This window comes from Petaurus breviceps, unplaced genomic scaffold (assembly GCF_028583685.1).
Source record: "Petaurus breviceps papuanus isolate PSGF00001 unplaced genomic scaffold, PetGlider_PUasm1.0 90459, whole genome shotgun sequence".
Classification (NCBI taxonomy): domain Eukaryota; kingdom Metazoa; phylum Chordata; class Mammalia; order Diprotodontia; family Petauridae; genus Petaurus; species Petaurus breviceps.
Window position 1 is genome coordinate 794,950 of NW_027187259.1, and position 72,089 is coordinate 867,038.

At 42.8% G+C, this 72,089-nt stretch overlaps 1 protein-coding gene across 2 annotated transcripts; it reads right to left on the reverse strand.

Annotated features, from left to right (window-relative positions):
- Positions 1 to 25,346: 25,346 nt before the first annotated feature.
- Positions 25,347 to 58,703, reverse strand: CYSLTR1 (cysteinyl leukotriene receptor 1). Of its 2 annotated transcripts, XM_069062515.1 has the most exons (3): positions 58,424 to 58,703; positions 36,307 to 36,671; positions 25,347 to 27,588 (listed from the first exon to the last, which is right to left on the reverse strand). In XM_069062515.1, the coding sequence occupies exon 3, from the start codon at positions 27,559 to 27,561 to the stop codon at positions 26,542 to 26,544; it is 1,020 nt and encodes a 339-aa protein (XP_068918616.1). In that variant the 5' UTR covers positions 27,562 to 27,588; positions 36,307 to 36,671; positions 58,424 to 58,703; the 3' UTR covers positions 25,347 to 26,541. The 2 variants fall into 2 exon arrangements, with proteins under 2 accessions (XP_068918616.1, XP_068918617.1); XM_069062516.1 differs by lacking the exon at positions 36,307 to 36,671.
- Positions 58,704 to 72,089: the final 13,386 nt, after the last annotated feature.

Genomic DNA, 72,089 nt, shown 5'->3' on the forward strand with positions numbered 1-72,089 from the left:
CCCCCCCCCCAATTTTATTTTATTTTTTTAAGCAATCGGGGTTAAGTAACTTGCTCAAGGTTACATGGCCAGTTATTTCTGGGTGTGGTGCTGAGTGTCTGAGCCCGGGATTCGATCTCCAGGTCGTCCCAACACTGGAGCCAGTACTCTTACTTGCTGAGCCACCAGGCCGCCCCTAAGCAATTGGGGTTAAGTAACTTGCTCAAGGTTACACGGCCAGGTGTTTCTGGGTGGGTGCTAAGTGTCTGAGCCCGGGATTTGATCTCCAGGTCTTCTCAACACTGGGAGCTGGTGCTCTTACTTGCTGTGCTACCTGGCCGCCCCTGCCCCCACCCAATTTTAATGGACGTTCCTCTAGAGCAGACTTCTCCCTGTTGTATTCTTTTCTCCATTGCTTAGCATTCTGCATGGGTAGATACTTAATAAACTGCTTGTAGATTGCTTGAATCCTACCTTTGCTACCTGTGTCAGCTTTAGGGAAGTCCCTTTCCTCTCTCTGGGCCTCTATTTGCTTCTCTCCAAATGAGGCAGTTGGAATGGGTCAGGGGTCCATGAACTTGCTTCTCAAATATTTTAATAACTATTTCAATATCATTATTTTCCTTTGTAATCCTCCATATTTTAATTTGTGCATTTAAAAACATGACTCTGTGAAGGGGTTCATGGGGTCCATCACACACACACACACACACACACACACACACACAGCTTAGGAACTTCTTAGGAACTTCTCAACCGTCTCGAAGGTCTCTTCTAGTACCAAGTCTGACAAGATAAATTATTTTTGAAGGTTTGCTGAATCCTGAAAGTACAACTTCCTTATATCCAGTGTCCTGTTTTTGTTTGCTTTTTTCCTGGTGAAACACATCTCTGATTTTGCAACAGAAGCCTTTGGCAAAATATAACCCACTTAACAGAAATTTGCTTTACTTGGCCAGATCAACTCTATTTTGTTAGCTAAAGGTGACTTTATACCCTTATCTCATACTTGTATAGCTATACAGAAAAACAATTTGGATGTCGCATGGAACTTATCTTTATTTCCAAGTCTTTGTTGGTTATTGTATTCAATAATAGTTAATCTCAACTATTTTCAAGTGACTTAATTAAAAAAATTAGTATCTATAGTCTATTTAAAGATGTCTCTGTAACTTTTACTTAGAAGTTGGTGTATTTTTAAAGATAGTAGAAATACATAAGTACGATAAATTTCTTCTATCTGAGGCCAAAGTTGGATGGCCCTGTGAGTAAACACTTTGTTCATATTTTGATTCAATTGTCTTGGACAAAGAAAACTGTGGTTAATGATGCCATGACATATAGTGGATTTATTTCTCATCTCAAGAACTAGAGTCTCCTATCCAGAGCACAAAAGTTCTTAAGGGGTGAATGCTTTACATTCTTTATGTTGAAGAATATATGCTTTCTAAAGCTCAGCAGTAATTATGAAAAGGATTCCCTGGAGATAATAATCCAGTCCTTGATCACCATGGAAAGACTTCTTGAAACTCCTGCTCCATTTCCTTTTATCTTATGCACTTGAAAGGATCTTTTGGGGTTTGTGGGCCGTTATGGTAAGCCATTGTTCCAAATGGACATTTTAGAAAAAACATGCCACCACTATCTCCCACCTCCTGCCCTGCACTCTGCCTGCTGCCCCTCCTAGAAAACCTGGTGATTTATGACTGGTTTCAAAGCTTAGGCTAAAACCTGCCATCATACTCTGAAGCTACAGCCATTTTCCAGATTTGAATCTACTCCAAACGCAGAAAGTTGGCTAAATCCTTGCTTAAAGTGAGATACAAGTATTCCCACATTAGTCATTATAATTACAGTAAAGTCTTTTTTCTAATGCTATTTTGGAAAACAAGTATACCACCTGTGTTATAGAGAGAGGTCTTAGACATCTACCATATTGATGGGAGTGTGGTTTGGCCCTCAGTATAATACAGATTGTGAAATTATGGAAGTGCCTTCTAGGCGATTGATCATATATTACTGACAACCACCAATGCTAAAAATAAAATCTGCAGAACGGTTTTGAAGATGCCACTTATGCTTGTCAAGAAGAAGTCAGATCAGAACCAGCAATGAGATTGACTAGATCCGACCTGGTGGTTATGACATTACTTAAATGGCTTCAGCACAGTTGAGTTGGGTTGGGTTTTTCCCCCAGCCTCTATCCAGGGCCAAATTCCACAAAATCAATTGGTTTGACTTCATGGCAATCTGAATCAGCTGTTGAAGCAGCTGAGAACATTGAATCGGTCTAGTGTTTTTCATTTGGCTAGGTAGGTCTCCATTATTCCTGAATAATCAACATACTGTTAAATGATATATGTATGGATATGTGCATCTCCAGGACGGCATGACACGTTTGAATAGACAGGTACAAAATGAGAGAACTTTCTGTAAAGGACAATTGCTGGAGCAGGGTGGAATTGTAGAATCAAAGGCCACAGGAAGTACTGAAATTAAGTTTTAATGAGATTTTTGCTCCCCTGCACTCTGGGGAACATACATTTTCTAAGTGCATAGAAGAAAAGGGCCTTATCCACACCATTGTGGGGATAGCCTAATTGCTATCTCTGGAGCTGGTGGCTTTTTGTGTTGCAGCTGGGTACAAGTAATTGGTAGGAAGGCATCCCAGAATGGGATGGGAAGGTGTTCCCAAAGATGTGGGCCAGCCCTGTTCCTGAGGCCCAAGAGATCAAGGCACAGGGCTGTGGCCAAAGCACTAAAGGCCCCCAAATGTAGTCACAGGTGACAGACAACAACCATGTTTCTGGTGCAACCATCCTTGCACCTCCCAAGCCCCCCCCCAAAGTCTCTGTGTGGCTAGTTGTGGGGGGGGGGTCGGATCATGTGTTATTTGGCTAAAAATATTTCCTGCTACATTTTATCATTTGTCACGTAGACAGGCTCTTCGAAGCATGAAAAATAGTGTTTAAAGCCAAATAATGGTCCGGTTGGAAAAAAGGCTTGGCTTGTCACTCCCATGCTAGACCACAGAGGCCATTTGCGTTGTTGGGTTGGTTTTTGCTTCACTTTAGGAACTATTGTTGAGGGACACAGTTGAAAACTACAGTGAGTGAGCGCCTAGCTGATAGCTTGTTTAAGCCTTTGTAGAGGAGTTCCCTGAAATAAACAAATTGAAGCTTAAAATAATCTACAGCTGATTACACTAAAGCCTTAGTTTTTCTGAAGCATGAATAACTTTCCTCTCCTAATTAAAATCTTTTAAGCTAAATTGAATCGTAAATGAATCTAAATGGAATAACTATACTTAGATAATTTAGTAATGAAAAGAATAGCATGTTTCAATTAATGGTCACAATATTGAGCCCTTGTAAGTTATCTAAATATAGCATATAAAACTTTCATGCTTTAAAAAAGAGTTACACTTTGCCTGCTTTCTCTTCAGATTCTTTCTTAACCAATATTTTCTTTGGCCTCAGTTCAACTTTGGCCAGCATAGGCTGCCTTCTCTTGAGTCCTGACTCTGTTGGAAACATCAACCATCATTTATTCAACAAATCAGTCACCTAACACACTGGGAGAAGAAGTCTTAGCTCCCTTCTAAATGTAGGGAGCTCTAACAAACAGCCCCATCTCTTTCCCTCTCTTTGCTTGACTAGTACAAGGTGGGGCATTGCCCCAGGATCAGAAAAATTATTGTGAACACGTTGGGGCATTTTCACCCTATGAGAGAGAAAAAGAAAAAGTTGGGCAATATTAAGTCATCATGCAACTTAGATGTGCTCTAATTTTCCTTAAATGTAAGATAGATGAGAAAAATGCATTCAGTAAATAACAGTTTCCCAGGAGGCACTGGGGTACTGTGGAAAGATTGCTCGCCTTGTAGTCAGAGGTCCTGGGTTCAAATCCAAGCCCTAACAGGCACTTTATCTTTCAAGCTCATTTGCTCATCTGTAAAATGTGAGGGTTGGATTAGGTGGTCTCTGACACCCCTCCTAGCTCTCACCCTATGGCCCTATGAGTTACAGTAAAGGAGAGGTAAGATATGCATGTACCTTTCCTGCCACAACCCAGGAATGTTCCCAGACACACTGCATATCTGAATTAGCCTGCTTCCCCCTCAATTGCCTGTGAGCCCCACCTGTTCCTTATGCTGAGTCTTAGTAGGCCAATGACTGACTGGTAAACTGACAATAAGGTTCTCCTTAACTCGAGAGGACTTGAAGTGAGACCAAGCCAGGTTTGGAGGTAGTAGACAAATTAACCCAATAGAAATGAACATATTTAGGGTCTCTGAGCTATAAATTGTTCACCTGCTGCCTCAGCAGTAGTAGACTAACCAGTGAAGAAAGGGTCTGGTAAAAGAGACTCATGAGGAAAGGGTGATCCCTAGAGAGGATAACCAGAAAAATTGGCAAAAGGGGAATTGAAAGGGCCACCAGAAAAAAGTTGGTGGGGGAGGGGGAGAGCTCGGGAATATTGCCTGATTGAGATTCTAATAATAAGTTTAAATAACTATATCAGTCACAAAACTTTAGTAATACATAGAATTCGATCATTTTATCACATAAAAGTCTGGCCTCTGGTGAAATGGATAATTAATTTAGTAGTGCCAACTCTCTAGGATGGCAGTTCCAAAGATAACAATGAAAGAGAAAGAATTAAATATCCATTATAAATCACAAGATTATTTTAGTTTGGGCAGAATAAAATCACTGTCCTGGAATTTACTCTTGTCGAACAGAACAATGGAATTTTAAATGACCAGGTGTTTATTGGGTGTCTAGAACAGCCTATACATTGCATGAACAGAATGCTCCAGATGAGCTATCAGAAATAATCTTATTTCATTTGTTAGAGGCAATGTAGGAAGAACACTCACTGAAGTAGGGGTTAGAATACCTGAGTTCGAGTTCTGCTTCATCCACTTCCTAAGCTTTTTTGACCCCAAGCAAACCCCTTAATGCCTCTGAACCTCAGTTTCATCCTGGGGCCAATAGTATTTGTGCTACTCACCTCATAGAGTCATGAAAACTCCAAGTGGGAAAGGAACTCAGTGGACATCTGACCCAATCCATGCATGAGTACGAATTCCCTCTACAGCATTCTCAACAAGTGGCTGTTTGGGCTGTGCTTAAGGACTTCCAGTACTGGAGAACTCACCACTTCCTGGGGCAACATAGTCTACTTCCGGATAATTCTAATTAAGAAAAAATAAATCTGATATTATTACAACAAACTAATTTACAAGTACCCACTTAGCTTGCATGCAGACCAAACACTGGGTGTTTCACCAACCCAAACTCACAAATTTCAACTATTTACATCTAAATCAGAGAGGCTTCTGTTGATCATCATTCAGTGGTCTCCATCATTCTGTTTCAGATAGTAAGCAATTAAGTTTTACTTTTTCCTCTCTGGTTCCTAAATTCCCTCACACGAGTGTATCTTATTAATATTTAACATTACTCAAATATGTTTCTCCATCTTGGTCATTTCTCTTTTTCTATTTTTGGTTGCGATTTTTTTTTCTTTTTTGAGTCTTTAAAAAGTGCGTATTTGCTAAGTATCTCTCACTCTTATTGATATAGACATTTTGGTGCTGTGGCTGTGTTCCATACATGTTGATATGTACTATCTATTTTATTGTTATCTCTGATATATTCCACTATTGTCTATAATTTTCTCTTTCACCCTCATGCTATTTGTTAGATAACTTCTTTTGTCTTTCTGGATCTATACTTTTAAAATTCAACGCATCATTTTTGTACTACTCACTTGATTGCATTATGCTCCATAAATGTATTGGGAAAATGTTCTTCTATATTTGCCACCATCTTTTTTTTTGTGCACGGTGCATGATCAGTTTCCGTGTACATTCCACGTTTGCTCAGAAAAAGACATATCCTTTGCTTTTTTCATCAAGTTCTCTCTACCTGTGTTCATTCTGGTTTATGCACTCTAGTTACCTTTATAATTTCTTTCTTATTTATATTTTTTGTTGGCTGTAGAGAGAACTTGATGGAAAAAGCAAAGACTTAAAAATCAATAATAGTGAGAGGTTTTATTTTCAGGACTGCATTCTCTCCTTCCTACTTTCCAAATGAGACAGCATGAAAAACAAAAACCCCTGTTACAAATATGTATAGTCAAGGGGAAAAAATTTCTGCATTGCCATGTCAAAAAAAAAAAAAAGAATCTGCCCAATTGAGTTTTCTTTTATAAATTTTACTACAGAAAATTTAAGTACGTATGTATATATAATATTTAAAATCAATATATTCTTATCTTAAATAGGACTGATTAGCATAATATAAAGTCTTTTGTCTCTTTTAATGCTTTCTGGCTTGAATTTTACCTTATCTACTATCATCAGTTCCTCTCCTATGCTTTGTAGTTTAGCAGTAGCACAGGAAATTTTAGACTAACCTTTTCATCCTAAATCCCACAATTCATTCTGTATGAAATTCATCTCCTGTAAAGAACACAATGTTGATTACTTCTTCTTAACCGTTATGTAAATTTGTCTTTTTTCTTGGATAGTTCAATCCAGTTATATTTATGATGATCTTGTCAAATTTGTCTTTTCCTTACCATTCTTTGTTAAATTATTATTCACTTTATAAGATGGAAGTAGTCTTTTTTATTCTTATTGTTACCATCCAAACTTAACCAGACAAAATTCCACTTGTACTATTAATTATATGGGGTTCTTTAACTTATTTATATGATTGATACTTTACTTTGGCATTTCCCTTCCCTCTCCTCCTTCTAACCCTCAGATTTAATATTTTTCTCTATCTGAAACAGGCTTCTGGAAGAGCTAGCTGTTTAGCAAATAGAGTACTGCAAAGATGCCCATATTATTTAACAACTGTTTTTTATTGTTTTGAGAAGTGTGATTTATTTTAAGTACTTATCTTTTTGGCTTGATGGCTTGGTTGCTGTTCCAAAACCTCCCTGAAATGCCTATGCTTATTTGCAAACTTTTCAAAGTTCACATGCTTTGCAAATGTCCATCTTTTGCCTTCAAACTGTATACTTTGACATTGCTCTAATTATTAGGGAGTCTTTTCTTGCATTTGCGACTTCTCCCCATGGCTCCTGATTCTCTCTTCTGGTAGTCCTTTCCCACTGGATAGCTTTTCTAATGTTTTGATCACTTCTGTTTTTTTTTTCAGTTTTTCCATCATATATTCTATATTGGTCTTTTTCTCTCATTATTTCCTCATGATTTCTTATTTTTGCATCTTTTAATTCTCATTTCAGTTTATAAGATTTAAAGATCATAGATTTGGAACTAGAAAAGACCTCAGAGGTCATCTAATCCTACCTACTCACTTTACAGCTGAAGAAACTGAGGCCCAGAATTAAAGGCAAGGTTGGAGACTGCTTCCTCTGATTCCAGAGTTAGCATTCTTTCCACTGTCATGTTGTCCATGAAAAATCTAAGGAACACAATGCTGGGGTCGGAGGCAGGAAGATCTGGGTTCAGATTACTGCCTCTGACAATGACTAGCCAAGTGACCCTGGACAGGTCCCATTGACCCTTTGTGTGCCTCAGGCAAACCTAGGACTTTTTGTCCTCTGCCATAGGTAGATTGCTAATTCAGTGACCTTTGCATGTTCATTTCCTCTCTGATATTCAAATTTCTATAAGCCCTTCTTTTATTTGTTCTTGTGACTAAAAAACAACAACAACCTAGGGTTAATTCTTGCATATGTTCTTTAAATGTGTCATTTTCCATTTGAGGGAGTACCTCTATTTTGAACAGGGTAGCTGGGTGGTACAGTGGATAGAGCACCAGGCCTGGAGTCAGGAAGACCTGAGTTCCAATCTGGCCTCAGACACTTACTAGCTGTATGACCCTGGACAAGTCACTTTAACTCTTTTGCCTCAGTTTCCTCATCTGTAAAATGAGCTGGAGAGGGAAATGTCAAACTATTCCAGTATCTTTGCCAAGAAGACCCCCAATGGGGTCACAAAGAATTGGACACAACTGAAATGACTGGACAACCACCACCACCACCAGCCTCTTTCAGGACATCTTCCAGTGTTTTTTTTTCACATTAGCCACTTCATTTCCTCAGTGTGCTTTTTTCTTTTTTGGGGGGGGGTATGTAAGAAGCCTGGCTCCCTTGTAACCTTGAGTGGAGAGTCCTGGCAGCTAGCTCGAATTGTTAAGAAGTTTTTTTATGTTTTTTTTTCCCTGAGATCCAGCCTGTATTTTCCCCTCTGCAATTCCACCCCCTCACCCTCCCTCAGTTCTGTTTTCTGGGGCCAAGCAGAACAAAGCTAAATCCTCCTTTATATGATAGCCTTCCAAATATTTGAAGATAGCTTGTCCTCCCTTCTCCCTTCCATTTTTTTCCCAGGCTAAATATTACTAGTTTTATCAACCTGGTTGAAATTATATGTGTGTGTATCAAATATGTATATTTAATTATATCTGTAATATGTATATACTTATATATGTAATATATACTCATATTTAAGTAATAGGAAGGTTGGTTTTATATATATGTGTTTATGTATACATATATATATATATAAAGTATTTCAACCTATATATGTGTGTGTGTATGTCTCTGTTTCTGTCTCTGTGTCTATATTTTTCTCTGTCTCTGTCTCTCTGTATGTATGTATGTACTAGGAAAACTGGTCACAAAAGCTAATTACTTTCAGCTCATCCTGGTGCAAATTCTTGAGAACAAATGAGAAAATTGGAATTTAACCTGGGTAAATGTCAAGTAAGGACATCTCACATTTATATAGTGCCTTGCCCCTTGAAAAGTACAACTCTTACACCAACTCTGTGGGGAGAAGTGATGTACAGCCTTAGCCCTGTCTTATGAGTGAAGAAACCCAAGCTCAGGGAGAGTCCTTTACTTGCCTATGGCCACCCAGCTAGTAAATGGAGAATCTGACATTGAGTCCTAGGGCCCAACTGAGTCTTTAGGTTGCAAATCCAGGATGCCAGGCTTCTTAGTTCTCTGACCCCTTATTTCTTCCCAGAAGCCTTTTGCTGGGAGGACAAAGCTCCCAAGGTAGACCATTCTCCTCTGGGATACTTTTGATTCTTAGGAGGTTTTTTTTTCTGAACATAGAGCTGAAATCTACTTCTCCCCATATACCCCTCCTCCCCAATTGCTCTGCCTTCTGGGGCTAAGTAGAAACAGGCTAATCCTTGTAGTAAGACCCTTCAGATTGCTTCCTTGGGTTTATCCACTCAAGTCAGCAGATCTCTGACTTCCATTTCCCAAAATAGAGCAAGAGGTGAACAGTGAAAATGGGCATCTTAGAGGGGCTGAAGGTGTTCTAAAGAAGATGAATGTAGCAAGAAAGAGGGGCAAAGAGAACTGACTTCAAGGCCTTCTGCAGAAAAGAGCCCCAAAGTTCCCGTGTAACTGAACACCTGGGATGTTGAGGGGCATCTTTTCTAATGAATCTCAATGTGTAGAGTTTGACTTAGAAACTTCTGCAGTGATCAGAGTAGTTTTGTTTCTTTTTTATTAGGAAACTGACAACAATCAACAAACAAAATAATTTAGGACACGAAGAACAAAAAAGATGACTGGGGGAAGCTAGTGAATAGAACATCAGCCCTGGAGTCAGGAGGACCTGAGTTCAAACTCAGCCTCAGATACTTAACACTAGCCATGTGACCTTGGGCAAGTCACTTAACCCCAATTGCCCTGCCTTCCCCTCCAAAAAGAAAAAAAAAGATGATTGTATAAGAAATTGTGAACTTCTGTTAGGTACAATTTTTAAAAAGTTATTTATATATATATATATAAAACTTAAAAGTTATAGATATATGTATATATGAAATTTAACAAGGCAGTAACAAAATTGTCCTGTTCATTTTTTTTAAAGCAATCAGGGTTAAGTAACTTGCTCAAGGTTACACTGCCAGGTGTCTCTGGGTGGGTGCTAAGTGTCTGAGCCTGGGATTCGATCTCCAGGTCTTCTCAACACTGGAGCCGGTGCTCTTACTCGCTGTGCTACCTGGCTGCCCCTGTCCTGTTCATTTGTAAAGGATCACAGCGTATTTGGAGTTGTTCCCTCTGCCCCTCCTTATGCTGCCCCTCCCCACTTTTGCCAGTTATATAAGATTTGGGAGCAGTGGATGCTAGCTCTTTTGTGAAGAGCATGCAATGTAAATTATCATGCAAAAGAGAGTATAAATATTATTTTTGTACTCCTAAGTTGGAGTCTTTGATGAAGCTGTGAAATCCTAGGTTCAGAGCCTTAAGAGGTAGAATAGAAGGAAATGTAGAGATCATTTTAATCCAACTCTGCTCTGCGACCCAAAGAAGGAAATCAGGGTCATATGATTATAGATATAGAACTGAAAGAAACTATAGGCATTATCAAGTCAAAACCCTTCATTGAACAGATGAGGAAACTGAGTCCCAGAGCAGTTAAATGACTTGTCCAAGGGCACCCAGGTCATGACAGAAGCAAGATGTAGATCCACATCCTCTGACTCTAAAGTTGCTACCCTCTCTTCTATGCCACATACAGGGAAAAAGGAGCAGAGATGGGCTATAGACTGAAGTCCCTTGCCTCCACATTCGGGGCCCTTTGGACACAACTGCTCATGAGCTCCTGGACTTGGGTCTTAGTGCAAGACTCATTTCCCTGGACGTGACTGGAACAAAAGCAACTAGGAAAAAAAGGAGACAGTTTGGGGGGGTCAGTTTTCTGATAGTTTTTGTGAAGAATAAATATCATCTTCCTCCCAATTTTAGGCTGGGAAGGGGAGCATTTGGCCTTCACTTGCTTTAAGGACTAAAGAATTTGAGCTGGGAAGATATGATTTTGCCCGTTTATTGGGAGCCCATGTCCAGTGTGGCTTGAGGCCGAGGAGGTTTTGATACTGTTATCTCTCAAAAATGTGAAATGGCCTCCATGTCTTAAAATGGACCCAAACAAATGGATGATGATAACCCTCAGGAAATTTGGCACAACCGAATCCTTTTCTTCCATTTTGCAAGTGTTTGAAACTGAAGAAGATAACTACCTTGTTCCTTATACTTTGCTGCTCCCATGTATTTTTGATGAAAAGGAAGGAAGCCATAAAACAGAGTGGAGAGTGCTGGGCATGGAACTAGCAAACCTTGGTTGGAATTCTGGCTTCACCTCTGAGCCTCAACCTCCTTACTTTGTTGAAACAGCGATGATAATACCTCCCCTACCTACCTTGCAGGGTTATTGTGAGGACTTTGAAAGCCTTGAAGGGCCATAAAAACTATGAGTTATTATCATTCCACCAAGCAAGGTGGAGGTGGCACAATCTAGTGAAAACACTGGGTCTAGAGCTTGGGAATCGAGGTTCAAAGCCCAGTCCTGTCACTTACTCCTGGCATTACCCTGAGCAAGTCACTTCTCAACCCCATTTACCTCATTGGTAGAACTTGACCATTCTATAATCAAGGAGTTGAGATAACACATGTACAAATAAATATAATGCAATGGCTAGTGTAGGGCAATATCATTAGCAAAAATCAGTTCACAATTTTTCAAGACCATCCTGGCAGACTAGAAGGAAATAAGTGACTGAGAAATACCAAGAAAATGCTTTCCGAGTTTAGAGAGGAGATGACTTCTGGGGAGGGGGGAGCAGAGAAGGCGGTAGCAGTGATGTCTATTTTTGGAGGGAGAGAAGAGCCTATTTCCCTTGAAATTTTTCTTGCCATGTTTTCATGGAGTGAGTGGCATTTGAGCTGGGCTTTAAAAGATGGGTAGGATTTCGACAGGTGGAGAGATGTTGGGGGAGGGCATGCTAGATGCTGTGAGACTTCGAGATGCCTGAACTCCAAGTGAGCAAAGGCACACTTAACATCTTGGAAGCTGCCCTTCTCATGTGGAAGGTCATGCAACAGCTCATCTTCAAAGCTAAAAGTGAAGTGGAAATTTGACATTGATCCAATTTCTGAGATCAATACACGACAGGACATATGTTGGGAGACATTGCATAGTCCAGCTTGGCCAGCATGTTTGGTACAGGAAGGGGAGCAAGAGGTGGTAACACTGGAAAGGGACAAGGGGTAGGGTCAGATGGTGGAGGATTTATAATGCAAGCACTGTATTCATTCAGTAGGCAGTTGAAGGTTTTTGAGCAGAGAATGTCCTACTATGCTTTTATACTGGCCCTTACCTGCAGGAGGACAGGCTCAGGGTCTTTTCCTTTATCTCCCCCAGTGCCTCACATGGTAGATTACACAGAAGGATAGAGACTAGCCCTTTGATTTTATTGATATGGGGAACTCCCAGGTATGGAAACTTCCTCTACCAATGTAGGTCAACCTCTTCTCTGTGCTTTAGAGTCTTAGAGGTTCAGTACTTGCTGTGAGTCATACAGCTAAGATGTATCAGAAGGAGGATTTGAATCCAAGTCCTTCTGTCTTTGAGACCGGCTCTCTATCAGTGACTCCAGGCTGCTTCTCACCTTGTATATAGTAGGGGGCCGGCCCCGAGAAATGTTTGTTGAATTGAATTGGCTTGTTCGGTCCGAATCCGGTCAGCACATCTTAAATGTCCAGCTGTAGCTGCTGCCCTCAGGGCCCAGGGCTTCACACAGTCATCTGCACCCTGGTACTGTACAGGACCATAGAGAAGCCTGACCCTCCCGCCCAGGCAGCTGCTGAAGAAGCCACTGCAGCCAACTCTGGCCAGGAGACCGAGTGCTGGAAATGAATACTCCTTGTTCAGAGTGCAGAAAAACGATTGTGCTAATAAAAACAGTTCTTCGTGCCATTTTGGGGAGAGCCTTCTTTAAATGGGATTTGTTTTTTCTTGGGCTTTGGGGAAGGATACATTCACAGACAGCCAGGCTTCCACCTCCCCTCCCAGAGAGGGGGAAGGGGGGAAAGAGCCTTAGCCTGAATCCTCTCACTCAACAGCCAGCAAGAGATCTTTCCCTCCAGCTGACTGGCCTCTGCTCAGCGACTAATCCAGGAGGGCTGCACCGGGACAGATTTAGAGCCTGTTTAAATATACATATGTCACATATACGCCGTCTTTTCAAAAGAGCAAGGGGTTATTGCTGCCATATCTTCTTTTCTACTGTAACATGTTACCCAGATTATTTTTACTAGGGGCTACTGTTACTATGTGGCGATGAGAAAGTTGACTGCCAGGAAGAAGTTTCTTGATGCCAGGTGTTACTTTTGGTCAACTGACAGTGGTAGGGTGTTCACCAATTTAGGGAATTTCATTTCTTGAGTCACTTTACCAGATAGACTTGATCGAGTGCTTAAAAAGGACTATGTTGAAAGCTCTTGCTTGAAAAATGGCCAAACCTCAGCTACTTTTTCAACTAGCTATAAAGTTTGGTTAGAAATAGGACAGTGAAAATGGGGGCAAGGGTATCAGTCATCACTTGGTTGGGGTTCATTTAGGGTTACCTGACAGCCTTGTTAAGAATCCTTGTATGGAGGGTAATGAAAGTTCAAAAGCAGTGTCATCTCATGAAATCAGGAAAAGTAGTAGATGGAAAACTGGCTCTTTAAGAAAATACATTTTATACTGATATCTTTTCTTCTTACATCTTCTAAGTTTTCGGAGGAGATATATCTCCTCCGTCTCCTGCTTCTCCTCCCAGAGAGCTATTTCCTCTAACAAAAAGCATTTCTGAAAAAAAAAAACAGCTTTACAGAAAAATTGGGGGGAGACTCAACTAAACAAAACCATCTCGAGGGAGTTTTAGAATGAAACTGCAAGGACAACAAAAAGATGAGGAATGGAAAAGATCTGGAAAGATATTTATGGCAAACTCTTTTCTCCCTTTCCTCTTCCACTAGACCAAATATATACATATATATATGTATATACATACAACATGTATGTATGCAATCATATGTGTGTGTATATATTCACATATATATGTACAAGCTATACGTACATGAATACATGTATTCCATGCTGGAGGGGACACAATTTTGAGATCATTGAGGGATTGGTTCTCAAGGTACCTTAAAGAGGGGAGAGTAGTGAAGCTAGTAGTGAAGCTTTGACAAAAATCTCAGACTTTATTGCTACCAAAGAGGACTAATAACTGTTCATCCATATGCTTATTTTCCTATCATCTCTACAAAAGTTTTCTGAGTGTAACCTCTGCATGTATCTTTCATGAAGGTACGAAAAGGGAAATGGCAGGCTTCTGTAAACGAGGTATTATAGCTGACTATAGGCAGCTAGGTGGCCTAGTGGACCTAAAGTTAGGAAGACTCCTCTTCCTGAGTTCAAATCCAGCCTCAGACACTACTAGCTGTGTGACCCTGGGCAAGTCACTTGACCCTGTTTGCTTCAGTTTCCTCATCTGTAAAATGAGCTGCAGAAGGAAATGGCAGACCACTCCAGTATTTCTGCCAATGGGGTCATGAAGAGCTGACATGAAATGAGTGAATGACAACAACAGCAACAACAGTAGACCATATCTTCATAGTCACACATTTGGCTGTAAGGTGAAGAAGATGGAAGTTCTCACTGTGCTTATTGTTTGTTGACTATAAAAAAATAATTTGCTGCAGGACGTGGTGACACACACCTGTAATCCTAGCAACAGAGGAGCCTGAGGCTTGAGGATTCCTTGATTTTAGGAGCTTTGAGCTATAGGGGGTTAAGCCAAAGGGATATCTGTACTAAGTTCATCCTTAATATGGTGAGCCCCAGGAGTAGGGGTGGGGCACCAGGCTGTTTAAGGAGGGGCAAAGTGGCCCAGGTAAGAAGTAGAGCAGGTCAAAGCTCCCATGCCAATTAGACTGAAATTGGGCCCATGAATACCCCTGGTACTTTCAGCCTTGGCAAGATAGGGAGACCTATGCTTTAGAACAAATGAACAAACAAAACATTTGATTCAGTAGAGCAAAACACCACCTTAAAGATTTTCCCATGTATATGCCAAAAATAACACAAGATTCCTTGAAAGATACGTAAAAAAGGTAAAGTTGGTAGATAACCCTTTGAGTAATATCTTTTTTGTATTTACATTGTCTAGGGTATTTGAAAAGCACATAATTTGTTTAGGTTTTGTTTTCTTTGTAGGAATGCTTTGAATGCCTCTTTTAAAAAATTAAATGTACATCTGTTTTCATTAATGATTAGGGTTAGGTTTTCAGGGTATGTCACGTTGGATTGTATCATGGCTTCCTTTGTTATTTGGTAGACGGTATTCCATTCCCTCCTGCTATTTCTGGTGGGTGTAAAATAGTCTTGTGTTATTTGAATTTCTTTTTCTTTATATTTAAAGATCTTTCTCCTATTGTTTGTCATTAAAATTTTAAAGTTTAAACACTATGTGTCCTGAAATTTTCAGGCTAGGGTTTTTTCTTCCTCTGCAGGCAATCTGCAGATTCTTTCAACTAGCACTTTGTTGTCTGTGTTAAGAAGTTTGGGACAATATTCTTATATTATTTCTTATAGTTCTTAGAGATGAATAACACTCAGGTTGTTTATACATTCTGTCTTTGAAATCAGTATCTTTTGTTTGTATGGATATCACGTTTTCATTTAACATTATTGCTTTTTGCCTCTCTTTTTCCAGATTGTTCTTCACTCATTTACATTCCCAATCAATTACTCTCTTTTTTATTTCTTTGGTAAAACTTGCCACCTGGATTCAAATTTTTCAGGTCATTTATTCTGATTTCACAATTCTTATTTTTCTTTTAAATCATGGGTAACATCCTATTGTGGTTCTATGTTCTCTTGGGGATGTATAGGATCCTCTCCTTATCAGATATTCATCGTCCTATGTCTTGAAATATTTATTAATAATGTCTGGATTTGCTTAGCTGATCTGGAGGACATGTTCCCTTCTATTATTTTTCCTCTTCTGTTATTAATGTCTTCCCTATTGGTTTATCACTTACATTAAGGTCTTTAGTTGAGTTTTTTCCCTCCTGAGATCTTTGGTAACTTCAGTCTTTTTTTTCCTTTTATTCCCCTATTGCTTACTTTCTGACCCATTCCCATTTGATTATGGTTCCCCTGAGGGCTGGACCTCAAAACTGTCTCATCTTCCATGCTGAGCAATTCACACTTCACCGACCTCGGTCTCTGTCCCAAGAGACTTTTGGGGGTACTGAATGAGCTTCTGCTGGATGATAGGCCTTTTGATTCAGGTAGGCCTGGTTAATCCACATACACTCTGCTGTCTTTCCCCACCTCTCTCTGTTCCTCATTTCTCTAGCTGAGTATATAGCTGCATTGTAGAGCCATAATGCAGTCCCAGCCTGAACAAGCTTCTGCCTTTTGGTTTTCTGTGGCACTGAGAGGAAGAGGCAGGAGGGAGGTGAGTTCTGTTGCAAGTCAGCTTGTACAGCCTTGATGTGTAGTGGGGTAGGGGGTGCTAAGTGATCAAGTTAGGGGTTATGGATTAGCCTTCTCAGCTGTTAGTTCATTGAATTTTTATATCCTTGATATTCTTGGTGTCTTAAATGGAGAGGGTAGCTAAAAGTCCGTTATCTCTTGTGCATAATTCCTTTTCTGGAGAGATTTGAGAGGTAAGGATCAGAGAAAGTGTCTAGTCCTTAATCTTGTTAGTTTTAGGACCTGGAAATCTCTAATAATATAAAGCACATCATAAAACTGGGAGAAACATGTTTCCCAAAGGTGTGTATCACTATCATGAAGAATGTCTTCAATGATCCACATTGAAGAATAATTCCCTGTAGATGGTGAGGTACTCCAGATGTTCTTGTTTGTCGATGACATTGTGCTGATATCATCATGCCCCTGAACTTTGCAGGGCCTCTTAAATGAGATCTATAATTACTCAAAAGAGTTTGGCTGGACTATTCACACAGGAAAAACTAAGTGGATGAAGAATGCCTATTGTTTAGAGGAGGCAACTCTGGCCCTCTTTAAAATGAGGGGATAAAAATCAATGATGTTCAAGGTCTCTTTTAGCTCTAACATGTATGAGACATATATTGTCATCAGTATGTGTCCAAAATGGTAGAGAAAGACTGTCAGTTTTACTTAAACCCTACAAATCGTGTCCCAGATACAATGAGTCTTTGGACTGGCTATAATCATTAACATTCAATGGAAAAGAAAATAGATTAGGAACTAGTACGGTACATAGTGATCTTAAGCAAGTTACTTGCTATTCCTGGGTTGGACTAGATGACTTGTGAGGTCCCTTCCATCTCTAGATCTCAAAAATAATGAAGAAAGAGCTGATGTGGCACTGTTTTAACAATAACAATACACTATATAGATGGAGAAAGAGTCGCCTCATCTGTTAAGCTTTTGATGCAGATCTCATTGCATAGGTGAGAATCTTGCATTGACCACTGCAGACTCTAACCCCTAACATCTTTTAGTAAAGTTTCATGTATTGCTGTGTCTGCCCCCACAAAAAAGGAAGAGAAATTAAAATGAGTTGTCAATCTTCCAGTAAAAAGTCTCTCCTACTTTAGCCATCATAGCATACTGCCTGAATTGGAAGCTTTTCCAGCTTGGTAGAATTTGACAGAACTTGTTTTGGCCAAACCCAGGCTCATCTCCATGCCATGTAAGGCACTGATCAGAGAGGACTCCAATGGAGATTCACATCTAGGCGCAAATAAAACGGGTAGAGTTATTTGGAAAAGTGAGAACTTTCATTATTTGGATTAAAAAAAATCTTTAAGAAAGACTCAACTTAAGCAATGATTTTAACAAATATTTGTCAGAGAAGAAGCAGAGCCTGGAGTGTGCCTTTTTAAGGAAATAGAGGACATTTTTTTTGGGGGGGGCAGTTGGGGTTAAGTGACTTGCCCAAGGTCACACAGCTAGTTTGTGTGTGTGTGTGTGTGTGTGTGTGTGTGTGTGTGTTAAGTGTTTGAGGACGGATCTGAACTTAGGTCCTCCTGACTCCAGGGCTGGTACTCTATTCACTGCACAACCTAGCTGCCCCGAGGACATATTTTTTTTTTACCCTATGACATTTCTGCCTCTCTGTGAGACACCATCAGCCATTCAATTTATTGAAACAAAAATGGTGTGGGAGAGCCCGAACAGCCATTATGGTGATTTGAATTGATCTAAGGAGCCGGAGAATTATAAAAGTCTCACTTCACTTTTGAGTTCTATAGACACAGCCATTGTGTGACCTTCCACATGAGAAGGGCAGCTTCCAAGATGATAACTTAGTTGTGCTGAATTTCTAAGATAGCACTAGCAACATACATAACATTTCCCAGATCAAGTGACCAACTATCAAGAAGGATTGTAGAGGTCAGATTCATGTAATCCCTGCGGATACAAATTTAAATGCCATATGGACGGGTGTTCTAAGAAAGTCTGCTCAGCAAAATTAAAGTTATGCCTTTGTAATTTAGAATGGAAAGTCTAGCTCTGTAACTTAGTAAAGTTACAAGGCTATCGACCCTGGGGATTATATGAAGTGTAAGGAAATAGACATGGTGCACAAATGTTCAGAGAAATTAGTAGCTATATAAAAGGGTTTTTTAAAATGTTGACACCTCTCTCCCCTCCCCGCCCTGGAGAAACTGAGCCCTAGGGCTGAGCAAAGAGCTTTTTTGGGATTTGAGATTCTCCAGAGTGCTTCTTTTGGTACTTTATGAGGGGACAACATCCTAAGGTATTTCTCCTCGTGACCCTCTCCCCCAACCACCCTTTTGTACCCAAGGACTAAGTCTGGAATGGCTCTGGCTGTCCTGTCTATACTGGACTCTAGACCATCTAAGTGTTGCCTTGAACCCTGATCTTGGCCCCAGTACCAATCTAATGTCTCTATGCTTCTTCAGAACTGTCTTCACCTTCTATCCAGCTGGAAGTCCTTATCATTACATACAAATGGAGAGGCAGTATAGCATGGAGTCCAGAAGACCTGGGTTTAAGTTCTGCCTAAAATGCATCCTGGCTGTGTGATCCTGGCAAGTCACTTAACCTCTCAGTCTCTCAAGTAACTTTCTAAAACTGAGTTGTGAGCAGGAGCTGATCTGCACTGGTAGAGGCAGCTTACTCAACGGGAGCTCCTTATATTCACAAAACCACACCACCAGTCCAAAAGAAGCCAACCCATGCCCCAAATGTCCTCTTTCCCCATGCCTGATTCCTCCTCATGGCATGGAGATGAGGGACCCTGACTCCTGGAAGACTCTATCAGTGAAGCACAAACTCTGGTCAGTCTTACCAAGTTCCAAGAAAAGTCCCCGAAAATAACTATGTCAATTGCCCAAGGATCAGCCTTCAGCTAAGACTCATCACCAACAGGCTGGGTATTCTTTGATCATGGCAGACCATGAAACAAATGACTAATGGGTTGGACAATATAAAGATGAGTGGGAAAAGAGGTACTTTTCCCCCTTGGAAGGAATGAGTCAAACAAAATACAGGCACTGGGGGGGAGAAATCAATGAATTTTGACATTCACAATGCCAGAAGTTGATATTCTTTTTTAAACATGCAGACATTGATCTGTCTATTGGAGACTGAAATGAAGGTGTTTCTATAGGATAAAAAAAATTTCTTGAGATGCAGAAACCAGTTTGGCAAGACCAAAAGTCTAGTGTGCTGTGAAACATAGGCTAATTTAGGTGTTGATGAGAAGGTCTGAAATGGCAGTTGGATGGTTAGCCTATAATAGGAATGTTGTCTATACCATAACCCAGAGTGGAGAACATTTTTTCTATCATGGGCCATTGACCTACACTTAAAAAAACCAAACAAACCACACAGACATACCCCCTCTCCAAAAATTGAGGATTGTACTAAAGTGAAAAGCAACTTAATTTAGTTTGGATGAAAGAAATGTTCAACTATTCCACTGATCTGATGTTTAAATTAAGAACAGAGAATTACAATAAACATACATTTCAATTCTATATTATGTATCATTAAAAGGAGATTGGGCAGTGGAGAAGAGAGAAAGTGTGAAATCAAAAGAAAAAAGAAATTGAGCAAAAGAGGGTGACAAAGACATATAGGGAAAGAGAGACATTCCTAGGAAAAATTGCAATAGGAGAGACAGACCGAAAAATCGAGACCTTGGGGTTAAGACAGAGCCTGAGAAACCATCATTAGTGATCCTGGTTGTACTACATGATGTGTGTCCCCAGCCCAAGTGAAAAATGTGGGTTACTATGGTTAGGAACAGTTGTGCCAGATACCATGGGGTGTAGAAAGGACCTTGTGGTACAGAGAACCATCCTAGGGAGGAAGTGAGCCTTCTGGATGCTGGTGTCTTGGGCTGAAAACCCAGTGGTCCTGTTGTGGCTCTGGTTTACGAAAGAAAGGGGAAAGGGTGGGAGGGAGTAGGGGTTTTTAGAGTATCACTAATATGAATGTAAATTGCCCTGGGGCCCTGGCTGTTTTAGGGGCCAATCCTTGTATTGAACCCTATTTAGTGGTTACCCTCTCATCTCTGAAAACTCTTCCTTTTGTGGACAATACATGGTTATGGAAAACTGCTGACCTCATTCATATTGATAGCATCTTATTTTAATGGTTCAAGGTTAACCAGAGAGACAATGACGCTTCTGCATAATTTGGTTCCTTGTCTCCATGTTCTGTGTTGCTTATGCATACAAAATGGGGGATTTAGGCACTGACCTTGGACACACCTATCCAATTGCATAGCATCTGGATGCAATGAAATCCAAGTTTTCATAGCACTCCATGTACCTTTGTGGTTTCTGTAGCTCTCAAATTATGTATTTCCATTAGCACTAAGTTGATTAAAGAACAAGATTAACTGGACTTTTCATGACGCCACTCAGCAGAGCTGCTTCCCCACTCAAGGCCCCAGTTCCTCAGCTGTAAAATGGGGGAGGGGAGGAGGGATTCCTCCCAACTCAGAATCTTCTTACTTCATTCTCAGGCAGCCATGGAATCTCTTTCTGCTTTAGAAACATGCTAACATATATATTTTTTTGGTCAGGACTTGTGATCAGCTGCCAGGGCTTTCACCTCCCTCTAAGGTTACTTTCCATTCACTTTGCAATTTTTCTGTATATTCCTATATATGTACATGTTGTCTCTGTCATTAGAATGTAAGATCCCTTGAGGGCTGGGACAGTTTTTGCCTTAAAAAAAGATTCCCTAGTCCTTGGCATATAATAAGCACATTGTAACTTCTCCATGGATTGCTTTCATCTCAAGGTATAGAAGGTTGGCAGTTGGTTGGACACTTACAGTCTTAGAGATTTGCCTGGGACACTGAGGGGTTAACTGACTTGCCCAGGGACACATTGCCAGTATGTTGTGGCAATTGGCTTGAACTCAGGTCTTCCTGTCTCAAAGAACGGCTCTCTAGTCACTCCACCATACTGTTTCAGTCACACAGATAGATAGAATGAGGACTATATAATGACAGTAATGGAAATGGCAAAAGGAGAGACCAGCCTCTAAAGCTTAAAGAAATGAACCAGAAATCAAGGGAGCCAGGTTAGAAGGGCTCTATTTTTAGTCCATTAGCTTTCAGGATTTTTGAGAAGAGTTGTTTGGAATTGTCTTTTATTTTAAAAGTCTTATCAGGTATAATTTTCATAAGATTGAAAAATAATTGTTCCAAATTTTATGTTAACTTTGCTTTTTGATAAGCATCCTTTGGTCATTTGCCAGTGTGCATGTTTTAAGAAGTTGTCCCTGTGTATGTCACTGGCTTTCCATCTTTAACAACAAGGCTCGAAAGTCACTGTGTGTCTGTCTATACATCTCTCTTAGCCCTGCTTTTTTTTCTCCGTGGCCCTCCATGCAAGTCTGAGGTTCTAATTGATTACATTTTTTGGTGCATTAATAAACATTCACACACCATAATTTGTTCATGCTAAAGATGTTTTTTCTTACTAAACTTCTGGCCTTTAAGTAACACTTCACCAGTTCAAGCATTTCAAAATGTTAAGCACACAGTTAAGAAAAAAATAGCTGTTTCCAGGGTCAAGTGTTGCAGTAGTACCAACAAAACTGTGAAAGACTCCAAGGTGAGCCTCTAGCCCAGTGGCAAGGTCCTTGGTGGATGGTTCCTGGGAACTCGAGTGGCACAAGATGGAAGAACTCATATCTGTGAGGAACCAGGGGCATCGAAGCATTACAGTAAGGGAGCACATAGTTTACCTGCGTGGGAGTTTCAAATGAATGTTTATTTTCTATCCAAAGGACATAAACTGACCTTTATATTTGAAAGGGGAAAATCTGGTCAAATATTCTCCTCCTCTACTCACCTTCATGTACTGTGTACCTACATTTGAGCCAACCTGGATTATTTGCTGTTCCCCAAACAAGTCCCATGACCCACATCAGAACTTGGACTAAGGGGGAGGCAGCTGCCTAGGATATAGCACACTGCAAGGGTGAGGGGGAAGACGACATTTGAAATATAATTTTTTATACACGCCCCTAATTTTAATGTCAGAAACTCCACTTCTGCCAACATAGATTTTTGTGTGCGTACATAAGATAAGCAAAGCACCAGTGAAGGCTAAAAGCCACTGGTGGACAGTAGCACACCCAGGAAATACCCAGGATGCCTTGGTCCCCCTGGGCCCCATTCTGCTTCAGGTCCATGCCTTTGCTCAGGCTGTTTCCTGCCTCTGGAATGCCTCTTTCCAGGTCTCCCTACTGCAATTTCCCTTGGCCCTCAAAGCCCAGCTTAAATGCTGCCTCCTCCATGAATCCTCGATCTTCTGGGCAGCAAGTTATTTCTTCTACTGCTGAACTGCCCTAGCATTTTGATTAAAATGCTCATCCCCTTACTTTGAGTTATATTTACTTGTAGATTTGTTGTGAACTCCTTGTGGGCAAGGATAAGGTTTTTTTCATTTTTCTTTCCCCACTCAGTGACTAGCAGGGAGCCCTGAACACAGTAGGCATTCAATAAATGAAGGAATATAGCCGAGTCATCACCAATATCACATAATAGACTCCTCTGTGTGTCAACCTTTTTGCCTGCCAAAATTGTCAGGCATTAAATATTAAACTCTCTGGAATTAGCCAATCAATCATCCAACGTGTATATACCCAGCAGTGTTTTAGGGGCTGTGGAACAGAACCAAGTGGTCCCCCTCCTGGAGCTCACCATTACTTGGGAACCTTTGAATGGGCCCCCCATGCCTGGAATACACTTTTTCCTCTCCTCCAGCTCAAACAGCACCCAGTCCATGAGGTCTTTTCTGATCTCCTGTTTCATTTCTGTATTTGTCGACCCAATGCCTGGCACAGTGCTTGGCTGGGTACCACTTGGTGGTAGGGAATTGGGAAGATAGAACTAAGGTACATAAAAGAGATATGGGGCACTTATAGTAAAAGAGATGTATAGAGAAGGGAACCGTCAGCATAGGCTGACATGGTCATAACCAGAAGACTTCTTGGAGGAGGTGAGGCTTAGCTTTGGCCTTGAAGGGTAGGGAGGATTAGGACAGGCTGGGAAAAGGGCTTAGCACAGTGGCTGGCACTTTTTTGGTGCATTAATAATCAGTACTTAATCAATGCTTATTCCATTCCAAAGGAGGAGCATATCACATATGATCAGAACAGTACAGGGTATGAAAAAAGTGTGTGTGTGTGTGATGGTTGGTGAGAACAGCCCAAGTGGAGTAGAGGTGTTGGGGAGTAATAGTGAGACAGGTTAGATTGTCTGGGTGACCCCAGATTATGGAAGGCCCTTTGGGCCTGCTGTTGTTCCCATCAATCCACATTTTCTAGGCAGTATGGGATATGTAATGACCACTAGGCTTACAACCACAAAACTTTATTGGAATCCTGGTTTCTGGCAATTGCTGCGGGATTCAGGGCTAGTCATGTGATTTCTCTGATCCTCATTTTGCTCATCTATACAATGAAGATAAAAATACTTGGCTTACACAGCTCATAAGGTCATTATGGGGAAAGGCACATTGTGGATCTTAAAGCACCATAGTAATGAAAGTTATTAAATGTAGTAACAGATTTGATTTCAAGAATGGTGGATCAAAAAAAAAAAGAATGGTAGATCCTCAGATCCTAGAAAATCCTGAAGGATTTCCTGAATCATCACAGTAAGAGCATACTCCATTCAGCCTAATCAATCTTTTTTTTTTTTTAAGCAGTCGGGGTTAAGTAACTTGCCCAAGGTTACACGGCCAGTTATTTCTGGGTGTGGTGCTGAGTGTCTGAGCCTAGGATTCGATCTCCAGGTCATCCCAACACTGGAGCCAGTGCTCTTACTCGCTGAGCCACCTGGCCGTCCCAAAGCAATTGGGGTTAAGTAATTTGCTCAAGGTTACATGGCCAGGTGTTTCTGGGTGGGTGCTAAGTGTCTGAGCCCGGGATTCCATCTCTAGGTCATCCTCACACTGGAGCCGGTGCTCTTACTCACTGTGCTACCTGGTCGCCTGGAGCCTAATCAATCTTTATGTGAAGTCTGTTACAGGCCATCTGTCTGAAAATTGGGAATCCATGTTTAAAATGTGTGAATTCTTCATTACTAGAACCAGCCTCACTGGTGAGCAATTTTCTGCACTATTGCTGGGGATCCATGTATATCATGACTGGCCCATGATTGGACTAGATGACCTCCTTGGTCCCTTCCAACTCTGCTAAATGGCACAGTTAACTTGATGGTATGCCGAAGGCATGAGCAAACAATTTATACTTGACTACTGCTAAGCAGTGACAAATTGGGGGCAGCTATGGTCATTTTTCTGCATCAAAGTTCCCATGTTTGACATTGAATGTAGATGCCCTTAGGTTATAGACTGTCAGAGCTGAATAGGACCTTAGGACACAGACTATCAGGGTGGTAAGGACCCAGAAAGGAAACATCCCATAAAATGGCAAAGCCAGAGGTGACCCTAGTACATAGAATGTTAAAGCCAAAAGGGATCTTAGGACAGAGAAGATCAGAGCTAGATGGGACCTCAGAAACAGAATGACAGAGCTGGGAGGAACCATAGAACAGAGACTGTCAGAGTGGGCAGGAACCTTAGGACACAGGATATCAGGGGGGCAAGGACAGAGCATAGAATGTCAGCTTAAAGGGGTTTTAGGACAGAATGTCAGAGCTGGGATGGGCTATAGGACAAATAATGTCAAACCTGGAAGAGACTAGAATGCCAGTCAGAAGGGATGGTAAAATATAGAATGTCAGATTCAAGAGGGACCTTAGAACAATGAATAGATGAGCTGGGAGGGGACTTAAGCCACAGAGAATCCCGGGAGGAAGAAAGCTTAGTGCCTTGAATATCTGAGTTGGAAGGAACCCCAGGGCTTGTCTGGTGGGCTTCATTGGAAATGAGACTGAAATAAAATGTATCCAGTGTATTCAGTAAGAGCTTCTCTCCCACTGTTATCACTTCATTTCTCAGGAAGGGCCAGCCACCCAGCAGGTTTTTTTTTAGGAACAGAACGAAGGAACAGACAACACTTTAGCATGAGTTTACCCATGAGGATTATATTTTTCAGACATGACCAAACAACTTTTTTAAAGTACAAAGCTTTTACTGTAACATAAAAACCAATGTAAACATTTCCTTAATATTCCTGTCAACGTGCCACTAAAAAAGTAAAATATATGAAATAATAATACAGCTTAGAGTGAATTTTCACTCAAATGTATTTAATGGAACATGCTCTTTCTCAAATGTACATACACACTGACATATATACACACACACACAGATATACACACAAACAAAATTATTTGTAAAATTTTCATTTAAAATTTCTTGTATTAAATGTTAGCCCCAGTAATAGGCACATACAGCTATCACATAACCTATTCCTCAGCAAATCAATTTGACTTTCCCTTGCTCACCCAAGGGTTACTAACTGCTTGGCTCCTTGAAGAGGGCCTATGGATGGCCCTATTCTCTGCAAACAGAACCCCCACTAACATTCCATTGTGGTGGCGCAGAGAGAGAGAGAGAGAGAGAGAGAGAAGGACACACTTTGACCAAAAGAGATTTGGCCTTTGACCGAAGAGATTTCCCGCAGGGTACAACTGTCTCGCTGTAAGGGGCCACCTATTAAGAAGAGCTGTGTCTTATCTGACTCTGGCCCTTCCTTGCATGTTCCCTCTTTGGGCCATGTAGGCACTCTGCACTCAATGTCCCTTGGCAATGCCCTTGTCACTGTAAAAAAAGTTAATGAGGTACTTTCTGTTGTCATTATCCAATGGGCTTCATGCAAAGGTGAATATTGGGGGTGGTAGCTGAGTGTTAAGTGCTGACCTAAGATACTGAAGGCCTTATGCAAGGTCATCATTTGAAGTAGAATTGTTTATTATACTTTTTAGACTAAAATTTATTTGTAAAGTGTAGGCACAAACAGTAGCAATAGTATACAGAAATTTGGCTGTTAACTTAATTTTGCCACCTCAGGAGTCATTAGGATCCATGACAACATGGATGGAGAAATTAAGCAAATTTTGCAGGCACAAATATCCAGATACAGGCTGTTTACATTTTGTGACATTTACATCTATCTATCTATCTATCTATCTATCTATCTATCTATCTATCTATCTATCTATCTATCTATCTATCTATGTGATTATAACAAGTAATTATATGGCTAGCTCCTCTCATTGACATAGGAGAGGTTTCTTCTTGGGGGGGGGTGTGACCCTATTCTTTGCATAATTCATCCACCTTTTCTTGGAAGGAGGTCTTCTTCTTGGGTACATAGGTCATGCTAGACAGAGAATGCTTCCTAAATGTGGACAGCCTCTGCCTGAAGTTACCCCCTGAAAAGAAATAGAGGAGTGGGTCAAAGCAACAGTTTGATGCTGCCAGAGACAAGGTTATGACCACTGACTTCTGCATGGCAAGGACAGACTCACAGGTTTTATTTTCATTGTTCAAAAAGTGAAGGTGGATCGTGCGTTGAATATGATAAGGCATGAAACTGATCAAGAAGGCAGCTGTTACGACAATGATCATTCCTACAGCCTTCTTACGACTTGGCAGATTTTTCTTCATTGAATTCTTTAATAAGGTCAAGATGATCATAGTATAACAGACAATTATGGTAACAAATGGAATGATGAAGCCAAAGAATAATGAGACATAGTGCAAGGCCATCACTGTTTTCTTACTCTTTGGGTCCTGTGGGGGCTCAAAGCACTTGGTGTTATTTCCATCTTTATAAGTTTTGCTCATCAGAAAAAAGGGTGAGCTGGTCAGGATAACAAAAATCCAAATGGCCGCACTCACAACCCTGGCTTTTTTCTGGGTCACGAGGTTGATGTTTTGGACTGGGAATACTATGGCTACACAGCGGAAGAAGCTCATGGCGGTCATAAAGAAGATGCTACAATAGAGGTTGACATACAAAGCATAGGTACTGAGACGACACAAGAAGTCCCCTAAGAACCAGATGCCTCGGTGAACATAATAAACTACTCGAAAAGGCAGTGTACACACACAGAGCAGGTCGGCCACAGCTAGGTTCACCATGTATACTTGGAAGGCTGATTTCTCATGGTATGTCCTGATGAGGACGTAGAGCACAAAGCCATTGCCGAAGAAGCCGACTACAGAGACCATTGAATACACAGTGGAGTATACTTGGTTGCGGAAGTCATCGATAGTAGAGAGGCAGCTGACGTTGTCCCCAGGTCTTGTCATGTTTCCTACACCGTCCATGGTTCTCTGGGAATGTCCGCTTGGCACCTAGCATATAAAGATGAAACCATCATGTCCATTTTTATGAGGCCATCAATTACAGGAAGTTCTCATGTTCCACTTCATAACTCCATCATGTATCATGTTAAAGCCAGGATAGGGAGTCTTTTTTTCCGACCAAGGGATACTTCACTCACAGGAAAAAAATCAAGCAAGAGACACATGCAAGGAAAAAGGAGCTTAATTTAGAATCACAGAAGATGAGAGCTGGAAGGACCTTTGAGGTCACCCAGCCCAACCCTCATTTGACAGAGGAGAAGGCTAAAGTCAGTGTTTGTCTGGTAGGTTTGCTTTTTTCTGAGAGACGTACATATACACTAAAGGTTAAACTCCCTGATTTTAAAATTGAGAACAGAGAAAGGCATTTCCAACAATCCACTGAATATCTCCACCTGGATGTCTCACTGCACTTCTAACTCCAGACATCCCAAACTGAAATTCACAACCGTCCCTTCGGCCTCTGTTCTTCCTCCTGACCTCCCTCTCTTTGTTCATGGATTCCCAGGCTACACACCTTGGCGTCTTTTTGGACATCTTCCTCTCCCTAGCCTCCCATGTACACCAAGTTGCTCAGTCTTCTGGATCTGGTCACCTTCCTGGTCAATCTCCCCTTCTTTTCCCTTCCCACTGTTTCCATCCCAGTTAAATCCTCATGCCTCCTAAGCAGTCTCCTGGTATCTAGTAGCCTTCCCCTCCAATCCATACCAATACGCTGCCTCGCTAATTTTCCTAATATGAAACTCAGATTACACTGTTCTCCCACTCCCCAAAGAAAACCCAAGGTACAGTCTTGAATCTCTACCCCCCCCTCCCTCAAATTCCAAATCCTCAGGCAGGTGGGCATTGAAGAACTTCCATATTCTACTCCAGACACACTGCTGCCTCCTGAACCCTAGCCTACCTCAATGTTCTCACTTTGTTAGGATCCCCTTGCTCTCATCTCTGCCCATCAACATTTTATCCATCTTCAAGGATAAATGGAACCCTGTCCATGATGTTTACCCTAATGGATCCAGCCAAAAGAATTCTCTTCCTCCTCCCAATGTCTCCTTTTCTTACTGTACTTAACACATTATACCTTGGGGGATCATTCTTGGCACTAATTTTGCCTCTCTTACATTCTGTATGTCATGCATCAAGGAAGCAGGGCCCACATCTTCTTCTTTGTAGCCTCCTTCATATCTCAGGGCCTAATTCAAGGTTTTACTCATAATAGGGGCTCAATAAACATTTGCTGAATTACGACATATACTCCATGGGACCCCACACATGCTGGGAGAAGTGCAACACATAAACGTTTTAATAAATACTCAACCTTTTTATTATCACCAATAGGTGAGAAGGCAAAAAGAGGAGGAGAAACTAATCTTGGGCACAAGAGGTAAAGATTACTCTTAAGAATCCAACAGATGCTCCAAAAAGCAAACTAGTATTAGATTAGAATCGGGAAGTGGAGGTGGCTTTAGGCAAAAAGACAATTTAACATTAACATTCTTTCATGAATATACACACGTGGAGATAGGGAGAGATAGAAGGGGAGAGGGAGAAAGAGGGGAAAGAGGGAAGGAGACAGAGAGACATAGAGGAATAGAGGGAGGGAGGAAAGGAATGAGGGAGAGAGAGAGGGAGGGAGAGAGAGAGAGGGGGAGAAAGAGAGAGACAGACAGACAGACAGACAGACAGAGAGAGAGAGAGAGAGACAGACAGACAGACAGAGAGAGACAGAGAGACAGAGAGACAGAGAGAGTGAGAGAATGAGAATATAAACTAAGGTAAATTACTTTCCATCTCTGGCTCTCTGTCTTCTCACCTATCAAATGAGGGGATCAGTGAGACTGTGTGGTATATAGCTAGATCTGGAGTCAGAGGGTCTGGGTTCCAATCTTGACACTGTCACTTATTAACTGTGTCCTCACTGGGCTCCACTTTCCTCACCTTTGGATTCAATCAGCAACACAAAGGTTGCTGCCAACTTTCACTGTCCATGCAGTCACTTCCCTGCCCTCACAATCAATCCAATTGACAAGGTTTTTTCCCTCTTTCCCCCAATTAAAGCTTTTTAGGAAATGATTTCAGATCATCCTTTTTTTAGTGGGAGGTACAGGGTGGAGAGGAAGGAGATAGACTTGACTGGAAAATAACCTCCAATTGAAAATGGTCCCCATGCTGAGAGAGAGAAGAGAGAGAGACAGAGAGAGAGAGACACAGAGAGAGAGAGAGAGAGAGAGAGAGAGAGAGAGAGAGAGAGAGAGAGAGAGAGAGAGAGAGAGAGAGAGAGAGAGAGAGAGAGAGAGAGAGAGAGACAGAGAGAGAGAGAGAGACAGAGAGAGACAGAGACAGAGAGAGACAGAGAGACAGAGAGACAGAGAGACAGAGAGAGAGACAGAGAGACAGAGAGAGACAGAGAGAGACAGAGACAGAGAGAGAGAGACAGACAGAGAGACAGAGAGAGATAGAGACAGAGACAGAGAGACAAGAGACAGAGAAAGACACAGAGAGAGACAGAGACAAAGACACAGAGAGAGAGCCAGACAGAGAGACATACACATAGAGACAGAGAAAGACACAGAGAGAGACACACACACACACACACAGACAGAAACAGAGACAGAGAGACAGACAGAGAGAGACAGAAACAGAGACACAGAGAGAGAGACAAAGAGAGAGACAGATACAGAGACAGAGACAGACAGAGAGAGAAAGACACAGAGAGAGAGACAGAGACAGACAAAGACACAGAGAGAGAGAGAGACAGACACAGAGACACACACATAGAGACAGAGAAAGACACACACAGAGACACACACACAGAGACAGAAACAGAGACAGAGAGAGAGAGACAGACAGAGAGAGAGAATACCAGAACACCGTTATGGTTTCTTCCCCCTTCTGCAGAGATCTTCCTCCACGAAAAGGACAATCTGCTGCTCCTGGCTCATCCTCAGGAAAAGCCAGCATTCTGTATTAACAATGCGCCCCCTGGTGGACATCAGGTTATTAACCCAGGTCCACCGTCTGAATGGATTACCCAGAGAGCTCACTCTGGGCAGGCAGAATGTTAGAAATGGAAGGGACCTTGTGACCTTCCTAGTATAGCCTTCCTCCGTTTGAGAATGAGATAACCTTAGTACAGAAAAGCCAAGCCCAAGGTCACTTGGCTAGCAGGTAACAATTAGGATTTGAACGCAGTTCCTTTTAGTTTTAAGCTATATATAGCCAGTGACAGAGAGGATTTCTGTGGCTGTGGTGACTGTCTTCCTGGAGTTGTCCAAGCCTCCTAGTGTCCAGGATGAGGCAGGGGCTTCTCTGTGCTTAATGAGTCCCAGCTCTCCCCATCTCATCCCACTTTTCTCAGAGCATAACCAGGCTCCGGTGGCACAAGGTGGTTAGTTCTTAGATACCTAGGGGCTGCCTCTTTGTTCTACCAGCTGGTCTCACAGTCCCCTTTCCTGTTTCTGCCCTTTTCTGCAGCCTAACAAAACTCTGTTGGGTTAGCTTCTTGCCCCTCTGCCATTCTATCAAGCTGGCATGACAGTTAGCTGTATCCATGGGACCTATCACTGTTCCATTCCCCCTCATTTTCCAGTTAAGGAATCTAAGATTTGCCTGGAGAGACAATGTGATTTGTCTAAGGCCACAATGGCCCAAGTGGTAGAGTCAGGATTTGAATCCAAGTCTGCCCTATTCCAGGGCTGGTGGAGAGTTGAGGTGGGAAGGACACCAGCAGAATGGGAACAGCCAATGCTTACGCAGAATTGCAAAGTTTGCCTATTAATTATTAGTTATGCTACTTCAGGCAAGTCACTGGGTCTTAGTTTTCTCAGTGGTAAAGTAATGGCATTGGATTAAGTGACTTCTGAGAGTGATTCCTTCTCCGTCTAAAGCAGGATGCCTGGTGAAGACCAGCAAGGTACAAGGTAAAAAGCTGTACCATTGGTCGGCCATCGAAGCTATCTTCCTATAAAAAGAAGATGTAAACATCCCCATTTACCCCACATTGGAGACTTTGTTCTGACATCGAAGATGCCTCCTTGATGGGGTGTGATTACAATTCTCCCCAGGTCTGCACACATTGAGGGTCATAACTGAATCTGCTGGCCTTTGGAGCCACTGGGAGAGCTGAGCTTTGGGAACTCAGAGACACTGACTCAAGCTTCCCAGAGGGAGGCCTGTGAGGACACCATGGTGAACGAGATGGCAAAAGTGGAAGGCAGGAGTGGAGCATGGGAGAATTCTAGTACTAAACCCACTGGAGAGAAGAAAGGGAGCTCCTGGGCTATGAAGAGGAGATGGCCTGAGCAGGAGCCAAGGAGCAGAGCATGGTATGGAATCATGGTACGGAAGAAGAAAGCAGAACCGGGCCCTCTGTTAACACTGTGTTTTCATGAACAAGACAAAGTGACCAGAGAGGTTCCTGGGAAGGAGGGGGATCACTGGTGGATGAGGAGTCAAGTTTCTCTGGCCTCTAACCTCTGGTCAGTACTAGAAGTCTATAGCACTACAAAGGGCCTTATTTTAGTAACTCAGTGTTGTTCAGGACCACCATTGCTACCTCCAGCCACTGCTGTCTGGGGCTTTTTAAGCTTTGTCTACTCTGCCTCATAGAGGCATCTCCAAGGATCTGACTCAGTGTCATAAGTCAATCAGACATCCCCAGTCTCAATGGATTGGCTCATTGCTCTCTCGAGAGCAAGAGAGACGGGTTCCACACTGGAAGAGAAGCTCAAATGTGAAGCTGATGGCGATGTTTATATAGTTCATAGTGTTCAACGCCAGAAGGAGAGCCTTGACCTTTAACATTATTGGCCCTGACCAGACAGATATCCTGGTCACACCCTTTAGGGACTGTCCTAATTTGCTGCCTGAAATTCAGTTCAGCCAGCTCTCCCACGAACTTGACTTTTATGTATAAATGATCTCTCATTTTTCTGTAGCCACTAGTATCAGATAAATAATTGGAAAGGAATCATCAGGGAAAAGTATTTGAGATGCCTTCTAAGCAGAATAGTGTAGTGAAGAGAGTCCTGGCCTTGGCATCAGGAGAAACCAGTGTGTAAATCCTGCCCTGGACACATTCACTAACAATGACCCTGGTCAAGTCACTTAACAATTCTAAGACTTTATTTTCTAAAATTGGAATAACAATCTTTCCCACCAGGCTGTGGTGGTGAGGATAAACTGAAAGGACACATGCAGAAATACATTCAAACCTTAAAGGGCTCTAGAGAAACGGGCTGCTGCTGCCTTTCCCCAACTCCAGCCACTGGTTTCTGGTTGTTTTCCAGCTCCCTGACATGTTTGCTTTCTTGCTTTTCCAGGATTTAGGCCCTGCTATGGCAAAATGGAAAGCTCCAGGGGGATCAGTCACTCTTCTGGATTCCAGTGCTACTCACCCTCATCGTTTGCATAGCTGATAGAAAGCTGACTGTATTCAAGGCCCCCACATGGAAGGAACATCACCCTGTTTCCTCACTAGGCATTTCCTCACTAGATGGCGCTATTGAGGTGGGTTCCCCCCCCCCCCCCCCACCTCCGCTACTTTTCTGTTTGAAGCCCTCAATGGAAAGGTGTTATATAATTATGCATAATTAGATAGTCTTACTGACCATTTGAAAATCCTCAAGGAGGTTTTGTTCCAATGTCTTTTAAAACTGTGCACAGAACTTAGGGCTACAGGTGGCCAAAATGCTTGTTAAGGATGTGGATAAGCCTAATTACTCAATCAAAAGCTCCCAGAGTTCCCAGGAGAGTCTGGAGTCCATTGCATTCTGGACCAGCTCGCACTGCCTCTCTGCCCCCACCTCACAGGGGGCCAAGCAAAGCCCCTCTAATACTTGAAGACAGCCATCATGTCCCTTATAGACTTCCTTTTTCTAGGCTAAATATTCTCTCTTCCTTCAGTCAGTCCTCATATGCTGTGGATGTAAGGCCCATCACTCTCCTGGTGGTCCAAGACATTCTTCAGCTTATCGAAGTCTTTTTTTTTTTTTAAGCAATCGGGGTTAAGTAACTTGCTCAAGGTTACACGGCCAGTTATTTCTGGGTGTGGTGCTGAGTGTCTGAGCCCGGGATTCGATCTCCAGGTCGTCCCAACACTGGAGCCAGTGCTCTTACTCGCTGAGCTACCTGGCCACCCCAATCGAAGTCTTTCTTAAAACAACAGTCCAGTTGTGGAATTCTTGGACTATAATAAGACAGGAATCAGGAGATTGTGGTAGACATCCTCTCCTCTGCCCTGGTCTGAGTACATCTGGAACAATGGATCTTCTGCTCTGGGAGGGCAACCAGGATGGTGAAGGGCCTCAATCCATGCCATCTGGGGATTTGCTGAAGTAACCTGAGAGTGTTAAGCATGCAGAAAAGACCTTCATAACATGGGCTATTTTTTCAGTCTCTATCACATGACAGTCTCTATCAAGGTCTCCATCATATGCCAGAGGAATCAGTCTTGTTGTTTGGCCTTGGAGGGCAGAACAAGATACAACAGAGGGAAGGTGCAGGGAGACAGATTTAGTCTTGGTGTTATGTTCAAACCAAACCAACCCAACCTCATAATAATTAGAGCTGTCCCAAAGTAGAATGGATTGTCTAGGGAGGCAGTGGCTTCCCCTCACTGGGGTTCTTCACCTGGCATATGGATGGCCATTTGCTGGGTACACTGGAAGGAGGATTCTTTTTCTAGAATGGGTTGCATGACCCTAGAGGGTTACTTAAGGCCCTTTCACCTCTGACACTCTGCAGCCCATCATAACCCTCAGATCTTTTTCGTGGCAGCTTGGATTTGGTGCCCCTTCAGGGTCACTTCTCAGCGATGTTATCTTGGGGCCTCAGTTTCCTCTATAAAATAAAGGGATCAGAATCTACTCCTTAGATGATCACAAGGGCCTTTCCAGCTCTGGCTGTGACACCAAGCATCACAAGAATCCCACCAGGTGGCTGTTATTACTCTAGCCACAGAGATGATTCTCATTGTACAGATGGGAAAACTGAAACTCAGAGAGCTTAAATGCCAAATGACTTGCGCCTGTAGTCACCCCATTAGTTAGTATAGGCGATAGGACTCGGACCTGGATCTACTCATAGTGCTCAGTCCAGTCCCCACCCCCCACTCCCATGTGGTGACTTGTCTAAGGCCTACAGTTTAACTGGGGCCAGAGAACCTTCGTATCCCAGTATACTTTAGGCTACCTTCTTGATTGTTTGCCTGATGTTGAACTTTTTAAGCATCTGAAGTTTTCAGCTGTTTGGAGGATAGACACTAGAGAAAATGAGTAAATAAGCAACTGCTTTTGGCTTTATCACAGGAGTCTGACTGTGATTACCTTGGTACGGTTTCTAACACGGATGCACAGCTTCGTGTGTGATCAGCTTATAGTCCTAGAGAACTGTCTAGGGCACTGAGAGGGTAAGTGACTCGGCCAGGGTCACACAGCCAGGATGTGTTGGTGGCCAAGGCTTTCTGACTTCTGGGTTTGCCCTCTAGCTACCACACCACGCTGTCTGTTTCTTTATAGACTAGGAAAAGCCTTCTTTCCCAGGACTAATAATAATAACAGCTCACATTTTTTTTGTCACAGTCACAGAGTTAGGGCTTCTGAGTTCATTTTAGATATATTTGTGGGGCTCCTCCAGCTTTAAATCTATGATCCTGTCAATTGTCTACTCTGGGGGTGGCTGGTACAGGGATTATTATCTCTGTATACGAGGATGCTGAGATTTACAGTAACTAGATACCACAGTCCTCTGAGACAGCCAATGTTATCCTAGACTTCTCCTCTGCTGCCCCACTGGCCTCTCTCTAAAAACCCATCTCCTAGAACTGTAATGGAAAAAAAAAGAAACAAACGTTTGGGGAATTTTGAAGTGAGTAATTTTAAATGAAATGGAATTAGGAGCCAAAGAAGGTGAGAGAGCTGAGGCAGTAACTGTCACGGAAGGGGCTGGGGCCTGAAATGAGGGAGTTGGAGAAGATGTTCTCCAGGTACTTTACAAACTCGAGAAACTATGCATCTCGACAAGGTGGGTTATTTTCTAATGTTCCCATGCTCACCTACGGAAAGTGCAAAACTGAAGCCAACCTCAAGTGTACAGCCCACGACCAAATGGGAAATGACCACTGCTGTGACCTGCGAAAGGAACTGGTGGTAGGGGGCCAGCCTGGGAAAGACATTGTATAACCAAGTCGAGGGAAAAACACTGTCTGAACTCACTGAGTCATGAATTCCTCTTTGTGGGGTGTTAGCCTTAAGGTCAGAACACAGAATATATTGGCAGATGAACAACTTTTGGTACCAGCTATTGGGAAAAGAAGTATTTGATTTAGGGAGCACAACTGACATTCCTTCTAGGAAGGGGCAGAGCCTGGCCCCCTGGCTCCAGGAACTTTTACAATAGGCTCCTTCTCCCGGGCTCCTTCTCCCGTGAGCTCAGATATTTACTTATCACTATAACATTTGGGAATTTGGCTGCAAATGGATAAGTTTGAAGGCCCATATACCACTGATGGCCTCCTGGCCTTTACTGACAAGCCTCGGAAATCTATTTTTATCAGAGAAGTACAACCACAGATTGGTAAAGAAGATTACTAAGAGCTCCCCATTCCTTAAGGTTCACAAAGCACCTTCTTCAAAACACTCCTGTGAGTTAAGGAGTATAAGCATTATTACAGATGAGGAAGCTGGGGTTCAGAGTGGTTAAGAGACTTACCCGAGGTCACCCAGCTACTTAAATGTTGGTGCTGGGACTTGGACCCAACTCTCCTGTCTTCCACACCAGGGTTCTTTCCACTAGACTCCAAGCAGCCTCTGGGAATCCATTTTCCATCAGGTGGCAGACAATGTGGAAAAGACAATTGTAGAGGGCTTCTCAAGGTTAAAAACAAACTTCTCTCTGCAAAGTCGAGGGATCCCTTTTTTGGCCACTGTCTTTCCTTTCTCAGTTGTGCTCTGCCCGTGGTCCAGAGCTTGTGGGCTGGCACAAGAGCCAAGGCAACTCAAGCCGAAATCATACAATTCAAAAGGAAGTGAGTTTGCTTAGACGCCTCTGGGGGAGGTCATGGGAGCTTGGCGGGCCTAAATACAGACACAGGAGGGGAGTGATGCAGAGATCAAAAAGCCACTACCATATTTAGGGTTCCCCAATAGGATTCTTGTCCCATTACTCTTCCCCCCACCCCCATCCATTTTCCCATCACCAGGAGGAAGCTGGAAATGTTGATTGGAAAACAAGCAGAGGACAATGACTTTTGGGCAATTGGTTGTTTGAGTTTCCATCCAGATGTTTGGCTCTGTGTGCACACAACCTTCGGTCCTTGGACCTACTCCGTCAGTATGCTAATAAATTTCCTTTAACTGTCCAAAATGTTTGGTTATTTTTTCATCACTTTCTATTTTTGAAGTTCAAAAGGACAAGAATTCAACAGTTCACAGAAGCAGCCTCTGTGTTGGTAGAAAATATCCTGAATTCAGAGACTGGTGACTTGGGGTCCAGTCCCACATTGTTAATAACTAGTTAAGAAAGGCAAAACTTGGTCTAGTAATTCAAAGAAGGTGGAAATAACTTCCAATCCAAGGAATGGAAAGCTTCCTGGAAGAGGTAGCATTTGAGACAGTCCTTGAACAATGGCTAGGAATTGGAAAGGCAGATTTGGGGTGGGTTGGAAGGACATTCCAAATGGAAAGAGCAGCCATGAACAGAGCAGTGGTGGTAGTAAAGTACAAAGGCACACTTAGGGAAACAGCTGTGAAGAGTCATGAACACCAGAAAAAAGTTTAGATTTCATTAGGCATTGGTGAGCTATTGAAGGATTTTGAACAGATTGAGACATTAGAAAAATTAATTTGTCAGCTGAGTGCAGAGCAGATTGGACTGAGAGGAAAGACTGGAGGTAAGGAGACCAGAAAGAAGGCTGCCAGGTAATAAAAAAAGACCTGAGCTAGATAACTAGATTAATGGCAGATGGAACCAAGAAAGGGGAAAGACACACAAAATGGTAGGTTTAAAGATACAGTGCTGGAAGGGTCTTTAGATTTTCCATAAGTAGAAACAACAGGACTCAGTGACTTCCAGGTAGGGTGTGAGGCTGAAGTTTTGGACTCAGGTGACTGGGAGAATAGTGAGGCTATTAATAGGAAAAGGTGAAGAGGAGGAGGAGATTTGGTGGAGAAAAATAATGAGCTCGGTTTCCTTCCACATTGAGTATGAGGAGCTGGTGGGCCCTCTGGGAAACAGACAACAAGGCAAGGATAAATGGCAGCTTAGGAAAGAAATCAGGGTTGGGGACAGGGACAAGAATTTTCAGCATGAGGTTAGGGGCTGAAGCTGAGAGACTTGAAAGGACTGCCAAGGCAGAGAACACAGAGAACAAAGACTTGAGAAGGCCCTGGGGGCCCATCATTGGCTGAGGATGACTGAGGGGAAGTTCTGTTTGGAGGCAGGGAGAAGACCTTTGAATTTTCCTTTTTCTGATTTTCTTTCTCACTCCTGTTTGTTCCGCCCTTTGACCTTTAGCAGCCACATCCCTGTGCAATGGGATGGTGATGGGCTTCTTGAACTGTTGTCTCACAAGTTCATATGTATGTGTCTGTCACCCCAAATAAACAGATTTTAGGTAGCTTGGTGTTCCAGTGGAATGCTGGTAGATGTTTAACAACTGGCTATCTGAAAAAATGGTTTGCAGGACACACTTTGAAGTTGACTCTATGTATCATTATCATTTTCTCCATCACTCTCTTAAGTCTAGAGACCAATAAAACAATCGAGTCCCTAATTTGGAACATTTGCTGATTTGTGAAGTGTAAATATTCACACTAACAGTTTAACAATTGGCTCTGACCAGCTGGTCTAAACCTGGCTCCAGCACACCCCTGTCCCTAGAACACCTGACACTGGGGCGTTTGTGTACACGGAAGACTCTCAGGGAAAACCTGTTGAATATTGAATAAGTGAGGTTCCTTTCCAATATGGAGGCCATTCATCAAAGCCTAGTTGCTTCAGAGTTGGCACAGCTTCCTGATCAGCCGAGGATGGGTGATACCGCTTGCTTTCTCCCATGGCATGGGATGGCACGAGAAAGAAAATTGATGAAACTTCAGGATTCACCTACAAAAGTTGCTCTGTGCCTCCCTAAGAAGCATAAGCTATTAGATTCCCAAGTTTCTGTACCAAGAGGATTGGCCAGCCAGGTTTAGCCCAAACTTTGAATGGATAGAAGGGGAGGTGGTTAGAGGATCATAGGCCTGGAGCTGGAAGGGACCCAGTAGTACAGCTTCTAGTGGGCTGGGGCTGGGGAGGAAGAGTGAATAAGTCAATCGGTCATTCAGTCAACAAGCATTTAGAAAGTGCTTACTGTGTGAAAGGCACTGTGCTGAGCTCTGGGGATACAAAGAAGGATAAAAACAGCCACTGCCCTCGAAGAGTTCACATTCTAATGGGGAAGACAACATGCAAATAACTCTGAGCACACAAGACATATACAAGATTGATGGATGGTTGGTCACCTCTGAGAGGAAGACATTAGTGATCGGGGGCTGGGAAGGGCCTACTGCAGAAGGCAGGATTTGAGCTAAGACTCCAAGGAAGCCAGGAGACAGAGGTATATGGAGGGAGAGGATTCCAGGTATTGGGAACCCAAAAAGGAATGGAAGCAGGAGATGAAGTGTCTTGGTCAAGGAAAAGCAAGAAGGCCGTTGTGGCTTGATCCTAGAGCATATGGAAAGGCAAGAAGACAGGAAAAGTAGCTAGGAGCTAGGTTTTGAAGGGTTTTATTTGCCAAATAGAAAAGTTTATGTTTGATCCTGGAGGTAACTGGAGCAATTGGAGCTTGCTGAGTTGGGGAGGTGATGATGTGTTCAGACTTGCACTTCAGGAAAATAATTTTGATAGTAGACTGGAGGATGTTTTGGAATAGGGAGAGGCTATTCTAATGGTTCAGGTAAAAGGTGATGAGGGCCTAAATTAGGGAATTGACTATATGAGTAGAGAAGAGATGTATATAAGAGATGTAAGAAGATCTAGGAACAAACTGGACAGGCAGGGTGAATGAGACTGAGTCAAGGATGGTATCAAAGTTGTGAACATGCAGGATGGGGAAGTTTGGAATAGTGGAAGGTTTTGGCAGAAAGAAAGTGAGTTCTGTTTTGGACCTGTTGAGTTTGAAGTTTCTATGAGACACATAGTTTTAGATCCAAGAGGCATTTGGGGATGCAGGACTGGAGGTTGAGGGAGAGATGAAGACTAGATTTGGGAATCACCTCTGCATAGAGAGAAGTGAACACACCGGAGCTCACAAGATCACCGAGTGAGATGGTAGAGACAGAAAGGATACAAGAGCCCAGGACAGAGCCTTAAAGGACACCCACAGTTAGTGGACATGACATAGATGAAGACTCAATAAAAGAGATTGAACAATAGCAGTCAGACACATCGAACCACGAAAGAACAGTGTCACGGCTACCCAGAAAGGTCAGGAAGTATGAGGATTGCTAAGAGGCCATTAGATATGGCAGTTAAGAGATCATTAAAGAAATCAGTTTCAGCAGGCACTTAGGAAATGCTGCAGTGCTCCATAGCAAAAAGAGCCCTGGGTTTGGAATGCAGAGTACCTGGGGTTACATTGTGAAGTCGGGCAAATCATTTTACTCTTCTGGGACTCAGTTTCCTCCACTGTAAAATGAGAGAGTTGGGACTAGAGGTGATCTCTAATGTGCCTTCAAGTTCTAGATCCTATGGGTTCCACAGGGTTCATTGCCCCAAACTGCATGGCTCCCATTCCAGTGGGGGCTTTTGTGTGAGTGGGAATGAGGAGGTCTAAGGGAGGAGGTTCAAGGATAGGACTCCCTAGGATGTGAGATACTGAACCCAGTCTTCATGTCATACAGATTTCTCCCTGGGTTGGCTTGAGGCTCCCTCGCTGGACTCCCTTGGCTCCACTTTCAGAGGATGGTTGAATCTGGACTGTTGATCTGTTCTCAGCCCACATTCAACAGTCAGTCTTCTTGAGTTCCTGAGAACCCACTGGCATTTTAAGCAGATGAAGACCACTATGTTGACCTTTTGGTATTGAATTGGCACAGAATTATGTAGGATGGGAATCAGTTTATTAGATTTATTTTTATTTATTTTATTTTATCGGTTTATTAGATTTCTCTAAAGCTTGCTCCAGGCTGACTTAGTGGCCTCTGTGTGTCCCCAAATGGCCTAAAGGACACAGGGCTTTAGTGTTACTGTTTATAAAGGCCTATACTTTTTGCTTCGGAATTAATCAATTTTCTGAAGTTTCAAAAACAAGGAATGATATGATTATAGATTTAGATTTAGGGCTGAAAAAGACCTTAGAAATCATCAAGTTCAATACCTTTATTTTATAGATGAGGAGACTGAGGTACAGAAAGCTTGCAGGTCTTGTTTAAGGTCTTCCCATGCATTCTGGGTGACTGTGGGTTGATGTCACCTTTACCTTGGCAAAGATCTCTGGCCAGAAGTAATTCAGGGGTGGAAAAATGTTGAGACCCTTTATGTTAGACAATGAGGTTAAATTCTGCCCCAAGCTGCTTTTCTCTTAGGCGAGCCAGAATTGAATCAAATGACTTCTTTCTGGAGTTCAGCTCCTAACTGCAGACTTGTACAGGCTGCTGAAAGCCTAGCAGGCCTAGCTTTAGGCTGGACTTCCCCAAATAAGAGGCAGTCATTTATAATGATTTAGTGACATGGATAGAAAGCTGGATTTGAAGTTGGGAAGCCCTGGGTTTTGAATCCTGTCTCAGATGCTTACTTGGTTATGTGATCCTGGGAAAGCTGCTTCATTTCTCAGCTCAGTTTCCTAACTTATAAAATGGGGATAATGATAAGACTTCACAGGACTGCTGAAGAATCAAATGAGACAGATAACGTGTTTACACATGATTTGTATAGTGTACAAATTGCTTGTAAATCTGAAGTTATTGTGAGCTATTAATATGTAGAGGGACTCCCTATTCCATTTGGATTCTTTGTTGAACATACTTCATGATAGTAGCAAATACCTTTGGCTAGCACAAATCTCCCTGTTTTCTGCCTTGCTTGATATTAATAATCAGAGTCAATGAAAAAGTCATCTCTTTTGTTTTATATTTCAAGTGACTTTGTATGGTTTTTACATATGAGACCTCCTCATGTGGTTGGAGCAGATTCTTGTGTTGATTATACCAAATGCAAGAAAGTGAGAGGGGGAGGGAATAAGCATTTATATAGCACCTAATATGTGCCATGCACGTGCTAAGTGATCTCATTTGTGGCGATACCACAGAATCACTCAGAAGTGCTTGGCCTAAATATCTGCTTAGGAAGAACCTTGTGGATGAAGAGGGTTGGACAACCCATATGTTTAGTTAATATGTATATCTTGGACATAAGCTTGGCCCAAAACTGAACAAGAGGAGAAAATCAGTCTAGACCGCCTTTGGGGGAAATGACAGTGGTTTTGGTGGCCCCAATCTGGTCCTTGAAGCTAACGTTCATCTTTCTTTTAAGCTCAGTATTCTTCCAATGATGCTTTAAGGCTATGACTAATAAAGCTGCAGGTCACTCAGAGGACAATGGAGAAGGACATAGGCATGAGCGGGCTGTAACACATCACCCACAAAGAAAGTCACAGAAGAGAGAGAATGAAAGATGTCATTAGAGAGAAAAAGAAGTGAGGTAGTTAAATAGCGAGAGTGAGGGCTAAACAATGGCCAAGCTCCAGTGCGATGTCCCGAGAGCTAAATTGGGGGCCCCCCATGGAGGATTTGTGGGAGGTCATGGGCAAGAGTCACACAGGATGAGAAGGTTGTGATCTGCGTCACTGAAGGGAATCCCCACACTGAGATTTCAAAGGCATCCAAATACATTTGCTTGAGACTCAGTTTTCTTCCTTGAGTTGATTTCTTTCGGCTTTATAAACTGTAGCTTTCTTGCTTCTGGCATCTGTTAGTCCAGTATCCAAGGTTAGAACCCCCAATGTCATCTCTGGCTCTTCTGTCCCCCTTGTTGCCCATTTCCAGGCTCGGTTGTCCAACTGTACCATCCTTATCTGCTTGGCTTGGCACTTGTTATCCCATTGGTTCCTGCGGCTCCTTCTAGGTATTCAATCCATATTTTTTTGTGGCCTGTCATAGGTCAGCCTTATTATAGCAAGCATTTCATTAATGGTGGAGCATCAGCCTGGTTAGTGAGCTTGGGAGAGGGGGAGAAGATAAAGAACACAGTAGACCTTTGAGAGTCCCCTTAGAGTACTAGAGAAACATGAGTAGTCGTTGCTGTTGTAATGATAAAGCAGTTGATGCACACTTCAAGTTGCTTCAGAAGAGCTAAAGGAGAAGCTTAGTTAGAGCATTGGCAGGAGGAGTTTAGAGAAAAAGGAAAACCAGAGGGTCTCCAGAGCCATCCTAGGTCAGGGCACCCTGACCAGCTAACTCTGGACCCCTAGGCAGCCTGGGAGGCTAGAGAGAACAGGAATTCACCCAAGGAATCCAAACTGCCTTGTCCTGAATTCCTGAGACTGGGCCCTAGAGCCCAGAAACATTAACTTCACTCCCTTGAGGCTCCTTTCCCCATCATCCCTCTCATCATTATAATAAACTGAACATCCCACTGTGGGATTCTGTTTGAGCCATTGAAATACTAGATTCTTGGTACTTTTCAGTCTTCTTCTTGTTCTTTTAAAATATTGTACACACTAAATTTTCTATTCCCTTAAAAGTATCAAGTGGAATTGTCCTGCGCTTCAGGGCTCTTAACCAGTTCCAAGAACCCAATTTAGGTGAAAGGGCAGCTTTTGTTGAGGGACCACAGACTGTGAGTGGGGTAGGCTCTCCCTCAGACTTAGTCTGAACTCTCTTGAAAAAGTCACTTTGACTTTGGAATTTTGTTCCCACAAGATTGGATGAGAAAGTGTCTTTTGAACATTTCTCAAAATATCCATCTGTAACCAATGAGTCTAAATTTGGGGAGCTGACATTACTGTCGATCCTCTGGTTGAGAAAAGCAAATGAAACACACCCTCTTCTGGTGGAAAAAAAGGGCCTCACCAATTTAGGGGGTATCAGTTGGTTCAAGGAATCAAAAGTTCTGTCTGAAAGAGCCAATATTGACACAACAAGGGGATATTTCTGACCAAGATCAAGGAGATGCTAATGTATATTAAAAATATACACTGAACTTACTGTGTTTTTTAAGCTATGAGGAATTAGTGAAAAAAAAATTAAATAGAAAAAGGGGAACACAGAGTTTATTTTGAGGCCAGTTTTTCTGCTTTAAAAAAATATAATATCCTTTTGAGAGCCAAGACATGGGGGTAGCCCAATTGGAAAGAGCCAGGGGACCTGCTGCTCCCCACCTAGATGACCTTGGGTAAGTTACTTGATCTCTTTGGGCCTCAGTTTCCTCATGTATAAAATAAAGGGGTTAGAGAAACAGAAGGTCAGTATGTCCCTGGTACCATCTTAGGGAGAGGGTATCCTGACCAGCTAACTCTGGGCCCCTAGCCATCCTGGCAAGCCGGAGTTGGAGGATATTTTGCCCTGATTCCACCCTCACCAGACAGAGAGGCCTGAGGCAGGACAATCCCGCTAGGACTTTTGAAATTAGTATATAGTTAACCTTTTTCAAAAGTAGGCTGAAAAACACTCCAACTTCAGGATCTCCTTGCCTCAAATACAATCCTACAATGAGATTTATGGTTTATTATAATGATGGGAAGGATACCTCAAGGGAGATGTTAACATCTCTGTGCTCCAGAGGGGCCAATCATACCACAGACCCAGGAGGCTTCTTGGTAAGCATGGAATCAGGGCACGGAATTATGGTCTTTTGAATGAGTCTTTAGTATCCCTTCCATCTCTGGGTCTATGAATTACCCAAGGCCTGCCTAAATCACAGAGCTAATAAATAATTAATAACTAGAGAAACCAAGTCAACAAATGTTTATTAAATGCCTCTGATGTGCAAAGCCCTATGCTATGGCCTTGGAGACAGAAAGACAAGAAGGGACCAAACAGACCCTGCCTTCAGTTATTGACATTCTACTGGGAGGATATAAGATATGTAGAGAGAAGGTAACTCAAGAGAGAGAGATTACCACCAACTGGGGTCAGCAGGAAAGGCTTCATGGAAGGAGGTGGCAGCTAAGTTGGGCCTTGAAGGAAGACAAGAACTCTATGAGGCAGAGATGAGGAGGGTGGGCATTCCTGGTCTGGGTGATGTCTTGTACGAATGCATGAAGGCTAGAGGTGTTGTGCTGAGGAACATCTAGTAGGTAACTTTGGTGGACTCCTCCAGTTCAAGGCTCCTTTGCTACAGTCAACATCATTTGGACATAAGAGGTTTTATTTAAAACTTATTAGGATAATTAATTTGGTATGAGATAGTGTGTCCCATTGAACAGGTCATGTAAAGAGATTAGCAATGCTTTTGATATGACCATCTTTTCTTCTTCCTCTTCCCCTTCCTTTTCTTTTCTTCTTCTTGTTGCTTCAGTGACTGACCTTTGAACCTCAAAGAGGCATTGTGGAGGTGTGAAAAGCAGAATGGGCTTGAAGCCAAAATACTGGGGTTTGAGTCCTACTCCCTAGCACTCATTTGTGACCCTACACAAAGTACTTAATTGCTTTGAGCCTCAGTTTCCATAAAATGGACATAATAGTACATTCTCTATCTAGTTCTCCAGACCTATGAAGTTTGAATAAGATGATGTGTATAAAGCCCTCTTGAAACAGGTGAGCAATTAGGATTTCAGTATGTTCCAGGCAGGGTGTTATGGTGGACAGAATGCTAGATTTGGAGCCAGGGAAACTTGGGTTCAAATTCTGCCTATGACATTAGCTGTGTGATTCTGGGCATTTTCCTTAAGCTCTCAGTATGATCTGTGTTGGCTGAGGGAGTATCCCAAGTAACAAGATTCGAGATCATTCCCATAAAGTCTTTGGTTATATTCCAGGAAAGTCAACAATTACCAGAGGAACAACGACGGTCTCTTTTCTTACTCATTTCCCACTCAAGCAAAATCATCAATCAATCAATTTGATAGTGGACTATGATTCATAGTGGATGAAACTAAGGTCAATGGCTGCATCTAAGCCATAAGCCTCTTGAGGGAGTGTGTCCTGGGCTAGGGGTCAGAGGACCTGGGTTAAAATCCTGTTTCTGCCATCCTCTAGCTTTATGACTTTGGAAAGGTGTCAGATTCCTTATCTATAAGACAAGGAAGTTGGACTATGTTCTTTTTAGCTTGAGAATGTCTTCTTTTTTTTCCTCTTTCATATCTGTACCTCCCTCCCCCCACCCCCAACTCATCTCTCCCCCACAAAGGCTAGGACAGTGCTCTGCAATCATTCGAAATCAGTGCTGTTGCCTGACCCGTGGTTAATGAGGATGGTGCCAGAACATCGAACGAGGGGAGGTTCACACTAAAGCCAAGTATTTTAGGTCTGGAAGGAATCCTCGTTGCCACCAAGTTCACCATGGTCCCTGCTCCCGAGAGAATAACCCCCCTTTGGTTAGGCCCAAGGAGAAGTGTCTTTGCCCAAGTCAGGTAGTATGGTGGGGACTAGAAACCTTGCCTTCTGCCTCCTGGTCTAGTGTTCTTTCCACTTTCTACCTCTGAGCCCTATGAGCTACCATATCTGTAAAGCTAGTAATCTTGGCTCCACTAGCCCTTACAGGGTTACTAGGAGGAAAACACTTTGCAAAATGTTTATCACCACAATTTCAAGAAAGTTCTCATTCTGCTTCATTTCATTCCCCCGGCTCAGGCCACACTTCCTCCACAGCCTCCTTGCCAACTGCCAATGGCCTTGACTATCCCTCTCTTCAGGGATAGAAGGGTGAACTTTGAATTAACTCTGTCATTGTTCCTAGATAGGATGTGCCAATCTACTCCATAATGACTTCACTCACCATTCCAGTAACAAAGTGGCCCTTCTAAGAATGTAGGCTCCTAGAAGGCAAGAACTGTCTTTGTTTTTTTTTATTTGTGTCCCTAGTACCTAGCACCATGTTTGGCACATAGATCTTATTCCATTTTCATTCGTTCACTCATCATTCATTCATTCATTCATTCATTCATTCATTCATTCATTCATTCAGCATACAAATGCACATTATGCTGGTGATTTCTAACATGATGCCTCCCATCCAGACACTTTCTCTTGGCCTGCCTTAAGACCCATGACTGAGATTTTGAAGAAGGCTGGTTGGGGTACTTGTTCCAGGTAGTTTTATGCAACCCCCAAATTCAGTTTTTAGCCCTCAACTTTTCTCTCTCCACACTCCTGTGGAAATCTTTTCTCCTACCCTGGCTTTAACAACAGTCTCTATGTAGCTGCTTCTCCAAATCACCATCTGCAGTTCCAAATTTACATTTGCTGAGCTCCAGACCCATCATTTCCTGTTGTACATTTCCATAGGGATGATCTGGTGTCATTTGAAACTCAACATGAAATGCTCTGTAAGCTGTAAGTTTTTACTAAGTAAGAAAACAACTAGAATGTGGAGAAGAACGGAAGGGGGTAGGAGTCAGTGCAGAAATACTAGCTAATATCATGTAGCAAGAGAATGACATAAAGCACAGGGTCTTCATGTGGGCAGATTTCAGGGAGTCCAGGAACTCGGTTAGGAAAAGCAATCTTCATTTCCACTACCTCTAAGTGAAATTTAGCATTTCTTTCAATGATGAAATGCAGGCAACAAACGCAGTAGAATTAGCAGTAGGTTAGTGAACATAAAGATGTTATTTTCCTTCTGAGTTTACAGACTCTCTGTAATTCACCAATAGAAATCATAGATATTTGCATATCCCATTATAATTGTAGATATCTCAAAGAGAGTTTATGTTCACCACTACTTTGAAATCATTATAGTTATTAGACCTGCTGCTAGCTGGAGGTCTTCCTGTCTACAGAGCTGCTGGGATATAGCGGCTCAGTGAGCTTCACCATGACCCCAAAAGGGTAGGAAGCCTTTGTCTAAGGCAGGAATGGGGAATGTGTGGCCTTGAGGCCACATATGGCCTTCTAGATCCTTAGGTGAGTTCTTTTGATTGAAACCAAATTTTACAGACTCTAACCCTAACCCTAAATCCTTTTGATTTGTTCTGTAAAATGTGGATTCAGTCAAAAGGCAACCCTTAAGGATTTAGAAGGCCACATATGGCCTCAAGGCCACAGGTTCCCCACTCCTGGAGGGACGAATGATTTTATTCCTTCATTTAACAGATTGAAGGGCCCCTGTGAGCTAGGTGCTGGCCTGGCTGTCCCTTAAGCCCACAATGCTCTCCTCCTCCTCACCTCAGCCTTTTGGCTTCCTTCAAGATTCAGCTCAAATCCCATTTACAAGAGACCAAGAGACCTTTCCAAGTCCCCCACCCCCAACTAGTGCCTGCCTTCAGAAATGATCTCCCATTTGTTTTATGTCTTCCATGCACGTAGCTGTTAGTGTGTCATCTCCCCCATTAGAATGGGAGCTTTTTGAGGGTATTTCTGCCCTTTTTTGTATCCCTAGCCACATTTAGTACTTAGTAAATGCTTTTTGATCGATTGATTGACATCTATAGGAGGGTGGAGTTATATAGAATTCTGAAAATAGTTTAAAACAAATTTTAAAAAAGACTAAGGAGAAGGGAGAGGATTAGGTTCTTAGAAATTTAGAAGACACTAGAGAATTATATCTAGGAGGAAGAGAGCAAAGGAGACAGAGTCCTGGATTTAGAAAGGAAGAGCAGAAACTAGAGATATCATAGCAAGAATAATGGTAGATGGAGGCTACTAGAGCCTCTATAAAATCCACAGACCTAGGGTATGGTTGTCTAATGGCAGACCTGGGTGAGACTGATGACTTTCTGAATCTGCGGCCACAGCTTGGTGGTGGAGGAAAGGCATGGTTCAGAACAGCTTCACATCCCATTCAACCGCCCACCTAGGCCATCGCTCCATCTTCCTGACCTCCATAAAAATCTGCTCTTCCCTATCTGGACCAGCACCGTCCACACCAGACACGAGCCATGCACCTCCATATGCAGGTCTTCCTGAATCTATGCTTTAATTCCTAGGGAAATGAACCTGCTCATTTTTGGAGCTCCTATCCTAGGGCCCCAGCCTAGTTGACTGGTCACTCCAACTAGCCCATGTAGCCCTGTGATGGGTCCTGGGCACCAAATCATGTTTCAGTTCTACATTCATTCTCATTTAGTCCTCTACCTGGGCCATGTCTCCATTTGTTTGCCCTCCCTGGCTAGCATTCTTCTCTGTGTTGGCTTTCCTTATTAGAATGTAAGCTCCTTGAGGACACAGGATGTCTCTGTCTCTCTCTTATATCTATCTATATCACCAGCACTCAGCACAGTACCTAATACATAGTAAGCAACACTTGTTTTCTTTTTTAAAGCAATTGGGGTTAAGTAACTTGCTCAAGGTTACATGGCCAGGTGTTTCTGGGTGGGTGCTAAGTATCTGAGTCCAGATTCGATCCCAGGTCTCCCGACTCTGGGGCCAGTGCTCTTACTCACTGTGACACCTGGCCACCCTGCAACACTTGCTTTTTAATTTACTTCTACGGTAGCACTTTGCTTTGAATCCTGGTCCTGTTACTGATGACCTTTGTCATCCCAGGCAAGTCAGTTAGCTTCCCTAAACCTCAGTTTCCTCTTCTGTAAAATGGGGGAGGAATAATGGACTAAATATTCTCTTGACTTCCTCTCAGAAGTTCTAAATTGTTGATCCTAGGTATTGCTCAGGAGAGCCTGAGACTTTAAAGCTGAAACAGTGAAGAATGTTCGAAGAATTTAGAAAGTACAGAACATTAAATGGCCTCAGTAGTAAAGCTGAGCTGATTACTTCCTGGAAAATGATCGGTAGCCTGCACTTCCCTCACACAAGTGGGATCAGGGAATTTGGAGCTGAAACAGAGCACTTCTAGGCTAATGCCCTCATTTTCTACAGAGGAGGACACAGATCCAGAGAGGGAAGTGACTTGCCCAAGGTGACATGGGGATTTGAACCCAGGTCCTGGGTTTCTAAAACTAGTAGTGCCTTTGCTACTCTAAAAGTTGGCCTGCAGTGGACTGCTCCTATGGGGGTGCTAGGCTATTACAGATAGGGCTAAGGAGAAGAGAGCCAGAGGTCTACTGGAAAGAAATAAATGAACTGGCCTTCAGAACCTGGCTGGAGCCAGGTCCTGAACTAAGCCACTCCTACCCTCCCCATTGCTCTGACACATTCTATGTTCCAGCCAAACAGTCTTGTTATTCCTTCTACCTGCCCCCTCCATGACCTTGCCAGGCTGTATGTACCCTGATCTCTTAGAACCTTTAGCTTCCTTTCAGACTCAACTCCTGTGGGAAGCTTTGTCTTCTCTCTCTAGTTTTTGACTTTTCTCCCTCCTCAATTTATTTCCTTTTCTGTTTACATGGGCTATACTGCAAAAGAATGGCAGCTCCTTGAAGACTTCTTATTTCTTGTCGTTGTATCTCCAGCACCTAGCACAGTGACTGGCATATAGGAGGCCCTCAATAAATGCTTGTCAGATTGCATGACATTTCTCACTTCTGCTCTGGGAGTTGACAGCTTAATCATGGGACCCTGGTTTTTACTAGGGGTAAGATTAGAGGCATGGTGGATGAAGAGCTGCCCTAAAAGCCTAGAACACTGGGGTCCAGTCTAGACTGTGGCACACGGTGGCTATGTGACCTTGGACAAGTCACTGAACCTCAAAACGCTCTACACAAATTTCTAAGACTAAGTTGCAGAGAAGATGCAGGCTGGCAGCGGTAGTGGGAGTTTCCTGACTGTTGTATTAGTGCTGTGTATTAGACCTGTGAAATCACCAGCCCTTGTCCCTAGAGCATGAGGCCCATCTAGTCTTCCAATACTTATTTAGCTGATTTGGCAAGGACCAACATCCTTTTCCCACACAGAATGCCTCTTGGTCACTGGCATCATAAACCTTCTGCCACCCTGGACAGCCACCCATTCCCCATCCTGAACATTCTGGGTGGAACTGACCTTTTTGCTTACCTCTTGGTAACTTTCTATGAGAAAGAGAGTTTTGAAGGCTCCTGATGGATCACCATCAGGAGGCACCTACCTTTGAAATGTTTTGGTCTGGAATTTGTCCAAGCATCTAGCCTCTGGAGAGGTACAGGGTAGACCATGCCTTCAACCCAAGCAGTTGGCTCTGGGGGCTCAGAGTTCTGACTTTAGCTACCAGCAGCCAGCCCCATAACTCATAGAAGGTACCTAAATATAGACTCAGAGAATTGCTCTGAAATTTGCTAAGGTCCCTCCCAACTCCAAATGGCATAATCCTAAGGGTGTGTTAAGCAGAGACTGGCCAGAATGCTGGATGGGGAGGCAAGGGACCTGCTGGGTGATCTTGGGCAAGTCCCTTCACTTTTCTGCCATTAATCAGTTTCCTCCTTTGTAAAAGGGGTGGGGCTGGGGTTGTAGTATATAAGCTCTAAGGTGTCTTTTACCTCTAAAACAGCACAGTCATATGAAATGGATCTGAAACTTTAAAAAGACATATACCTACTTCAGAGCTCTCAAAGATGCTGATCTTAGTTCACTGTTTCCATTTCTGGAAAAAGGAATAAGGGAAGAATACTAGAGTCAGGAAGGCCTGAATTCAAATTCCACCCCAGACACTTACTTGCCTGTTTTGTCATTTGAAAAATGGGGATGATAACAGCACTGACTCACAGGGTTGTTGTTAGGACCAAATGAAATCATTTACGTCCGGCACTTTGCCAGCTTTCTATTGATGCAGAAATGCTAGCCTGTGCCCCTGCTGTTATGCTACTCTTTAATTCCCGTCCTCCTGAACTGCTGGCAAAGGAGACATCCAATGCAGCCTTTAGGGAGCACTTTAAAAAGAACCACTTATCCCCACTTGGGCCTTGGGTTGCATGATGACAGCTCTGCAAGACTGATTATTTGATTACTGTCCCATTTCCTTGATGAAGAAACCAGAGAGAGAACAATGGAGTGATTAGTCTAGAAAGACCAAGAGAGAGAAAGGTGCAGAAGGCCTGGGGGTCAGCCCTGCTCCTGCCATTGCGATCAGAGGGCCACATCAGAGAGGGCCAGGGGCTTGTTCTGGATAGGACTAGAATTTCAGGAAACAGAGACAAAGTCTCCCATGACTAAGCTGCCCTGACTTCAGGGCTTCTTGTAGTGGTCTGTAAAGCACAAGGAGAAGGCTAGAAGGCATGGGTGTATCTGTGGCCTACCTCACTGTGTCTGTTGGGTCCCCTCCTTTGTCTGGCCTGTGGAAATGAGGTTACCCATGTCATTGCTTTCAGAAGGCTGGCTCTATCTAGGGAATAATAACTTGCTCACTCAAATGGCCCACAGATTTTAGGGGCTGTAGGGTTTTATAGTGAGGCAGACATAGGGAACACAGCCCAATCTGAAGCATGTCAGAGAATGTTAATAAAATGACAGAGAGGGGTCAGCATTCCTTTGGACTCATAGGCTATGCTCATGGATATTTAGCAGTCTCTAACTGTATCTCCCTTTCTCCTCTCTTCCTCTAAGTAAACTGGGCTGATTTAACTAGCCTGCATCATTGGTAATTTACTCTAGTCCCTTCATTTTACAAATGAGGAAAGTGAGGCTGAAAGGTTAAGAGACTTGCCTAAGGTCACATAGCTATTGTGTGGCCTAGCTGGTATGTGAACTCAAGTCTTCTGATAAAGAAACCTTATTGGCTTGAGGAGATGGGCTTAGGACAACTCATTCAATAATTTTGAGTAAAAAGGTCAAGAAGCAAGAAGGTTGTCCTTGAAAGAAAGGAAATGAGGCAAATCAGATGTATTTGGAGCCAAGAAATCCCACCTGGAGAGTGGGAGAGTGGGAAGGCCCAGGGGCTAAGAGCTCAGTACTAGGTAGGTACTCATGTATCTAGGACAAGTCCTTTCCCCCTCTTGGAAGCAGAGTTTCCTTAGATATGTATGAAGTCCTTCCCCAAATTCCCAATGTATAACTCTGTGATACAACCCACTTTTCTCGAGTTACTCTGAAGCCTGAATCACTACAACTTTAGAGACAGGAAATGTCCTCTAAACACACTGTCACATTGGAGCATGTCCAAGGGGAGCCACCAAGATGGGAGTTGAAACCATGCCATGTGAATATCAAGTCCAAGAATGTTTAGTCTGGAAAAGCCGAGATTTAGGGTAGGCACAACAGCTATCTATCTGGAAGGCATTAAAGTGGAAGGAGGATTGTCGCTGTTGAGTGGTTCAGTCATGTCAGACTCTATATGACTCTGTGGATGCTGTCCAGGGGGTTTTCTTGGCAAAGATACTGGAGTGGTTTGCCATTTCCTTCTCCACTAGGATCCAGTTTTACAGCTGAGGAACTGAGGCAAATAAGGATTAGGTGACTTGCCTAGGGTCACACAGCTAGTAAGTATCTGGTCCCTTCCATGTTGAAATTGTGAATTCTTGAGAAACAAGCTAAAGACCTCCATAAAATTGGTCTTAATTAAACAGAAGAACTATGATTTGGCCTCTTCATATCCCAGGTTCCAATATACATTAGGGACAAAGCCTGGAATGATGCCTGGGGAGAACCAGGGTCCCAAATTCCTATTGAGAAGAGGTGAAACTCTGATTGTCCTTCCTTCCCTGCACAGGCATCTTGATGTTTAACATGGGCCATAACCTAGGGGGACACATGCCACAGACACAAAGATTGCCTGCCTAAGTCATCTCCCCTGCCTTACAGGGGCTGCCGTCAGCATGGAGGACACATGATGAAACATGCCCCACTCCTCTTGGGAGAGAGGGGTGCTCCATGTGACACACACTGGTGGCCACAGTTACTGTTATTGGTGGTTTTAACTGTTTTTCTCTGTTATGAAGTAGGGTTTTGTGGAATGAGAAGGACATCAGGAAATGTCTGTGGCATAAAAAATAAAAGGCATCGATCCAAATTTAAAAACCATACAAAGCAAGATGGTGATCTCGTGACCAAGGCCAGTCTTACTTAAGAGCAGGTTGGGGCTGAGAGGCTCCGGGAAGAGCCCTTGGCTGCCCAATTGCTCCCCCACCAGCATGTGGATGCCTGAAATCTCTCAACATGGCCACAAACCCTTCCTTCCCTTTCAGGTACAGCATCAGGTTTAGAATTCAGATATTTCCAGACAAGGGGAGCAGCTGCCTCTCATCCACTGGGCTTGTTAGGCCTCCTCTGAGGGCAGGATTGAGCAGGAAGGAGGAAGGGACTAGATAGCAGATCCCTGAAAGCTAAGCTGGGGGGCAAGGATGGTGATCCTCAGGGGGATTCCAAGCTTGGTTCCAGGCTAGACCTATTTTTAAGTAATACAGTAACCCAGGCCCTTAAGGAAAGGTTTGTTTTTGAGCTAATGAGGAGGCAAAGAAGAATCCTGGGGACTGGAATGAGAAGACCCAGATTCCAGTTCCAGTCCTGCTACTTAATAGCTACATGACCTTGGGCAAGCCACTCCCTAAGCTGCCCTTTCTCCATCTGACTCACTTGACATCACACTCTGAGGCTGGCAAAGTGCTTTACTATATACGTGGTCTCATTTGATCAACACTGGGAAGTCAATGCTATTATTATTCCCACTTTGTGGATGAGGAAGTTGAGGCTCACAGGACTTAAGGGACTTGCCCAGGGTCACACAGCTAGGAAGTGTCTAAGGTCAGATTTGAACTCATAGAATCATACATCTAGAGCTGGAAGGGCCCTTGAGAAGTGACTTGCAGGGGGATTTAAAACAAGGTTCCTGGGACTTGAAATCTAATGCTCTTTCCATAGGATGATGCTATCTTATTGACTCCAAATCAAATACTCAACTACACAAAGACCCTTCATCTGTAAAATGAGGATGATCATTCCTGCCTTGCTCAAAAAGCCTCAGTAGCTCCATACTGCCCACAGAATAAGGTTCAGACTCCACTGCCTGATGTTCAGGGCCTCACCCTCAATCTGGTGCCACTCTACTTCCCCAGTCCTATCATTCCTCATTGAACAAGCTGCTCTCCAAGGAAGCTGTTTTGCTCTTTGTCCTATGAGTATAACCCCTTTCCCTCTTCTAGGCCTCTGTTAATGTTATTTCCATTGCTGGAATTATCTCTTCCTCCCAACCTCTGTTACTGTTGTTCAGTCGTTTTAATCATATCTGACCCTTCACTCCCCCGTTTGGGGTTTTCTTGGCAAAGATACTGGAGTCATTTGCCATTTCCTTCTCCAGTCTATTTTCCAGACGGGAAAACTGAGGCAAACAGGGTGAAGTGACCTGCCCAGGGTCATATAGCTAGTGAATGTCTGAGGCCTGATTGGAACTCAGGAAGATGATTCTTCCTGACTCTAGGCCCAGTGCTCTATCCACTGTACCATCTAGCCACCCCTGTTGAATTCCTAGCTAGCCTTTAAAGCCCAACTCAAATGGCCCCTCCTCCACATGGCCTCCTCTGCTCAGGTCAGTAACAGTCTCCCCTCTCTTACTTTATGTAACAGGTCTTTTACCCTCTCTTGCACACTGAGCATGGGCTACTGAGTGTTACCGTGTTTCCCTGATAATAAGACCTATCCCGAAAATAAGCCCTCCCCTTACTGTGTAAGATTCCTCTAAAATAAGCCCTCCCCCGAAAATAAGCCCTATTGAGATTGCTACTGTAGTGAAGGTGATCCCCTGCACTACACGCTACATTACAATACCCTCTGTATGCACCGTCCCTCCCCCCCACCGGTGAAACGCACGCCGCGCTCCAAGCTGCATCCAATCAGAGCTGCAGCAGTGAGTGCGTCATCCTATTCTTCCCCAGTGATTTGCTTATTGAATAAAGGTACATTTTTTTGTTCACATTTACCTGTTTATTAAAATTGCTGTCAATGTTCATTAAAATAAGCCCTCCCCTGAAAATAAGCCCTCTGGTGTTTTTCTGTCCAAAAAAATAATAAGACAGTGTCTTATTATCGGGGAAACACGGTATAGTTATCTTTCAGTGAGTCTCATTCCCATTTTGGACTGGTAGGACAGGGGCCATACACAATTGTGTCTCCCCTGGGTCTCAGCAATGCAAATGTCACTGGAGAGTATACTGAAAAAATACCAAGCCCAGATTTCTCTGGCCAGGCGTCTGCTGCATTCCCTTCATTATGGTTATGTGTACATAACACTCCCCAAACTTTCTGACAGCGGGGATGCCGATGCAGATGCCCTAGGTCCATTTCCTCTTTTGTACAAGAAGGGAGTTGAATTAGATGGCTGCTTTCTATGTTTACTGCCTTCACTGAATTGACCAATCTTCCTGTTCCTGGTCTAGCTTTCTAGTCTTATCATGTTAGAGCTGGAAGGGAGTGTAGGGTGTGGTTATACAAACCATAGTGACACAGGGGCCATAGATCATGGACCGGAAGGTGCCTTAGAAAGCCATCTAATCTAAACCCCCTCATTTGATAGATAAGGAAATCAAGGCCTGGAGATATGAAGTGTCCTGTCCATGGACACATGCACAGTAGGTGATGTAGCCAGGATTGGAATCCAGGGTCCTCTGACTTAAAAGCTGGTTCTTATTCCATCATACCCAGAGCCTCCTTACCTCTGAGATAAAATGCTAATTTCTCTGCATGGCATTTCACATTCTCCATCAATCTGGCTCCCACCTAATGGGCTAGCATGATTCCTGCTGTCCCCCTTCTGTACTCTCTGGTCCAGGCAAACTGAACATTCCATCTCTCAATGCCATAGCCTCTTCTGCCTCTTCTGATGCCCTTTCACATCTGCCTCAGAGAATTCCTAGATTCTTTCCACACGGGGCCCCTCCTGAGTCCCCTCCAATTGTTAGTACTCACCTCTCCTCAAATTACTTTGTATTTCCTTATCTGTGCAGGTGCAAAGTGTGTGCACATAGCAGGGGCTTAATAAATGCATATTGACTGATCCACACTATGTGGCATGGCTCCCATAGAATGTCAGCTCCTTAAGGACAGGGACTGATTTTATTCTATTTTTTGTCTTTGTAAGCCCATCGACAAGACTCATCCAGAAATTAACTTTGTTGAATTGTTTGCTAAACTAATCATAATAGCTGGCTAGCTATGCAAATAAAGCACTTCCCATTTGTCTGAGACTACTTTTGCAACCCCAGAAGTCTTACATTTGTCATGTAGAGCCACTTACATGGAAATGATTTAGGAGTGGTTGGTAATCTATCCTTGAAAACATCTAGAAATTATTTAAAACCAAATGTGGTCCTAAGACCAGGCTTAGCTCCCATGTGGCATTCATATGACACCTGCCTAATGTTTCCAGCTTCCAGAGCCTAGTCTGAGGCTCAGAAGGTAGAACTAACAAATCAAACTAATCGCAGATAGCCCCCCGGAAAAACTGCCCACTTGCTTCTGAAACCCATTTGTTGTTTATTGGACTTGGAATCAGAAGAAATATAGTATCTAGATCTATATCTACTATCAATGTATTACTAAAGGGAAATCACTTAAACTCCACAAGTCTCAGCTGTCTCACCTGGAAAAGGGGCATACTTGTACTACCTACCACTTTGCAAACTGGAAAGTGCAACAGAAAGGTGCTCTGTCATTTTCCTCATCTGTACTGCTGCCACAAAGCAGGAGGGTCTTCCTCCTCCCCAGAGTTTTTGGTTAGGATGTTAGATTCAGTAAGCTTTGTGTAGCCGAGGCCATGCATGGTAAGACTTCAGGAAATCTTTGCATGGCTTGAATTGAACTGAAGGCATGGCTTAGGAAGTTTGACTTCCTTCTACATTTTGGTTCAGGCCCTTCACAAACAGAAGGTCAAGAGCTAGAAAATGGCAAAGATGGGGAAGATCTGGAAATAAAGTGGGAAGAATTAAAAGGGAGCTGAGATAGGACCTTGGGACATGCAATGTCAGACCTACGAGAGACCTCAGAGCATAAACTATAGGCAGACTGTCAGGCCTGGAAGGTTTGGAATTTGGGACCAGAAGAAGTTGGCCGGTGCTTTGGGCTGTGCCCCTTATCATTTGGGGGATCAAGAGCAAATCTTACCACTTCAGTTCCCTTATCTATGAAATGGGGATGATGCTGATACTGTTTGGGCCATCTTACTCACAGTCAGTCAATAAGCATTTATTGAGCACCTACTATGTTCCAGGCATTGTGATAAATGCTGGAGGTAGAAAGAAGGCCAGAAAACATGGTCCCTGCCCTCAAGGACCTTATATTCTAATGGTAGAGACAACATATAAACAACTAGATCGATCCCAGATACCTGGAGAGCAGACAGAAGGGCACTGACAGCTGGGGGGACAGGGGAGGGCCTCCTGGAGAAGGAAGGAAGCCAGGGATTCTAAGAGGGCGAGGTGAGGGGGCATCAAAAGCCCCTTGTTTTACAGAGGAGGAAATTGAGGCCCAGAAGGGCAAGGGGTAGTGCTGGGGCCAGGTCTCTAGACTTCCAGTCACTTTCTACTTTGTCTCCAGAAAGGAAACTGCAACTAAATGAAACAAATCCAAACCTCCAGAGGGCAGTTCCCATAGCTCTTCTAGTAGATTGCCAGAAGGTCGGTCTTTGACAGTCTGCCTTCACCTGGGAAGTTCTGGGGCTGGCTGAAAGGTGCAGGGGTCTCCCAGTGGCCAGGGGAAGAGGGGCTGCCTGATTCACTTAGTGGAGCTCAGTCAAAGGAAGGAGGAAGAAAAGCATTCCCAGAGTAGCCCAACTTGAAGCCCCAAAGGATAGCCATGTTCTTTTCTTCCCTCCAAGGCTCCTGGGGATTGAGAGAGACTTGCAAATTGCCTTTTCTACCTACCTACCCTATAGCTACCCACTGAAGGAATCTCCTTACCTTAGGAAAGGCTCGAGGCTGCCCGTTGGGGATCCTTGGCAACTCGCCCCCAGAAGCCAATCCCAAAGGGTCCTGGCAATTCAAGCTGGCTGGCTCTGGGATGCCCACCCTAGGCGAGCTGGGCCGGATGCTGGCTGCTGCGTCCTGTCCTGTCCTGTCCTGTGAGCTGCCACCATTCACATGGTGCTTGCACAAGGCAGCTTCTGCAGCCAGATAGGTCGCTGCCGTTTTAAGGAGGACCTCTTGCCTGGTGGGGAGAGGGCAGGGCACGCTGGCTAGTCAATATTCAGTCTCCTTCCTCTTTCACATTAGTCCCCCCTCCTGCCCCCACCTCCTCCGGCTTTGAGTAGGGGAGAAGGGAGGGGAGGGAGGGAGGCAGAGAGGAAGGGACCAGTAATCATAGGAGTGAAAGGTTTGCAGGTTGTGTGGGGGTGGGTTGGAGAGTGGGTGGGCTTTTCCTATGAACTCCCCAGGAAACCGTGCAGCTGTGGGGAGTCTGGGAAGCAGGGAGGATTTTTATGACTAGGGTTGGGGGTGGCGGGGAGCTGGATTATCTGTAGGCGGGGAAAAGTGGATCTTACCAGTATATGCTAATGTAATTGGCATGATGTGAAACTTGATTCTTAGGAAGGATAATAGTCTTACTTTTATCCCCTTTCTTTTCTTTTCAGTTTATGATACTTGTGTATAGACTTATGGTGGAGAGCCCCTTTCAGGGACATGATATTCAGAAACCTACCATCCTGGTTTGGATTCGGTGTCCTGGAACTGAAGGAATATGTACTGTGGGTGTATATGTGTATATGTACACACGGATTGTGTGTGCGTGTGTGTGTGTGTGTGTGTGCACGCATGCTTGCTTTATCCTTAATTATAGATGTTTCCTGCCAGGAGAAATACATCTTTTGAGGTCAGGGACAGTTTTCTTTTTGCCTTTGTATTGCCAGTTGCTGAATGAATGAATGGAGTCCTGGATTTAGAGTCTGCAGCCTTGGGTTTGAATCTCGATTCTGCTGCTTTGGGGGCATGTGATCCTGGGCAAGTCCTGGCCCTCTTTGTGGCCTCTCCGGTGAGCTGGGAGGGCCCTTGGCTTCTCAGACTTCCTGGTTTAGAATTCTTTATCACTTGTGTCTCTGCAACGTGCTCAACTTCGTTCCTAGTTCTACCCTCTAGGGCCAAGCAAAACAAATCAAATCCCTAAGCAGCCCCCATCACCTGAAGCCAGACAGACCTTGATCCCCAGGCCTGTAATGTCCTCTTCATTCAGCCCAACCTCCTAGAATCCTTTGCCTACTTCAAAGGTCAGCTCAAGGACTGTCTCCTACATGAGGCCTTTCTTCATTCCTCCCAGTGGCAGCCGGGTGTATTCCCCCGACCCCTCACTGACCCCATAAAATGTAAGCAATTTGAGAGTAGGGGCAATTTAAATTCTCTACGGGTCCCTAACACCTAGCACAGTGCTTGTACATAGTAGGTGCTTAACAAATACTTGTTGATCACATCCCCTTCTTTACCCTTTACTTGTACAGGCTAAACATCTCCAGCTTGAGCAGATTTGGCTCCTTCTGACACCATTCTCATAGGACTATGCCATTCTTTTAATTTCATCTTTCCTTACCTGTCCTTGCTGCCATCTTCTGTACATGTCTTTTAAAAGTCTCACCTCCCTCTGCATCTACATTGATACCTTTAGATCTCCCCCTTCTAGTTTTTGCCCATGAGATCTTACCTAGCCTCTTTTTAAATGCTGTGGCATTTACTTTTCACAAAACCAGGAGGTGTGTCAGATTACACTTGGCTTTCACACATTTTTCACAATTTCTAAGACAGAATTGTTACCTCCTTTCCAACCCATGGAGTTTCCATTATTTCTACTCTAGCAACCAATTCCATGTTGTTGGTGAGAATCAGGCCAGAACGGCAATTCTCCTCAATGGTTCCTCGATCTTTTGGAGGATTTATCATTAAAGCAACTCCATAAGTTATTAGATGTCCTGTTTTTGGCAGGAAAATCTCTAGCAGATATCTGGAAGCTTAAAGTCCCCTTTGTGCCAGACTTGAGATTCTTTGCTGACCTCCTTATCTATTTCCTCTTTCTGTCTAGGAGATCTATAGTATAATCTGATAACAGTAATGATTTTGGTTCTGCATCCGCTCATCTTCACCCCTGATCTATATCATAGTGCCCCAGTTTTATTCCTAGATTTCCTCATTTAAATATATCTTAATATCCAGTGCTTCTTGACTCTTCCATCCCTTTCCTCTCTTCCATTTGAATAAGGTCACATACCAGCCAGCCTCAGTAATACCTCTTGAGATGTAGCTGAGATGGTGGAATAAGGCGGGAACTCAACAGAAGTCTCCCAAATTCACCTCCAAACAACTATAAAATAAATCCTCAAAATGAATTCTGGAGCAGCAGAACCAATAAAAAAAATGGTGAAAAAATTTTCTAGGCTAAGACAATTTAGAAGGTCAGAAGGAAAGGTGTGTCTCACTTGAGTAAAATGGGAGCACAGTCCAGTGCAGGTGGTATCCAAGCAAGCCAACAGCAGGTTATGACCCAGCAAGCCAGTAAGAGGCCTTGAGTGATAGGGGCCTTTCGTGCCTGATGCAGCAGTAGGCAAGAAGCCAGGCCCCTGCAGCCCCAGTGTAGTACATGAGTGGCCAGGGCCCCCACAGTCCAGAGTCCCTAGCACAAGAAGCTTAGCACAGTACCCCTTCCACCCCAGGAGCAGAGCTCAATTTTAACAGCCACAAAATAGGCTGGAAAAAAGAGCACCCCCCCAAAAAAAAGCAACTCAACAACAAAAAAGAACCTAACCATAGAAAGTTACTATGGTGACAGGGAAGATCAAAAAGAAACTCAGACAGAGGACAACAATGTCAAAATGCCTGCATGTGAAGCCTCAAAGAAAAATGTGAATTGGTCTCAGGCCTAAAAAGAACTGAGGGTACTCAAAAATGTTTTAAAAAAACAAATAAAGGGTAGAAAAAATTGGGAAAAGAAATGAGCGATGCAGGAGAATCATGAAAAAAGAGTCAATAGTTTGGTAAAGGAAACACAAAAAAATGCAAAAAGATATGCAAAAATTAATTGAGGAAAATTTAAAAAGTAGAATTGGCTGAATGGAAAAAGAGGTACAAAAGCTAACTAAAGAAAATAATTCCCTAAAAATTAGAATTGAACAAATGGAAGTTAATGACTTTATGAGAAATCAAGAATTAAAATCAAAAGAATGAAAAAAAAATGTGAAATACCTCTTTGGAAAAACAAGTAACTTGGGAAATACATCCAGGAGAAATAATTTAAGAATCACTGGACTACCTGAAAGCCATGATCAAAAGAAGAACCTGGACATCATACTTCAAGAAATTATCAAGGAAAACTGCCCTAGTTTTCCTAGAATCAGAGGGTAAAATAGACATTGAAAGAATCCACTGATCACCTCCTAAAAGAGATCTCAAGATGAAAAATCCTCAGAGTATTTTATCCAAATTCCAGACCTCCCAGGTCAAGGAGAAAATACTGCAAGCAGCCAGAAAGAAACAATTCAAGTATCATGGAGCCGCAGTCAGAATTACATAGAATTTAGCAGTTTCTACATTAATGAATTGGAGGGCTTAGAATATGATATTCAGAAAGGCAAAGGAATTAGGATTACAACCAAAAATCACCTACCCAGCAAAACTGAGCACAAGCCTTCAAGAGAAAAAAGGGATATTCAATGAAATAGAGGACTTTCAAGCATTCCTGATGAAAAGACCAGAGCTGAATAGAAAATTGGATTTTCAAATATAAGACTCAAGAGAAGCATAAAAAGGTAAACAGGAGAGAGAAAACATAAAGGGTTCAGTAAGGTTAAACTGTTTATATTCCTACACAGGATGATAATACTTGTAACTCTTAAGAACTATATCACTAATAGGGTAGTTAGAAGAGTATACATAGACAGAGGGTGCAGGTATGAATTGACTTTGGTGAGATGATATCCAAAACAACAACAACCAAAATTAAGGGGTGAGGAAGAGGACTGTACTGGGAGGAGAGGGAAAAGAGAGGTAGACTGGGGTAAATTGTCTCACATGAAGAGGTATAAAAGACCTATTACAGTGGAGGGAAAGATGGGGGTGTGGTGGGCATCATTTGAAATTTACTTTCATCAGAATTGGCCCAAAGAGGGAATCATGTGCATACTCAGTTGGGTACAGAAATCTAGATACCCTACAGGGAAGTAGGAGGGGAAGGAAATAAGAAAAGAATGGGGACTGATAGAAGGGGGGTAGACTGAAGGAGGTGGTGGTCAGAAGAAAAACAGTAATGAGGAGGGGTAGAGAGGGGAAGGAGAGAGAGAGAGAGAGAGAGAGAGAGAGAGAGAGAGAGAGAGAGAGAAATGGGGAAAATAGGATAGAGGGAAATACATAGTAATCATAACTGTGAATGTGAATGGGATGAACTCACCTATAAAACAGAAGCAGATAGCAGAGTGAATTAAAAACCAGAATCCTACAATATGTCATTTACAAGAAACATACTTGAAGCAGAGAGAGACACACAGAGTAAAGGTAAGGGGCTGGAGGAGAATCAATTATGATTCAGCTGAAGTAAAAAGAGCAGGGGTAGCAATCATGAACTCAGACAAAACAAAAGCAAAACCAGATCTAATTAAAAGGCATAAGGAAAAAAACTACATCTTGCTAAAAGTTACCATAGACAATGAAGTAATATCAGTACTAAACATATATGCACCAAATGTGTAGATTCCAAATTCTTAAAGGAACAGCTAAATGAGTTACAGGAAGAAATAGGCAGTTAAACTATGCTGGGGGGGGACCTCATATATAGTGAAAGTTACTATATATATATAAATAAAGTTACTATATATATAAAGTTACTATCTATATAAATATATATACTCATATATTTCCCCTCTCAGAACTAGAGAAATCTAACCACAAAATAAACAAGAAAGAAGGTAAGGGTGGACTTCAGAGAAATCTGGAAAGACTTAATTAACTGATGTTGAGTGAAGTGAGCAGCACTAGGAGAACACTGTACACAGTAACAGCCACAGTGTGTGATGACTGACTTTCTTTGACAGACTTAGCTCTTCTCAGCAATGCAAGGACTCAAAACAATTCCAAAAGACTCATGATGGAAAATGCCATTCATATCCAGTGAAAGAAATATGAAGCTTGAATGTAGATAGAAGCAGACTATTTTCTTTTTGTTTTGTATTTTCTCTCTCATGGTTCCTCCCATTTATTCTAATTATTCTATACAATATTACTAATGTGAAAAAGAAAAAAAATAAGGGTAAGAGGTAAACAGAAGGTTAGAAAAGTTACCTATGATAGACCTCTGAAGAAAACTGAATGGGGACAAGAAAGAATATGCCTTTTTCAAAGCAGTACACAGAACCTCCATAAAAATGACCATGTTTCAGGGAATGAATATTTCACAATCAAATATAGAAAGGAAGAAATATTAAATGCATCATTTTCAGATCATAATGCAATAAAAATAACATTCAATAAAGGGCAGTGGAAAGACAGATTAAAAACTAATTGGAAACTAAATGAGCTAATCCTGAAGAATGAGTGAGTCAAATAACAAATCATAGACATAATCAATAATTTCATTAAAGAATGTGACAACAATGAGACAACATGCCAAAATTTATGGGACACAGTCAAAACAGTACTTAGAGGAAAATTTTTATTTCTAAACACTTACATCAATAAAATCTAGAAAGAGCAGATAAATAAATTGGGCATGCAACTAAAAGAATGAGAAAAAGAGCAAATTAAAAATCCCCAAACACCAAATTAGAAATACTGAAAATCAAAGAAGAGATAAATAAAACTGAAAGTAAGAAAACCATTGAACTAATAAATAAAACGAGGAGATAGTTTTATGTAAACAACAACAACAATAAAATAGATGAACCATTGGTTAATTTGATTTAAAAAAAGAAAGAAAAAAACCAAATTACCAGTATGAAAAATGAAAAGGGTAAATTCATCACTAATGAAGAGGAAATTAAATCAATAATGTCTCTTTTTAAAAAATTACATTTTTTTTCCAATTACAAGTAAAAGTAATTTTAAACATTCATTTAAAAAAAGTTGAGTTCCAAATTCTCTCTCTCCCCTCTCCCCCACTTGAGAAAGCAAGCAATGTGATATAGATTATACATGTGCAGTCATGCAAAACTATTTCCATATTAACCATGTTGTCAAAGAAAACACACAAAAAACAAACAAGAAAAATAAAGTTTTAAAAAGTATGCATCAGTCTGCATTCAGACTCCATCAATTCTTTCTCAAGGTGGATAACATTTTTCATCATGAGTTCTGAATTGTCTTGGATAATTGTATTGCTTAGAATAGCTGTCTTTCACAGTTGATCATCATACAATATTTTTTTTTAAGCAATCGGGGTTAAGTAACTTGTTCAAGGTTACAGGGCCAGTTATTTCTGGGTATGGTGTTGAGTATCTGAGCCCAGATTTGATCCCCAGGTCATCTCAACACTGGAGCTGGTGCTCTTACTTGCTGAGCCACCTGGCCGCCCCTAAGCAATTGGGGTTAAGTAACTTGCTCAAGGTTACACGGCCAGGTGTTTCTGGGTGGGTGCTAAGTGTCTGAGCCCAGGATTCGATCCCCAGGTCATCCCGACACTGGAGCCGGTGATCTTACTCGTTGTGCTACCTGGCTGCCCCGATCATCATACAATATTGCTGTTATTGCATACAGTGTTCTCCTGGTTCTGCTCATTTCACTTTGCATCAGTTCATGTGTTTTTAGGTTTTTATGAAAACATCCTGCTTGTCATTTCTTATAGCACAGAGTATTCTATGACCATCATATACCACAACTTGTTCAGTCATTCCCCAAGTGAGGAATCCCCTCAATTTCCAATTCTTGGCCACAACAAAGAGAGCTACTAGAAATATTTTTTGTACACAGAAGTCCTTTTCCTTTCCTTTTTTAATCTCTTTGGGATACAGACCTTAGAGTGGCATTGCTGGGTCAAAGGGTATGCATAGTTTGCCCTCTGGGCATAGTTCCAAATTGTTCTCTAGAATGGTTGGATCAGTTCACAATTCTGCCAACATTTCATTAGTGTCCCAATTTTTCCACATCCCCTCCAACATTTGTCATTTTTCCTTTTATGTCATTCAAGAAAACTCTTATGTTAAATTGGCCTCCTTGTATTATGGTCTCTTTACCTTTCCTCTTACTCAGACTTTGGGCATTTATATTGACATATGAGGCCATGGGCTCCATGACAACATTCCTTTCTTGGATTTTGTCTCCTGTGAACTTTTGTGTGTCTCAAATGATCTTTTTTCTACATTGTGGATACTCTTTGTTGTATTTAACTTGACAGTTTTCTCCTGTCCCCCACCCCCTCCAGTTTTAAGTTCTGCTTAGATTTCAAGGCAACTACATTTTTTCCTGGATCCTGTCTATACCTAGCCAGGAGTTCATTATTCTAGTCTTTTCGGTATGCATATATTAATCTATCTCAAGAAACATATGCATACACACAAAGCAGCTGTGTTCTTGTCAGTGTGTGGACTCCTCTACTGAGGACTGCAAACTGTCTCTCTCTCTTTCTCTCTCCATATATATGTATGTATGTATTTACATATAAATTTGCATACATACAACATACATGTATACACACATAACAAGAATGATGTCCCAAATTCTGAATATTGTCCCCTACATGACAACTTCAAACTAAGATTAGCACCTAACTTTGTTGATCCAGTCTTTCACATACTGAATCTCTTTTTCTCCTGCAGGATTGACTCTGCAGTAGAGCAAAGGTCAGGGATTCTCTACGTTGAGGTGCCATGAGCATGGAAGTTGTTCTCTGAAGAAGGAAGAACCACTGAACTTTTCTTCCTTGGCTGGGGCAGGGTCCATCTGAATCCAAAGGCCAAGCTATATAAGGGTGTCCCAGGAGTCACCAGTTTGGTGCATGGGACATGCTCAGTGCCTTCTGGGAGCTCACATTCTAGACTAGCACTTTTCCAGCTGGCTATGGACCCCAGAAGTGTGGGAGAGTTGGTCCTGGGGAGATTAAAGAAGTTGGTCATGCGTTCCTTTGCAGGGTAGGATGCTGGAGATGAGTCATGACAAGACTTGAGGTCTCAGCCCTGTAGGAAGGGGGGAAGTGTGGGGAGCAATTGGTCCTTGTTAGACTCCTGGGTCAGTGCTAGAGTCCCTATCACTGCTAGGCTTTTGTGTGTGCTCCCCAGCTGCCTTCCTCCAATGGCTGTTGGATGATGGAGATGAGGTCCCCTATGGCCTCAAATTGGTCTTTTACCTGAGAGCAATGAACTAGGAGTAAAAGGGTCTAAGTTCTCCTGGATCCATCATTAGCTGGGTGCTTTTGAACAGGTCATTTCCCCTCCCTCTGCTTCAGTTTAATCTGTTACAAAATGAGGGATGGTCTTGGACTTGACAAGCTAAGCTAGAGGCAGTGTGATCCAATGGAAGATGTGCTAGATTGGCTATCAGAAGGACTGGATATAAATCCTGGCTCTGCCATTTACTAGATGTGTAATCTTGGGCAAATCACAACCTCTTTGGGCCTTAAAATCACAACCTCTGTTGGTGATATGAGGCATTGTGACAAGAAGGCCCAGTCCTTCCAGCTTTAAATCTCAGACTCTTTGATCTCTAAAGTCCTTTTCAGTTCAAACAATTCATAATTCTATGACGTGGTTCTATTAGTTTATGGTTTTGAATTGGCAGCAGTTGGTTTTTGGTAGCCTCATGGAGGCAGCTTACTATGGCCAAAAACAGCACTTGCAGACAGAGGACCTGGCTTCAAATTCCACTTGTGCTACTTAAGAGATCTTGGGCAAATTGCCTCTTTTGAGCCTCTGTTTACTTTTTTATAAAATGAAGGGATTAGATCTTAGATTAGATCTAGATCCCATGTTAAATGACTTTTCTCCCCATCCTCTCAAATGCCAACTGTATCTGTCAGTGTAGCTGAGGTGGTGTCTATGAGCGTGGTTAAATGTTCTCTTTTCCTACAGTGCAGGCCTGATCATCTCATCCCCCTACCTGGTAAAATATAGTGGCTCACTATTACCTCCAGAAACAAACATGAAATCCACTATTTAGCAGCTTTTAAGCCCTTTATAAGCTGATCTCTTCCTGTTTTCTTATACTTCATTACCCTTGACATAGTCTTCAGTTCAGTGGCAATGGCCTCTTTGCTAGCCCTTGCACAAGACATACTATCTCCTGCCCCTGTCCCTTTTCCCTAGCTCTTCCCCATGTCTAGAATTCTCTTCTTCTTCATTTCTACCTCCTGGCTTCTTTCAAGCCTCAGGTAAAACCCCGCCTTCTGCAAGAAGCCTTTCCCAGTTCCCCTAAATGCTAATCTTCTCTACATTTTGAGCCTGGCTAACAGGCAGGATGGTGGTACCCTCAAAAGCAATAGGAAAGTTTGGAAGAGGTGAGGGTTTGGGGAGAAAGATAAGTGCAGTTTTGGACATGGTGAGTTGAACTATCTATAGGACATCCACCTGGAGATGTCTAATAAGCAGCTGGAGATGTGAGACTAGAGGTCACTAGAAAGGTTTGCTGTTGTTCAGTCATCTCAGACTCTTCATGACCCCCATTTGGGGTTTTCTTGGCAAAGATGCCAGAGTGGTTTGCCATGTGCTTTTCCAGCTCATTTTATAGATGAGGAAACTGAGGCAATAGGGTTAAGTGACTTGCCCAGGATCACACAGCCAGTAAGCTCCTAAAGCCAAATTTGTACTCATGAAGATGAGTCTTTCTGGCTCCAGGCCCAGCATTCTATCCACCGTGCCACCTGATTGCTCAGTAGTGAGAGATTAGAGCAGGATAAATAGATCTAAGCATGATATGCATAGAGATGAAAATTGAATCCATAGCAGCTGAGGAGATCATAAGTGAGATAGTACAGAAGGAAAAAAGAAGAGGGCACAGGACAGAGCCTTGCAGGCACCCGTGATTAGCCAGTAGAGGGCCTGATGGGAATGAAGATCCAGCAATGGAGACAGAGCTGGGTCAGCTAGGCAAGAGGAGAACCAGGAGTAAGTTATGTCACAAAAACCTAGATAGAAGAGAGTAGCAAGAAGAGGGTGATCCCATGTCAAAGGGTGCAGATAGAGCGAGAAGGATGAAGGGTGAGGAAAGGCCACTAAGTCTGGCATTTAAGACATCACTGGGTGACTATGGAGAGATTAATTTCAATTGAATGAAGTCACAAGTCAGACTGCAGAGAACGAAAAAGGAAGTGAGAAGAAAGAGAGTGGAAATACCAACTGTAGATGGCCTCTTCAGGGAGTTTAGCCACAAAAGGGAGGAGAGATATGGGATGATCACTAGCAGGTATGGATGGATCAAGGGAGAGTTTTTGAGAATGGGAGAGATATGTGCATATTTGTAGATGGCAGGGAAGCAGAGAGAGCTTAAAGATAAACAAGGCAAACAGGGTCAAGTGACTTGCCCAGGGTCACACATCTAGTAGTGTCTGAGGCTGGATTTGAACTCAGGAAGACAGAATGGAACGGATCATTTGGGTGTGGACAGGAGCTTGTCTTGCCAAGGACAAGGGCTGTCTCTTCACATGAGGTGGGGTGAGGGAGAAGATAATGGCAGAAGGCATCTAAATGATGTGAGATGAGCAGGAGGGGAGAAGAAGGAGCTCTCAGCAAATGGTCTCAATTTTTCTTTCAGTGAAATATGAGGCAATGTTTTCATCTGAGAGGGTGGAGGGAGGGGGACACACTGGAGGTTTTCTTTGTAACCCCAGCACTTAGCACACTGCCTGGCACATAATAAATGTGTTGAAAATCCTTATATTCTCTATTTATAGAAGATCGAAAGCTTCTCACATCAGTGCTACTTTTTTGTTCTTGTCTTTGTATCCTCAATACCTAATACAGTGCTTTGCACATAGTAAGTTTTCAACAAATGTTCAGTGGGTGTCAACTGGCCCCACCTTATGTTTGGAGTCTCTAGGTCCATTTGGTGCAGCTTGCAGGAGAAGCAGCTTCATTGCAGTGATGGGTCCTAGCCCCGATGTTCCCTCCTGGCACTGCCCTTCACCCCCCCCCCCCCCCATTTAGCAAGGCTGGGAAGATGCTTGAGAAAGCCCAAGGCTCCATTTGGATGAAGATGTAATGGTAATCATGGGGTAGTTGAGACCAGCCCTCTGGGGCTTTCCTTGAGCCCAGTTGGTAGTGGCTATGGGTGGGGTAGTACAGTAAGTTGCTTCACAAGGTAACTAAGCCTGCTGGCCTAGCTTAGGCATGGCCACAGCTCTTGAACCCAATGGCCTAGGTAACCCACTTGGGAAACTGGTCCTGGGTGGCTGGCTATGGATTTAACTCAGCCTTAGTTTTAAGAGAAGGGCTAAAAGGCAAGGCCTTTGGGAGGAATTTAAATCTTTATTTAATTGAAAGAAAATACTGCAGAAACTACCACAGGGGTCAAATCTAAAAAAAAACATCTCAACAGATTGTGACCTCCCTCTGGGGTATTGCTTCCAAGTGAAAGTATTGCTAGGACTAGGGGACAGTCATGTTAGCAAGTCTTTGTCTTGTCAACTAGACAGACTTTTCCCTTGGAGGAAGAACTATGAACTTTGAACTTAGGTTCAAGGCAAAGGTGAGGTAGGAGGGAACAGCAGGGCCAGGACCAATCACTGGATTGAAGCTACTTCTCTCCGTCTCCTTATGGAAATTGATTTTGTTTACAGCACTTCACTTTTTTAGGGAGTAGGGATTTTTGATCTCAGCTACCACAACAATGGTTTCTTCCCATGTTCAGGGGACCTCCTAGATTATAAGCTCCTTGAGGGTAGAGACTCTCTTTTGTCTCTTTTTGTATCCTCAGCATTTAGCACAATGCCTGACATGTAGTAAGAGCTTAAAAAAAAAGTTTATCAACTGATTGATTGATCACAGATTGAGAGCTGCAAGGGATTGCCATCTAGTCTAATCCCTCATTTTAAAGATAATGACACTAAGGCTGGAGAGCTCTTAAGAGCCTTACCGGGGGCCACTCAGCTAGCAGGCAGCAGAAGACTGGAGTCCAGATCTTCCTTCCTACCATTTCACTGTGTGGCTTCAGCTAGTGAAAGTGAGCTGTGCTGAGCTTTGTTTCCAAAGTCCCTGGGTAATACCAAACAGACCCTGTTGGCCAAACAGAGTGACAGTGGTGACCCTGGCAGCTGGAAGAGTGCCTGGGCCAGCTGAGCAGACTGAGATCACTCTCTTCAGTATTGTCAATGCCAAGGTTACCTGCGACTCCCCACATTTCCCCGGACTGTCTGCCCCCTGCTTTTCATATAGGAAGGTCAGCAGCCATTCACTCAAGTGAACAAGCATTCATTCATTCATTTATTTATTTATTTATTTATTCATTTATTCATTCATTCATTTATCTATCTATCTATCTATCCATCCATCCATTCATTCATTCATTCATTTATTTATTTATTTACTTATTTATTTATTTATTTATTTATTCATTCATTTATTTATTTATTTATGTATCTATTTAATTATTTATTTATTTTTAAAGCAATCGGGGTTAAGTAACTTGCTCAAGGTTACACGGCCAGTTATTTCTGGGTGTGGTGCTGAGTATCTGAGCCCAGATTTGATCCCCAGGTCATCCCGACACTGGAGCCGGTGCTCTTACTCGCTGAGCCCCCTGGCCGCCCCTAAGCAATTGGGGTTAATTAACTTGCTCAAGGTTACACGGCCAGGTGTTTCTGGGTGGGAGCTAAGTGTGTGAGCCCGGGATTCGATCTCCAGGTCTTCTCAACACTGGAGCCGGTGCTCTTTACTCGCTGAGCCACCTGGCCTCCCCTAAGCAATTGGGGTTAATTAACTTGCTCAAGGTTACACGGCCAGGTGTTTCTGGGTGGGTGCTAAGTGTGTGAGCCCGGGATTCGATCTCCAGGTCTTCTCAACACTGGAGAGAACAAGCATTTATTAAGGGCTTTGTGCTAAGCTCTGGGGATACCAAGAAAGGTAAAAACATGGCCCCTGCTCTGCAGGAGCTAATTTTCTAATGGGGGAGACAAGATGCAAATAACTAGGTACATATAAGATAAAGAGAGAGTAGATGGAAGGTAATCTCAGAGGGGAGGCACTAGAAGAATGGGAGGACCAGGAAAGGCCTTTTGTAGAGTGGAATTGGAGCTGAGTCTTGAAAGGAGTGGGGGTGAGAAGGGAAAACATTCTAGACACGGGGGAAAGTCATTTCCAAGGCACAGAGATGGGAGAAGCATTGCCGTCTGCGAGAGGCCAGTGTAGCTGGATGGGAGAATGGGGAGAGGGGAATGAAGTGAGCGTATGAAGGCTGGAGAAGTAGGAAGTATCCACAGTGGGAAGGGTTTCAAATGCAAAACTGAGTATTTTCTATTTGATTCTGGTGTTAACAGAGAGCCAGTGGAATTTACTGAAAATGAGGCTGACATGGTCTTTACCCTGATGACGATGAGACAGTTCACCAACTACAAATGCAAGAGCCAGTAAGCTTTGGAAACATTCATAGATGCCCAAAACACAGGAGATGGAAGGGATTCTAGGGCACAAAAGGTACCAGGTGGAGAAGGATTGTCGAACACAGAGCATGAGATCAAGGA

Coding starts and splice junctions, on each gene's coding strand:
- CYSLTR1 (XM_069062516.1), bottom strand. CDS start 27,561: ATGGACGGTGTAGGAAACATGACAAGACCTGGGGACAACGTCAGCTGC.